Raw genomic sequence first — 70,250 nt, forward strand, 5'->3', positions numbered from 1 at the left:
TTATCTTGATACCTTGAAGCTGTACGTCATTTGACACCAAGATTTGCTCTAATGTATAACTGCATGCAAGTTCACAAAGCTTCTTAATACCTATGGAGATGAAAGCTCAGTTCACCAATTAACAACAAATCTGTCACAGGGTGGAAAATAGGTAGTTCATACTGCACTGCATACATGTTCTCTCAAAAGAATTGGCTTGGGAGAGCACTGAGGAAATGCTGGTGAGAAAATCAGGTGAATGAGTATCTGGAGCAAATGGTAAGCATCATCAAGAATGAACTGTCTGAACCTGCTAGTGATCAGTAAGAACAGTAAGATTAAGCCTGTTATCTCAGTTCCTCTCCCATTGTCCTAAATTGTATGAATTCAGGTCAAGGTGCTTAGAAGTGCGTTTCATTAAACTAAATATGCAAGCAACTCTTGTGCTTTTAACTGATCAAAGATGTTGGCAGGCCAGAGTAGAGTACCTTTATAGTGCATCCAATAAAGGTGCTTGTCCTTGGGCTGTGGAAGCTGAAGTCTTCCTGTACATACTATACTTATATCATAGGGTTAGCTGGACAAAGACAAAGTCACAAAATAATGTAATCATCGCATTGTTTTCCTTGCATCCTGGACATTCCTCAGTGCAAGGAGAATCTTCTGTATGCTACGTTGCCTTGGAAGTAAAGCTTGTTACTGTAGTTACAGTACTCAGTTTTCCCATCCAAGTAAAGGATGCAGCACCTTTCTGTCTCAAAGGTGTAGCTGTTTACTTGTTCATATTTTGAACTTTAAACTTAATAATGAGGAGTATGGACTAACTCAGTGCGCCCATCAAAATGCTTCCTCTTCACTTCAAAGATACTCAGCCTTGTCTTAAACCGGATAATGGAGTTAAGGTCTGTCACCAAGTGAAATGTAGTGCTCAAACTGCCCTAAAGGAAACAAGTAGTTTAGATGAGATTGAGGTGCAATATAAATTACTGAGTTATGAACGTTTTCTCTAACAGGGTGTCTCCAATGGTGTGGGTGGTGATGGGGAAGTACAGTAACCGTACATAACAGGACAAATATGTGAACAATACTGACAGAATAGTACTGTTTTTTTGTTTGTTTTTTTTTTTAAGGATGTAGCTGATAAAATACCTCTTGTTTGAGTGATGAAAGATTTTTTTTTTTTTTTTTTTTTTTCCAAACACTTCTTTAATGTATTTGCTTCAAGAATGCAGCTGAATACTCTTATATCAATGACACAGTTCTGAAAATAAAAAAATGAACTTCAGTAACAGTGGTACTCTGGCTTAATCAGTAGCAAATTGTCATTGTCTTGATGCTGATTCTCTTTTATTGCAGTACCATTAGGAGAAAAATTTCCCCGTTTGTGATGTCATTTGGATTCAGGTAAAGAATTATGCTTGTAATGATGTGGGAAGGATAGAAGTAGTTCTTTTTATTGTAGGAACTCTGAGACTTGAGCCTCTGTCTGGGAAGTACTGAATCTATCCCCTCCAGCAAAGGGGAGGTTTCTTTGAGAAGGATGTCTTACACAGATGTCTGTGTTCTCCAAAGAGAATGGGAAGCTGGAGTTGTAAGTGTTACTGTCATTTGTTGACATAAGGGTTCTTAATGTTGTATGAAAGCCTGTGACATCTGGTCTGCTGTATACAATCTAGGTGCTACAAGAGGGTGAACCATTAAATATGCTTATTTCTGAGGGACTGCTCTTCCTTACAAGTGGGAGGGAAAGTGAGTAAGCTGGAAAGCAGCACTGGTGCTTCTGTGCCTTTAAAGCACTCAGGTTTGCATCATACATGGATAGATATGGGATTATTGATTAATAACTACTGTTTAGTCTAAAAATGTACAGTTCCACGTGGGTGGTATGTTCTGTGCAGATCACTTAAAAAATGCAATTTGAATCTTTCAGCTGTAACACAAGCAGGACTCAATCTCTGCATAAGCTTAAAATAAAAACCTAGATTTGTAATCTCCAGTTTGTGTATTCCACTAATTATTTGCTGTTTCTAAAATTAACTTATATATATTTTTTTTCCCTCACAGAATATTTGGGGTTCTGCTTATCATTGTGGACATCGTAGTTGTGATTGTGGATCTGGCCATCAGTGAGAAGAAAAGAGGCATTAGAGAGATTCTTGAAGGTGTTTCCCTGGCTATAGCACTCTTCTTCCTTGTTGATGTTCTCATGAGAGTGTTTGTTGAAGGGTAAGACACAAGCAAATTGTGTGGCAAGACCTCAAGCAGTAAGAGCAATGCTTCAAGCTTGGAACGATAGGCAGGTTGACTTCTTATGGAGAAGAGCCTCATCTTCTCTTGGCTGTGCTCACTGGCTGTTATTATTTCATAGGCTGATCTGTAGAATGCTTTGAAGTGCTTGGAAATGGCATTGGTTTTGCTGTGACTGCTCTCATAGTGGGTCTTTTGTGCTTAGCTTTCTAAGAAGAAAAGCTTTTCTTTTTTTTTCAGCTTCAAGAACTATTTCCGCTCCAAACTGAATACTTTAGATGCACTCATAGTAGTGGGCACTCTGCTAATTAATATGACCTACTCCTTCTCTGACCTTGCTGCCACAGATCAGATGCCAAGGTAAGAATGGTATGACAGCTGTTAAGTGTGAGCTTTCCATGATGGGCAATAAAGAATGTTCTTGGCGTATCTAGGCTAGGTGAGTGTCTGCTAGATGACAGATATAGCTGTGATAGTATTTCACAGTACAGAATTCAAAGGAAAGTCATCTTATTCTTCAGGCTTACAGTTGTGTTGTAGCTTGACCCTGTCTCAAAGGCAGATATGATCTAAACACCTACTGTTGTAACTAAAAGCGAATGGTGGGGGGCAGAGGGGTGTTTCTGTGCTGTTGTGGGTTGGTGTGCAAGTACCTTGCATTCTGACTTGATGGAGCTTGTAGGACAAGCTCAGTTTTTGCACTGCCTAGTGCAACACAAAAAAATCATGCTGGGATATTCAGCTGGGACCTACTATCTCACCCATGCAACTCCTGAGGCCCTCCGTTAGACTTCTTCTGTTAAAAGCTGTGTCCTTGTCTGGCTTCTAGTTCAAGGGAATTCCTCTGAAACAATAGCAGAGTTATCTTGGAGTAGGAAGGAGCTGGGGAGAAATTGAAACTTGCCAAGCTTCTGGGACAACTCTGTGTGTGGTTGACTTCCACAAGCTCTATGTTGGTGGAGAACTGTGGGTATCTACTGAAGTTCTTACCTTAGGTATAACAGGACCTGAAACATGTATGTACTTCTTAAAAATGTATGCTAGTGTACCTCCTTAAGAAATGAGTGCTTGTTTGCCCCTGTCCCTAAGGGTATGCTGAAGCAACTCCCCCTGTTTCTGTAGTTACTCGCATAAGCATCTTGCCTGATCCAAAGTTCAGTGGGAGTTCAAAGTTTCTCAAATAAATTTGTCAAATTGTTGACTGATTAAAGAAAATGTTTCTTGTTGAAGCATGTCTAGCTTATTTAACTTCTTTTCAGCTTGTTTGTCAGGTGGCTGGTTCCACTTCAAGTGTACACATCAGTATCAAGGGATAATTGGCAGTGTTAAGGGAATTTGTTGCTTGCTGGGTGGAGATAGCTGAGAAAGTTCCTAGAATAGACTCTGGGACTTTCTAGTTCTGTTACTACTTCAGAATATGCATCACTAGCACCATCAACAATAAAACTGTGGTACTCCAGGCATTGGGTTTTTTACATGAAACAAAGCTTTTTTTTTTTTTTTTTTTAATATTCTCTGAAACAGCTTTTAAATAATTTTGAGCTTTACAGTTAGGCTCAACACTTCTTTTTACAATTCATCTCTTTCATCTAGAATGGTCACTCTCCTTCGAGTTCTGAGAATTGTCATCTTAATAAGAATATTTCGCCTGGCTTCACAGAAGAAACAACTTGAAGTGGTAACCAGAAGAATGGTAAGCTGGCCTACTAGTATATCTAGGCAGCTGTTACTATTCCTTTCTCTAGGCAACTGTCAAAAAAACAGCAAGCAACGAATCTGTCTGCAGCATATTGATCTGAAACTGATAATACAGCAGAAGCAACTGCCTGTTCTGTATCCTTGGTGGGGTATTGCAGTTCTGCCTTTGACTGCAGTAGAACTAGCAATTCTTGCCTCTAGTTGAGCAAGAAGCTCCTTGACCTACAGAGCCAGAATATCAGTGATTGTGACACTGTGGTGTGTCTTGGTAATTGCTGGCTTGTGTGGTGCATGGACTGCAGGTTCCTCCTTGGCTGAGGAGAGGTTGGTGGAAAACAAAGCAGCTCATCTGTTAGCTGCATTAAAGCCCTGTCTGTTTTAGATGCCTCTTACTTTCATCAGGGTACTAAAGTGAAATCCGAAGCTTTGAGTTCAACCCTTTACACAGCAGTAAATACCTAAATATTCTGCCCTAATCATTCTCCTCCTTTCATTCAGTTCCCAAACACTGAAGTAGCAAAGACCCATTCATGTGCAGCTTGTGGAGAATCTGCAGTGTTTTTCACTTCTGTACATCAAGGCAAAAATTATTTTAGGTAATAGGAGATCATTCAAATAACACAATCAAACTCGTTCTCAGATAATGCTGTGAACTCTGCAAAAATAAAATGAGGTTCTGAAACATGACTTGGTCAGGGTTTATTTTTTTTTCCTAGTAATAGACAACACTTGTTGATCTGTGTCATTCTCTTGAGAGACTGCTCCATTTTCACAGGTCTCTGAAAACAAAAGGCGTTACATGAAAGATGGCTTTGATCTGGATCTCACTTATGTTACTGGTTGGTAGAAATCCTGTAACAGATAAAACTTCACAGCATGAAATTGGCTACTAACACTGAAGTAACTACTGCTTTCAAGGGTTAGCCTTCGGGGAGAGAGCTTGTATGTGCTATAGGTAGTGATAGCAGTTCTGAGGCCTAGGGAAGCTGTGTAACTACTGACTAACTCACTGGAGGGGTTTTGTCCATGGTGGCTGGCATTTACTGGTAACTAATTCTTCAGAAAGGTCTACTAGCCTGCTCTAGCTGTGCTAACTGGGAGTGGGGGGAAAAAACTCTAGGAAATGATTAGGTGCTTTTCCTAAATAGTGTGCTCATAGGGTAGGAATCAATTATTTCGTAATGATCTCAGTCAAATTGTTCTTGGACTTGGGGAGGGAGGGGGGCTGCCTCCATGTTGTTACTTCTGATTGCTGTTTTCTCCACAGATCGTGTTATTGCAATGTCTTTTCCATCTTCTGGGAAGCAGTCTTTCTATAGGAATCCTATAGAGGTAAGAATCTCTCATTACCAGGTTTAGTATTTCTAAATGCTGTTTCACTTCTAGGTGATCTAGAACTTGCATGTGAACTAACTTGTGTGTGGATTACACTATCGAATCCTAGTCCTGAGCTTGGCTGGTCAGAATGATTTAATAGTGATCTCCCCTGTGCTGCATTGCTGTGTTTTAGTCTCAGCCTAAGAAGATGCATCTTGTAATGTGGACAGACTGATGTTCTGATGTCTCACCTCTTGAGGAATCTTTCAGTGAACCAAATCAATTCTCTCACAGGCTAGTGGTAGTGTGAATAATATGAGCTATGTAATCATTACAATGTTTAAAAGCTTATTGTTCATGCAGAGCTGTGCTGTCTGATACCTTTACGTAAATATGTAGAGTAAGGAATTGAATCACAGTCATGCTGTCTCAGAATTGAGACAGGAATTTGAACTCCTGGGTTGATGAAAAGGCTTCTTGGTCAAGGACAAGAGCACTAATTATTTTGAACGTGTTTCTTGTTACTTCAGGAAGTTGCAAGGTTTTTGGACACCAAGCATGCAGACCACTATAAAGTCTACAATCTCTGCAGTAAGTATGTTTTGTTGCTGATGATTGAAAGACTGCTAAAAAGAAAAGTATCACTTCAAAGTGTGGTGTTGATGCTATCAGATCTTCAGGAACTTAAAATGCATCAAGAGGACTTAAACACTATTTTATGCTCAGACCAGCAGTCTTTATCACAAGCTACTTTCATTGTTGCAAGCTTTTGTTGCTCTTCCTGGTGTAACACCAGCTCTTACTTTGTAGGTGAAAAAGGCTATGACCCTAAGTACTTCCACTACAGGGTAGAAAGGATCTTTATTGATGACCACAATGTTCCAGCATTACAGTGAGTCTTGTTAATGAGTACTTGCACCAGTATAACTTTTCATGCTTTTGCTTTGTCTGCACTAATTTTCTTCTCATCTAGGGACATGCTGAAATTCACTGCCAGTGTCAGTGAATGGATGAGTCAAGATGAGAAGAATATCATAGCAATTCACTGTAAAGGAGGCAAGGGTAAGGCTTCTTGTATACAGCCTGTGTATGCCCCAAATTGCACATTCTTTGTTAAAACATGACTTAAGGATAGTCTGGTACTCGGTACCCATCTATTCTATGGTTTAATTTGTCAGATTCTACAGGCACTGTGACTGGCAACAGTGTAATGCTGTTCAGCGTTGCACACGTGTTCTAAAGTAGTCTTAAGAAATCAGCTGCTATTTTATGGAAAGAGCTAACCTGAATTCCTCTGTAAGTTCCTGCTGTCCTGACCCTACTGGTAGGAGGGACTGAGGACAGGGAGCTATTAATGTTGCTGCTACAACTGTGAAGCTGCTGCTTTAGCTTTGTGCCAGCCAGTGATCCATACTGAGTATTTTGCACTGCAACATACTTTGAGCTGCTGAATTTCTGTGGGGGGTTGTCCAAAGTCTTGCTGGATCCTTAAGGCACACAAGGCATTGAGAAAGAGTATGTGGTAGATCTGTGGGGACAAGTTTTTGTGTGAGCTCCTGCATAAGGTGACCTGTGGGTGCTTTGTGTAATCTGAAGTAGTGCAGGAGCTGTTGAAGTGCATTAGTGGCTGTGTGAACAAGCCCTGAAAACTTCTGTCACATTTTTTAGATGTAGCATCAGGTGACTACAAATTCTGGTTCAGTTGAGCCAGATGTCTACAAAAGCTTTTTCTCCATAGCTGAAAACTTAGCTTAGAAGGCTTAATGAAACTGAAAGCTGAACCTACCTGCAGGCCAAAACCAGCTTGAAGAACAAGGGTAGGGAGGGATGATGTGGCTTCAGGCATGAATTTGAGACCGAGATTGTACTGGAGACTGTGTGCTAGTAGTCCTGGTGCTGCTTTAGTAGGGCTGAGGGGGGAAAGGTGGAGTGGAGAAGTTACCTTGTGAGACTTCAGCTGGCACTGGCTGGTGCTGTAGTGTGTAAGGACTTGGTAAGATGTGCTTGACTCTCTCCACTGCTAAATAGAGGATGCAGTTACTGACCAATTAAATATCTTAAGTAATACCAAAAAGAATTACAGGGACTGCTTTCAGTAAGCAAGGTAACAAACCACAGTGTTTTATTCTTCTCAGAAATACAGATTCTTGATTACTTGTGTGCCACTTATTTCCTGTTACCCCTATTTTAAGTTAGGAATTAATTTCCACAAAACTAATTCTCAAATCTTTGAGCTCATATAACTCAGTTTCTCTTACTTCTAATACAGGTAGAACTGGAACAATGGTCTGTACCTGGCTTATACACAGTGACCAATTTGAGAGTGCAAAGGTAAAAACTAGCTTTTATTTCTGCTTCTTTCAGTAGTCAGAATACCCTTGTTAGAATCTGCTTTCTTAGTGAAATGCACTGATATTATAAACTAAGAATATTGTGAGTCTGTATTTAAAAAAAAAGAAAGTCTTACAGCTGTGTGAACTTTTTGTTTGAGATTATTCCTGATCAGGGAGAGTGGCCTCTAAAGCATTTCTTTAGAAACTAGGATCTTAAGCAACTTCTTCAAAACTGTAGGTGGCTTCCTTGCATCCACTACTAAAGCCAGTCTCTGTTTAAGTAGTGTTGTGTAGTTGTCTTCCCTGCCCTCCTTCCAAGGTGTGCAAGGCATCAAGAACTGCTTGTGGTTTTATTTTGATTGCCAGTGTTACAGCAAGAAGCCTTCCTGAACATCCTGGGGAAAAGGAGATCAGCAAGTCTGCAGTCAGAGCAGCCATGTTCTTCTGCTTTGCTGTACCAAATCTTTGCTGCAGGCTCAGAAACCTGGGTTGCAGAAGGCTCAGGTCTGCTGTAGGTGATCGGTGTGGAGCATGTATCAGCTTGGCCTCTTGCTTTTCTGAATTTAGTGTAGATCTCCACAAACCAGTGTTCAGCTTTTGTCTGCCACGGGTAACTTGAGAAATGTGTATGGTTCTACAACAACTGCTTAAGCATGTTGCTTTCCTCTTTCAAAGAGTTTTACCAGCTTGCTTTCTGAATGGTGGACTTAAAGCTACTCGTTAGGAAGTCAGCTACAATACCTTCTAGCTAGAAGGTAACAGAGAAACTTGTGTAGCTTCTTCTGTATTCCTTTGGAATTGATTAGTTTAACTCTGCTTTGTGTTAGCCTCAGGGAGGGGAATGGTGGTGAGGTATTTTTCACTCTTGAAATCTTCCTATATAGGAGAGTTTGGACTACTTTGGGGAGAGAAGAACTGACAGAACTACAAGTACCAAATTTCAAGGAGTTGAAACTCCATCCCAGGTAAGTTTGAGCAGGTTTTGTAATGAGCCAAGTTAACCCTAGCCTTATGAGCACTTAAACAAGGTGGCAGAGATGGAGCAGCTTCAGAGATGTAGGTTCCTACTACTGTACTCCTTTCTTTAGGGATTGGACTATCAACTAGTAGGGTTGCATTGCATCTTTCTTATATGCCCTTATTACAGCCCATTTCTTATGCTGCTTCTGAGTGCAGTATTAAATGTGATTATGGTATCTGGGCTCCCAGCCTTCTAAGATGAGGAGACCATCTAATCCAGCCCCACTGTTTAAGTAAGGTGAGCCAGAGCAGGCTGCCCAGGACGGTTCCTGATTAGATTTAGAACATCTCCACAGATCCTGATTCACTGTGTACTGTGAGATGAAGCTGTTGGCAGAGGTACTCTAGTTGCTGGTATAAAATAGAATGGAAGGGTAACTACTCCTCCAGTTGGTGCTTTTTCAAAGTAAAAGCTTTCTAGAGCTTTTTAAGGGGTAAAATGTCTAAGCACAAAGTTCCATGCTTTTTGCTGATCTCTAGAGATTTCTTCTTAAAACACTAAGTATAAATACTGTTTAGAGATAGCTCTAAACAAGCTTTATATCTTTAATAAAAACATGCTTCAATTGTGGAAGGAAAAAGCAAATGGCTTAGTTTCTTTTAAGTCTTGGACTTGAGAGAAGAACTCAGTGCAGACCAACTTAATCCTTCTACCTGGAATTAGTCTGTGTGGGATACAGAAACTGCATAATGTGTCTGGGTTTTTTGCATTACAGAGTAGGTATGTTGGGTATTATGAGATCCTGAAAAACAAGTATAACTTCAAACTCCCACCAGAGAGACAACTCAAAATAAAAAACCTCAAAATCCACTCTATACATGGTAAGAACTTTTGAATTTGGGCCTTTCTATCTGGTGATGGTTTCTTAGCACAGGCAGCTGATCTCTGTTCTGACTCTTATTAAGCCTGTGGTAGGAATGCAGACATACTGTGACTTGAGAATTTCAGTGGCACAGGTTTGAAAACAAAGTCTGAAGTGCAGTTACCTTGTTTTGTCACTTCCTGGGTATGTGGTCAAACGGTGCTTTACGTGCAAGCTGCTGTTTTGGATAAGTAATCAATTATCAAGTAGGATTAGTGGATCCAACTCAACATCTGGAGCTGCAGTTTCTCAGCTTGATATACAGAAGTTTCTGTATGAACTGGTAACTAGTACTAGAAGTTTGGTGTTATTTTTTTTCTAGGGGGCCTGAACTGCTGTTCTTGTTCAGTGATAGAACTGCACGTTCCTGCTCCACTAGTAGGATTCACTGGTGCTTCAAAATCAAGCTCAGACTCTGCAGCTCAAGCTACTTTCAGGGTTTGAGTTCTCTGAAGTCTGTAGCAAGGCAGTTTTGAATAAGATTGATGTACTTGGTTTTGATTTCTGCGTAGTTTTCAGCAGATGTTTTGCTCCAGTGTAATGCAACTTCTTTCTTCCTAGGAGTTGGGAAAGGCAATGGAACTGATATGAAGGTGCAGATAATAATGAAAAAGCAAGTTGTGTTGGAATGTGTGTGTGCCACTCAAGGAAACTGCAAGGTGAGAGTATGAAACTGTCAGCTGAGTCACAGAAGCTGGATACTGGACACAAAACTATCTAAATAAATAGACAGTGTGAACTTCAAAAAGATGCAACTTTGCTAAGCCTTAGGAAAAATAGTGTAAGGTACAAAAAGCTTTCCTAGAAGACACTTGAATGCACGTAATGGCTCGCTCTGACCTGGGAAGCTTAAATGGTTGGCTAATATTCTAGCACTGCTATTGTATTTATACGTGATGATTTGTAGCTTTTGTTGTCATCAGTTGACCTTCTGTCTGTGTGGTAGGTTTTCATAAACATCATATTTTGCTCTGTTACCTAGCTCTTCTTTGATTCTGAAACTGACTCTGTAGTCATTGGCTTGGAAGACAGCCCTGTCATAAGTGGAGATGTGAAAGTCAGATTTGAATCTAACTCTGTAAGTACAGCAGCACTAAGATCCTCATTTCAATTTGAGGCAGGACAGCAATGCAAATGCCAGCTGGGTCTTGGCTGGCTTAGCTCTGTGGGGCAAAGCCTGATTTTGTTTTGTTTTTATTTTTCTCCCCCCCTGCTTACTTTTGTGTAGGAATGGACCCTAATGAGCCAAACAAGAGCTGCTACAGTGCAGTGACAACATAGCAAGTGTTACTGCAGTAGCTTGTACAGATGGGGTGGCTGTTCATACAGAGCAACTGAAGCATCTTAGTTGAGCACCTGCTGCTTCTGATATGGATCTTATGTTAAGCTTGGGTGGCTGGGAACAAATTGAATGAAAAATGTGATCTGGGTGTGATATGTCTTGTTAAATGTACTGATTCTAGCACTCCAGTTTTGTAAGTCAAACTGAGGACAAATGGGTACTTGTGTCTGCAAAAACTGTTCCTTAAATGAAGCATTTACTTTCAGGATCTTCCAAAAGGCTATGATAACTGCCCATTTTTCTTCTGGTTCAACACTTCCTTTATTGAAAATAACAGGTAAGCGATCACAGTGGCTGCCTTCAGAATCTGACTTCTGGTGTATGAACAGAGCTGGCAGTTACTGAACACAGTGCTGAGAGCTGAAATAGAGCGCTAACCAGGCCAGTCTTTAGCTTCTGTATGGCTTTCTGATTTCCAGTTCTAACTTGTGAGCAGGTACTTGGCACACACTTGTACTGTGCTAAGTGGATTAAACATAGAATCATAGAACTAGATGGGCTTTAAGGTCCCTTCCAAGCCATTCTAACCTCCTGCTGTGGACAGGGTTGCCACCCAGCAGCTCAGGCTGCCCAGAACCCCATCAAACCCAGTCTTGAGACCCTCCAGGGATGGGGCACTCTCAGCTTCTCTGGGTAGCCTGTGCTAGTGCTTTACCACCCTCTGAGTAAAGAATTTCTTCGTAATATCTAATCTGAATCTCTCCTCTCTTTAGTTTAAAACCATTCCCCTTGTCCTGTCAATTATCTTAATCCATTGGTTTGTTTCCCAGCATTCTATTGTTAATAATACCTTTTTGTTCAAGGTGGTTAACTATTCAAATGTCAATAGCACAACTGACTGAGGCTGGAACTTGAATTTAGCAGCTAAGCGAGGCAAATGTTAAAAGTTAGATATCAATGTTTTGGATCCTAAAAAAGCTCTTAACTTGTTAGTTCTCATGCTTTTGTTAAAAGTTTAAAAACTCTTGTCGGCTTGTTGTTGAGACCAGAATTCCTGGGGGAGCTCCTGCCAGCAAAGGCTGGGCTTGTCTGTCTTGCTAGGGGAGTGATAGAGAAGTAAAGAGACTTCAGCTCCTTCTGGCCTGTCTACTAAAATAGGTAGGTTTAGATAGCAGAACAATGAACTTAAAAGTGTCAGGTATAATTCTTTCCACAACTGTGAAAGAACAAACCTTACTGAATTTATCCTGTCAGTCTGAGGAGCCATGAGTTATAACTCTAATCCTAATTTGCTAGGCAGCAATGCACCTTGCACCTGAACTGAATCGCAGAATCACAGAATTGTAGGGGTTGGAAGGGACCTCCAGAGATCATCGAGTCCAACCCCCTGCCAAAGCAGGTTCCCTACAGCAGGTCGCACAGGTCGGCATCCAGGCAGGTCTTGAACATCTCCAGAGAAGGAGACTCCACAATCCCCCTGGGCAGCCTGTTCCAGTGCTCCGTCACCTCACTGTAAAGAAGTTCTTGTGCACATTTGTGTGGAACTTCCTATGCTGCAGTTTCTGGCTGTTCCCCCTCGTCCTGTCTCCACACACTGCTGAAAAGAGTCCAGCCTCGCCATTCTGCCCCCCACACCTCAGATATTTATAGACCTGGATCAGGTCCCCTCTCAGTCTTCTTTTCTCAAGGCTGAACAGACCCAGTTCACTCAGCCTTTCTTCATAGGAGAGATGCTCCAGGCCCTTCACCATCTCTGTGGCCCTCTGCTGGACTCTTTCCAAGAGATCCCTGTCTGTTTTGTACTGGGGAGCCCAGAACTGGACACAGTACTCCAGATGAGGCCTTACCAGGGCAGAGTAGAGGGGGAGGATCACCTCCCTCGACCTGCTGGCCACGCTCTTTTTAATGCACCCCAGGATGCCATTGGCCCTCTTGGCCACAAGGGCACACTGCTGGAACTGAGATAGTCATTTACACGAATCTAGCAGCAGGAGGAATGTGTGCCTGTGGTCATGTAGCTCTGCAGCAGTGTTATAACGAAAGGTTAAGTGCAGGTGCTATCTGGTGATTGCTAGAAATGAATTTGGTAAGCATTAAAGGAGAAGGGGTGGGGAGAACAAGGTGGCTGAGCTTGACTGAATACTGAATCAAGTGCGTGCCATGAGGTCAGTCATTAAACAGGTGTCTATTCCCTTGAAAGGCCTTGAGCTGGACATAACACTAATTTTACTGTAACGGTTGTGTCCTGGGTGGAATAGACCACAAATCATCAGGTTGGCTGTGTATTTGTGAGCTATTTCATGTCCAAATCCCCATGCCTATTTCATCCCCATTACCTAATGTCTGTCTGAATTTAAGATCTAGGCCTGTAGTTAATACTCTTGAGCCAAGCTTCAAGCCTTCTCCACAATCTTAATGGAAAAGCATTCCTCAGGCCCTAAGAAATACTATTGGGTTTTATCTTTCAGACTGTACCTTCCCAGGAATGAGCTGGATAACCCTCACAAGTCAAAAACATGGAAAGTCTACAGTGAGACGTTTGCTGTAGAGATGAACTTTACTGAGCTATAAGGGAAAGCTGAAAGAAGGAAAATACTTTAACTCATCTCCTGTCCTGATGATGCCTTGCTGCTTCAGTGTAGTGAAGCGGTCTCACTTTGATGTACTTAATGTATTTCTATGTAGATACAGCTTCTCAAATAAACTGACCTGACGTTCTGTTGTGCAGAGCAATACATCTCTGAAGTATTTAATGTCAGGTACCTGTGATTTATGTGAATGTGCTGATAGATCTGCTGGAGCCTAGATATGTTTACATGCAGGTAATCCCTACTCTAAGCTGAGAGCACTAACCAACAGCGTTCACTTGTTGCTGGGTGGAGAACAGCAGTCTGCAGGGCACTGTTGGAGTAGACTGAGACACTTCCCCCACCACCAGGTCACCAGAACTAAGGTAATATTGAGGGGAGGGGGAATAATAACCTGCCACTGGCAGGTGGGTGCTTACCTTAGCTAATACCCATAATGAAGTAAGCAGAGATCCCAGACCTTCCAAATGCTCAGCTGAGGGTTGTGGCATGCTCTGAGGTACGTATACAGACCTGAGTCTGGCTGTTGCTGAATGATAGCCTGGTATTTAGTAAGTGTGGTGTTGAAGCTCCCATCTGGTTGGCAGCAGCAGCTTCTCTGAGCACTGTGGTTCAAGTACAGAGGTCTGAACTTATTTTGAAGGTGCATTCTACAAATGCTTAGCACTTCCATAAACAGGATGCTGTGGGCCTGGGTCTCTTAGTTACTACACGTGGAAGTGTGTAGTGAGATGTTATTGGAGCCTGTGAAGGGATGACGGTGGAGTTAATGCTCTGCTACTGGTCTGATGGCAACGAAATTTCCCCCTTATAAAGGCGTGAGGCCAAAGTTCCCTCGCTAGAGGGCGACCGAGTAAGGCAGCAGGCAGGGCCCTCCAGTGCAGACCGAGCTTACTAGGAGCTGGAATCCAATGCTGTTTTATTGCAGCTGGAAGTGTCTGATGACTGAGTTCCTTTTAGCTCAGCTCTGGCAGTGAGATAGCATTCACCTAAACTGTCCTTTCTAATCAGCTGTAGGGCACTTAAGGTTCTCTGTCCTTCTTGTGAAGGCTCTCACAGCAAGAAGTCAGGGGTTTTTGTCCAGCTGAAGTATGCACTTCCATATTATAAGCAGGAACAAGTAACTAAGTACAAGTGCTGTGCTGCATCTCATTTCAGGGATCCAAAGACTGCTACGAGTAGTTTCTGAACTTCCTAGAGCAGTAACCTCTGGCTTCAGCGTAGTGGACACTCATCCTTTGCTTCTGGGGGTCTTATGTGACCCAAGTTTCCCTGTACTGAGCTACTGGTAGGAAAATAACACAAGCTGACAAGCTGAGTGTTACTGAAGGGCAAAGCCTGCTACTCAGTTGAATCAAATTTTATTGCTATGAATTCCTGTAACAACATTATGAAGTTCTCAGCTGAACAACCCATACACGTGTGCAGCTTAATTGCAGCCGTAGAAGTTACTGCTTGGTTCAACCCTGAAAGGTAAACTCTCTGTTCATGTCACCAACTTCCTGCTGTCAGTAGTTCTGAAACTCCTGCTTCTCTTGAAGCCTTTTTTTTTTTTTTTTTTTTTTTTTTTTTATTAGTAATTAGATATTGCAACTGAGCTTTATACAATGAAAGCAAAGACAAATCTAAGACATAGATTTCAGTATTCCCCTGGTATGGATTCTGTTATCTTTGTATGCAGTTGTAATAATAATGATATTTGATATTATTTCTCTTGAATAAACAACTTCAGAAAGCAGGAAGCTTAAGACTCCTGAAATCCAACCCTTGTACCTGAATTATTCAAGCCTTTGCCACAAGCTCCTTTTTAAAGAACTGACTTTGTGCAGTGTTACTGCCACAGGTACCAGTGAGTCGAGGTAAAGTTGTGCAATAGACACTACAGCCTCTTCAGCCATGCACTGTTTGTAACTGCTCCTCAGCTGAGAGTGGTTTGTGCTGCTCCTGAAGGCTGAAGAAACAAAAAGGGTCTGTAGACCTGCAGTAACCACCTTCCACCAGAGACTAGTAGCCCCTTCCACTGTACTTGGACTCCATCACAAGAGGCAGTGAGATGTTTTTCTCTGTGTCTACAGCTTTTTCCTCTTTCTGGGGATATGAAACAGGCTGTAGCATGGAACTGCCACTTACTGGCATGTTCTAGGTGCTGTAACAAGTTGCTAATTTCTATGTGATGTGTCGAAGTGCTGCTAGCCAAAAAGGTGGCTGTGTCCAAAGGGTGAGTATGTCACACCATCACATAGGTAACATCTCTCTCAACACCTCCAGGTTTGATTTGTGAACTGCACTGTACTGGGATTTGCTTTGTCTTCGTCCAGGCTTGGCAGTAGGCTGCTTTCTTAAAGAAAAGGAAGGAAGCAACTAGAAAAGTAGGTGCTACAATCTCATTTTGGGTAACACTAAACTGGCCTGAAGTTGCATATTTAAGCAAACGCCAGGAGAAAGCATGTGTGTCCTTCAGTCCTGAGGGTGATGTGAATGGCCCGAGACAAGTGCTTTCCACTTAACTGAAGAGCTGCAGCAAGTGGCACATGTGGCAGGACTCCAGTTGACGTAAACTGAAGCCCATGGTATCAGCTGTCTTCAAGAACTTGGCTCTGGCTTTTTCTTCCTCTTCAGCTTCCTCTCCTTCCAGCACAGGCTCATCTACATCAAGGTGACCTAATCCTGAGTTCGCACATTACAACTCCATGCTTTGAACAAGCAGCTGTTTCCAGTAGCCCTCCTATGTTAGTTTAGTTCAGTGACATTTATAATACTTTAGCACTGCCTGCAGCAAACAATTGTCACAAATGCTGCCTTGTCTCCTTACACCCAGAAACTTCATATTTTATCTCAAATGCAACCCTACCTCAGCTCTAGATCATAGGACTGTAAAAGCAGGGGGTGAAAGCTTCTAGCTTCTGTAAGGCCATCAGTGTGTCAGAGTACGAAGTCAGGAACCAGCTGCAATGATCATAGACAGTCATAGGGTGGAAGGGAGCTAGAAAATGACAGCCACACTCAGTAAGATTAGACAAGATTGGAATTACTTGGAATCAGATACTGCTAGCAAGAAATGGGAAATGTAGCAGTCACAGCCCAGGCTCTAAAGCAATGCTCCCCTTAAACAAATCACAGCCTGTTCTGTCTGTAACATTAAAAACCAATGTGTTTTTTTAGCACCATTACAGGCAGGCGTTTATGATGTGCAGCATACCCAGTGCAGAATCTGCAAGATGGAGACAGTCCTGCCAGCTCAATTCAAGAAGCATTTACACCTACTCCATAAAAATCACTTGAATTTAAAAGATTACAAATCCTAAACTGGAATTGAGTTCCTAAAATCAGGTCAGTGATCTGGTAATGCTCTCAGATCATGATGAGTCCTTTTTGATTGTTTATTTAAAGGGTTGATCTGTTTGCTAGAAGGTATCAGTAAGAATCTATCTGTTTCATCATAAGTTTCCGACTGTACTCATAGGCAAGGAACAGTGCCCCATTGGCCAGGAATGCACGGATCATAGTTGGCTTTAGTCCAGAATACAAGGCAAGTACACCTGGAAATGAAATTACAGCTGGTTAGCAATTCATTATAATGCCTTTTATCATCAACTCCTATGCTTTCACCTTTCAAGGGCACTTAAGTTACGGTTCTGCACATGAACACGCAGCTGAAGTCCTTGCTGTAGCAGTTGACTAGAGGGCTACTGGATACTGATACAGGAGCATCTTACAGTACTAACAGGAGCTTAGCTTTTTAACTTTTGTTGCTTACATGAGACACATCTCAGGCATGATGGAGTCTTCAGAAGGCTACCTTTGTCACTAGAGGATGCAGGCTACCCCTGAGCCACAGAATACCCCTGCTCTGCTGACTATCTTCCTCAGTATCAGGGTCAGGAATCGCATCCACTGCCATTTATGTTCTTACACCACTTCTGGAGTGCCTGCTCCAGGCTTTTTCCACAGAGGACATGCTTAGGTAGAAGCTCCAAGTTGCCAGTCCAGATCAGACCAATTTATCAAACAGCCTGCAGTCAGTCATAAATCAACTTCTAGAGATAATTTCAGCACGCTTCTTTAACTGCTTCCTTCAGGTTTTACGCATACGTAATGAAATTTACTTGTCTGATTTTAATGCTTAATCAGCTTTTGTTAGCTTTAAGGGAATTGCTTCCTGACTCAACAAGCAGAGCAGAATGAAGTAGGTCTCAACTTCTAGAATGCAAGATTCTCAAACTAGGAGAAGCAACAATAGTTCTGCTAGAAGCTGTTAATGAAAGTCTCTAACACATTATCAATGGACAAGGTTTATTAAGCTGCTTTTGGTGCTGAATAGGTTTGAAAACGTAGCCCTAGAGCTTCTCTCCATCTCCTGCACACTTACCTTCAGTTCTCACAACAGTTACAAATGTTCCCATGAAGCCTGCTTGCTTTCCAGTCATTGACAGAACCTGAATTCTAGATTTGACACAGTCCACAGGATACACAGCAATCCACAGACAGCTGCCTCCAAAACCTCCGCTGAGCAGCAAAGGAATGGGACCTAGGGTTAAGAAGCGAGCTTTTAGGCACACCACAAAACATTTGCAACATACACATTGCATTATTTCAACTACAGAAGTCAAAGAGAACACAGAGGATCTCACAAAAGAAGAGCAGTTTGTGCTTCCTCAGAAAGCTCTAAGTTAATTTTAAGCCACTGCTATATTGCAGGTCTAGCCAGAAGCTCAAAGGTTACAAAGGAATGCTTTATAGTTCATTGGCCATGCTAAGAAAGCACAGCTCAGAGCTCTGTTTTGACTATTAACCAAATTAACTCCACTCCCTTCACACCTTTAATCACTTTCTAGTGTTAATTATGAAACAGTTAAGAGAAACACCACATAGTGACGCTGATCACCTTACAGAGTTTTACTTGGCACAGTGAAATTATTATGCGATCAATCATTGTTCATGATGCAAAGTCACTTTGTGTTTCAGATCACATTTTAATGAATACTTTGCAACAACAGGGTTTAGAATACACACAGCTGAAGTAGAGCCTCCCAGCAAGACAAAGTATTATTGTTCAGTCTTTGAGAAGGAGACAAACAATGTCTATTCTCTGTTGGCATCTCATTTCTTAATGTCTGATTTTTAATATGTTCTCTTACTGTCACTTTAATGACCTCTACAGGTCAGCATACATTTATTTGTACAATGCAGTGCTGCAGAAGACTTCAAATCTCATTCCAAACAGCCGCTGAGAAGAAACAGTTCAGAGATGTTACACAGTGGTGTAAATATTACTGTTACATTACTGCATATGTTTTCCATTTACAGTACATCCTGCATCATTAGAAGAGGATGATTTCAGTAATTGATTACTGTTTATGCACAAAGTGCAGATCTCTGTATTCCGTATATCTGGTTCCCTTTGTTTTATATCTGCTGTGCACCATCCCTCGCAGATTCACCCTCTCCCTTACGAACCCCGTGACAGCATGCTGGAATCCACCTGAAAAGGGCACCGTACCCAATTCATCTTTCGATCTCCCAGAGGCAAAGAACGTCCGGCTCAGTTCATACCCCCCAAAGAAGAAGAAATAGCCGGGGACTTCCCGCAGCAAGGTGCTCGACAGGCCGCGGTAGAACCCGAGGGGGCCGTCCCTTTGGATAACGCTCTTCACTACTGCCCAAACTGTACTGAGGGAGAGATTGATCCAGTTAGTGATGCTCAGTGACTCAATAACAAGATTACGGACAAGAAACGATTAAGTGTTAGACGAGTGTGCAGAGAACAGGGCCCACATAGAACTCAGAACTGGGTTCTGCCTACAGTCTCTCCTTGGCACCATCTTTACCAGTGCCTGTGGGGTCTCCAAGCATGGGCCATGACCCTCCCATCACAGCTCTTCTCTGGCTAACAGCGTGTTACCAGTGTGGCACTGCCAAGATGGCAATTAAAAACAATAAACACACACACAGAGGACTCAGAGGCACTGAACGTGAGCAACACTTACTTCTGTCCCTGCGTTATCTTCCCCGACAACTGCATTTCGTGCATGGCCTGCAGCCGGCACTTCACCAGCTCTGTGGGGCACAGGGCAAGTGCAGCAAAGGCAGAGGCAAAGGAGCCCGCGGCAGCGTTCTGTAGGTCACTGCAAGAGAGGAAGGCACAAAGCTCTGAGTGCACAGCCGTTACTGACAGGCAGCATCCAAATGTGCATCCTAAATGTTACCGACAGACTGAAGGACAACCCTGGGGAAGGAGCTCCAATAGAGGAAAATGGTAGTGTGAAATATGGAGATAGATAACAAAACTCATCCCATTTTCATATCCACCTTGAATACAACCTTTTGACACCTCAAAAGATATAGTGCAACCTTTACCCTTTTTTGATGTAGCAACAGCAGAGGAATTAACACAATCAAACCTTCCCCTTGGCTTTTACAAGAAATCCTACGAGCTGCGTAGATCTGGGGACTTGTTACTGCTGCAAAGAGAGTATGAGCAATAACTGCCTTAGGTAGGTATCCCTGTGTCATGGTTCTATGTTTTTTGTTTTTGGGTTTCAGTATTCCACATCAAAACATCATGCAGTGTACGGGGCATTCAAGTGTCACTGCCCCAATCCCAGCTACCTATCCCTGTACATTACAGCAGTCACGGGATCTGGCCCTTCCAGGTGGGGGGGGCATTCTCTTGCTGCCTTGCAGTGGGTGCTGGAGGTGCTTTCCTAGCTGTTCCAAGCTTTTCAGGTTTGACTCGGTCCCGGGAACTCTCTCTCTCTCATCTTGTCTGATTTATTAATCTCAATTTCAATTAAATTGTATATATTGTGTTATCTTGTATTCCGGTATCATAGTAAAATAAGTTTTCCTCCTTAGATTGCTGCCGCTGCTCTTTTCCTCCCTTCTTTCCTTCCCATTTTGTGGGACTGGGGTGGAGGGGAAGGGCAGAGGCCTACAGCCCCCTGTCATGGATGTAGATTGATCTAGTCAACTCCGTGACACCCCAAAAACTAGGCATTCTGCCAGTGTTCTGGGATATTTGTAATCTTTGAGCACTGCTTATTCTGGGTAGTGCCTTTTTCTTTTCTTTTTTTTTTTCCCTCCTCCTGTTAGCTTCAATTCATTAACCCCTTTTTAGCAGGCACCAGCGATGAACCCATTCTTTATCGTGGGGGCGCTGTGCAAAGGATTAAAAGCAATGGTGTTACTCACAACCTACTGGCCAATAATCAATCACATTGATTATCCACTTGTTGTGGAATTGTGTTCGTATGTAACTGCCTAAGGGCACTGATGGAGACACCTGTATTATACCTACATGCAATGTGGCATGATTTGTAATTTGACATTTACATCACAGACAGAATGGCTAATTTTACAAACAACTACGTCCCAAATGGAATAGCTGATCTTACAAACAACACGATGTTCAGACCAGACTCCAGGCTTTCTTCTCAGTTTGTCACAAGTTTTTTGAATCTTGAATTAATAGTCATGTTGGTGTGCATGTTATTAATTTCCCTGATTATATTCCAACGCACTCATAATAAGGGGAAGGAGTCTCCTCCAAAACCAGAGAATGATGACTGGCAGGGAATATGGAGAGGCTTAGGAAAGGTCTAAGAAGCATGGGGACCCGCAGTGTCATGGGATTTTACTCTTGAACACCTGTGGGATCCTGAGAAACTAAGCCAGTATTTGAGTCAGGGACTATGCGGCTTACATAAACCTAAGGAGGTACAACTTATTTGGGGTTTGGCTTGTGCTTACCGTGCCCTATATAATACCATTCTGGAGAGAGAGAGTTTCCAAGCTGAGGTTCAAGCCAAAAGGGAAAATCTCCAAGTCAAATCTAATCAATCACAGGAGACACCAATAACAATGCCAGTTGCTCCTATGGAGGGCAAGAAATGGAAACGAGGATCCATGACAGGGGCGACAGACCTCTGCCCTTCCCCCCCACCCCAGTCCCACAAAATGGGAAGGAAGGAAGGGAGGAAAAGAACAGCAGCAACAATCTATGGAGGAAAACTTATTTTACTACGATACCGGAATACAAGATAACACAATATATACAATTTAATTGAAATTGAGACTAATAAATCAGACAAGATGAGAGAGAGAGAGTTCCTGGGACTGAGTCAAACCTGAAAAGCTTGGAACAGCTAGGAAAGCACCTCCAGCACCCACTGCAAGGCAGCAAGAGAGCGACCCCCACCCGGAAGGGCCAGATCCCGTGACTGCTGTAATGTACAGGGATAGGTACCTGAGATTGGGGCAGTGACACTTGAATGCCCCGTACATGACATGATGTTTTGATGTGGAATACTGAAACCCAAAAAAACCAAAAAACATAAAACCATGACACCCTGTACTCAAATTCACCTTGCCAGTAACAATAAAGGATTTTGGTGGGAGATGCTACAAGTCTGAAACTAAGGCAGAGTGGACCACAATAGACATGCTGCCACAAATGCAACCGCGTGAACTGGACACAGTGCAGACAAACATAAACCATGCTGTTGAATAAGACAGCACTGCAAGCTGTGAACTCACGGCATTACACGTTTGGGACTTGGTGATTTTAACCATACTGCAAAGAACACTGGTGAGCTGCCAGGAATCAGAGGCTGGCACTTCAGGATTACACTGCTTTACAATACATCTGAACAGGCTCCTGCAAAGGTATGCTAGATAGAACCAGAGAATCCTTAGAGTTAAAAGGGATCTTTAAAGGTCACCTAGTCCAACTCCCCTGCAGGGAACAGGGATACCACAGCTCCATCAGGTTGATCCAGCCTACACCTGAAAGTCTCCAGGGACGAGGCAGCCACCACATCTCTGGGTAACCTGTTCCACTGCCTCACCACCCTCACTGCAAAAGACTTTTTCCTTATATCCAACCAATATCTACCCTCTCTGAGCTTGAAGCCCTTGTTCTGTCACCACAGATCCTGATAAAGAGTCTGTCCCCTTCTTTTCCGTAGCTCCCCTTTAGTGACCAAAAGGCTGCTCTCAGGTCTCCCCAGAGCCTTCTCTTCTCCAGTCTGAACAGACCCAGCTCCCTCAGCCTGCCCTTGTAGGAGAGGTGTTCCATCTCCTGGATAATTTTTTGGCCCTCCCCAGGACACATTCTAACAGGTTCATGTCTCTGCTGCACTGAGGACTCCACATCTGGATGCAGTACTCCAAGTGAGGTCTCACAGAGCAGAGCAGAAGGGTAGGACTGCTCCCTCATCCTGCTGGCCACACTGCTTTTGATGCAGCTCAGGACACAGTTGGCTTTCTGGGCTGTGAGGGCACACTGCTGGCTCATGTCCTGCTTCCCATCCACCAGTACCCTCAGGTCCTTCTCAGCAGGGCTGTGCTCAATCCTCTCATCCCCAAGCTTGTACTGTTAATGGATGTTGCCTTGACCCAGTTGCAAGATGCTGCACTTGAATTCATTGAACCTCATGAGGTTGTTCTCCTGGGCCCATTGCTGGAGCCTGTCTAGGTCCCTCTGGATGGCATCTTGTCTCTCTGCTGCTGTCTACCACACCCCACAGCTTGGTGCCATCCACAGACTTGCTGAGGGTGCACTCAACCCCACTGTCAATACCACTGATAAGGATACTAAAGAATTTTTTGGACAACAGTGCAGAAAAAAAAAGCAGGGCTTCTCCCTTCTTTCAGAACCTGGGGAGCAGTACAGCAAGGACTGGCATTGCTGCTGCACAGAACCTCTTTCCATGCAAAGGAGACATCTGCCCTGTGCGTGGTTTTAAACACCCACAGTATCAGAAATTATAGCTGCAACTTCTCAGCCCACAGAAGCATTGTGAAACCTAAATCACAACGTAAGATAAAGCTTCTGACGTATTCAGCTATGGCAGTGACAAGGACAATCAGACTGGAAGAAGTCAATTTTGCAGAGCAGCAATTAAGTAATATGCAGTAAATACGGAATGACAACTCTGGTCACATAATCCTCCTGCAGCACACACAGTTTGATATAACAGGGACCTGAGAAGAAATCCACTACAGGAAAAGACAGAGCAAGGCAGAGTAAAAACAAACTGTGGCTGAGCCCTGTATTCATCGAGGAGCTAAAACAAGACAATAGAGTTATACAATGAAGAATCAGGATATGGAAACATGGAAGAGGTGCCTCCTAACTGTATGCTAAAGTAGTTTCCCCTCTTTCAAGGGGAAAAAAACCCTAGACTTTGTCAGACTTAAAGAGAGTTCTGATACATGTGAAGAGCTAGAACAAGACTTCACCATAATTCAGATCTCTTCCACTTCTACCTATCCTGACATTTAATTCTACATACAACAGGTCAGTGAGGCCTGCTGTCTCGGCTTTGGTCTTGAACATAGAGAGTCTCAAGGCACAAGTGATAAACCTTCAATCCTGTTCAAGTTCACTTTCAACTCGAGTAATTATTTTTTCTGGAAAGTTTTGAATACACAGCATGGGAACAAGAACTGTCCACTCTTTAACACTGCTGCTTCTTCTACTAATGTTTTTTTTCCTTGTTTTGCAAAGAAAGTAATCTATTTAAGATGACTTGTCACGTACTGAGAAAGTCAAACTGAGGTGAACAAGAATAATAGGTGCCTCAGTTTAGACTTTAGCATGGGATGAGATCAGTTTGGTTGGACTTAATGGATACCAAAAGAGAACTGGAATTCAGCATTTTATTTGTTTTCTTTTTGATTTGTGTATTAGTGGCATGTATTTCTTCAACTGGAGAAAGTGTCATTTTGCAATTGTGCTTGAGAGTGTTTTGACCAGGGTATTCCAGAACAGAGGGAGGAAAGCTTACTTGCAAGCCATTTGGACATACTACCAAAAATCTAAACAAAAACAAAACCAAACTAAGGTAGCCACTGCTTTGGTAACTGTAAGGTCAGGTTCACCTCAGTTTGTGCCTTTATAAGTTTTCTGTTTCAAGGTAAGACAGCACAGCATTTTTTAAACAGCAAAGGCAGTGGAGGAGTTGTAGTTGTTTATTTGTCTCATTTGAAAGACATCCACCTCAGCTTCTACCCCCCCATCCCCATCCCAATGGCATACTACAAATTCTTCTTGGCTCCTCCAAAATGAGGATTGGTGGCAACACAGTTTCAGCATCTCATATTTGCTCCTATCAGGCCTCAGTATTAAGACATAGCACAACTTAACACAAGCAGCAGAGAACACCAGATGTAACACCACTTTTAGACAGCTGGGGGAGGCTTCACTCAGGTAGCTGTCCATGTCATGTCAGATCTAAAACAAAATCATGACCTCCCCCAGCTACTTCTGGAGATGCCAATTGACACGAGTCAGAATAAAGCTATTAAAAAAAGCTGAATGAGGCTCAGCCTTGCATCTTGAAATAAACTGAGCTAGGAAAACTGTAAGTAGTCTCTTATACACAGTGGGGCAGCACACAGATGGAGAAGGTGCACTTATTCTCATTGCTGAACTGAAAACATAGCTTGAGGGATGCTGAAGAGTGAGGCACACAGACTGCTGGAATTGAGACAACTGGAGAAAAGCCATCCTAGCTAGAAGGAGATTATCATCATTAGGCCAGTGCATAAATCTATGGCTTGTTCACACTGTGAATTTTCTGCACAGCTCTGGTCTCATGAGCTTAAAACCCAGATGCTTTGGCACTACAGTAGTTTCAGAGAAGGGCAGCTAGGACAGCTAAAGGAACAGCTTTGATTGTTCACTCACCAGGAAGGCTTCTACCTACAAAGAGACTTGGGTGAGAGGAGAGGCACAGAGAAATAGAAATCTAGAAAATGCAGACAGGTATCTATGAGATCCAAATGATCTGGAGAAGGTGGCTGAGCACCAGCTGTTCCCCATCTCTTCCAGTTACAGAATTAATAATTACCACCTGGGGCAGGACCTTATAAGAACTCAAGGGGAGACTGAACAAGTGCTTTGAAAGAGATCCAAAGTCACTGATGAAAAATCACATTGGGATCAAGAAATCTTCTGAACTAAGAACACAAACTGACAGGACTCAGAGGAAGCATTAAATATTTTCTCTCTTCTTTCTCATCCATTAGGCAACCACTTATTGCCAGTACTGTAGACAACACATTGTGCTTAAAGGATCCTCTGGTCTAATCAATATTATGTTGAAGCCTTTGAAACTTGAGAAACAAAAAATAGCATTCAATAAAACCATTCAATAACAGAGCATTCTTTCCCCTCAGAATGTTTCCCTATAAGAGGAACCATTATCTCCCCTGTACAATCAGAACAGCTTGGGAATTGTAAGTTGCAATGCTCAGTTCTTTGGTAAAGTGCTCCAGGTCTTGAGCATTTCAGCTGAGTTGTGAACATCTAAACCAGTCAGCTTCAGCCATGAGATGGCTCTGACATAGTAAGACACCATATCCTAGCATGAAGACCTACTTTTCAAAACACACTACGCTGCATTATTGGCAGAAAGATACCTGGGATACCAGTTGCACCTAGAAAATGCCTGCAAGTAGCAGTTCTGTAATTTTTCCCCACCCAAGTTCATTTTAAATACAAAACAGACTGCTGTTACTAACCTGAGCTTTGTTTTCCTGTCTACTCCAACAATTTTCCGCACAATTTGTTGGCAGAACCCATAGCACATGAAAAGAACAGAGTTCTCCGCAACGTTGGCTACCAGAGCAGGTGTGGTCCCCTTGTAGAAGCCTCGAAATCCCACTTGTTTGTAGGTTTTCACAAAACAGTCAACAATTCCTTTGTACATGTCAGGGAACGTCTGCATCTTCACCTTTGCTGTGTCGAAGGGCTGGCCAGTCACCACGCAGGCTGTCCCACCTAAGCAAGCAGTGGAAGTTAAGAGGGTGACTGAAGGATCTGCACACAAACATGGCTAGAAAAGTCATGCAGAAAGCAAAGACGAATCAGTTCTCGGCAGGAAAAGACAACTGCACTAAATTCAGCACAATAGCATCTATTGTCAGTGGTGAACTTAGTCACCTCAGGACAAAAAATCATGCATAAAAACACTAATAGCTTGATTCTCAGTAACAATGTCTCTACTGTAATAAAAGCAAGCATCTACATTGATCAGTTCTGTAAAGGAGTACTGAATTAGAGCTATTCTTTGGCAATCAAGGCATTTGTGATAAGTTAAAAAGCAATGTCTTCACTTATTAATACAGTGGATCAGAATCTGATACTGTGTTCCAGCAATAACAAAACTGAACGATTTGTAATCAGGAGAGGCAGATTCCTCCAGGACAAGAGGAGCACTGCTGAGACTGCTAAAAACTGATGACACATTATAAATTGAGAACCAAAGTTTTAGGTCCTCCCCTTCAAAACTTGAGATGAAGTTTCTTTACTTGTATTCATATATACCGGAACAGTGCATCCAGGAGAAGTTAAAAAGGGCAAGAGGGCAAAGTTTCCTAAGCTGTTATCTTTTCCAAACTGAATTGCAAGGTCAATACCCTTGTACAAACTTGTGAGATACTTCCATCAGTGTTGTCAATAACCACTTTGCCCTCACTATAATATTCTTCTGTGAAATTCAACTCAATTCAGTAGTCTACAGAAAAAGTTACACATAACTTATTGATAAGAATTACAGGAGTACATTGGTAGCAACCTGTTGGGAGCTGACAGCTAACAGGAAGCACATGAAAGGTGTCTGTTAAAGGGCTTTGCTTTTAAAAAGAAGGGACATCCTACAACAGAACCTGATCTTTCTATATAGTACCATTGACACGAATGTGCCCTAAAGAGGGCAGATGGTGTTTTTTTTCTTTATTGCTGAACTGAAATATTTATCTGCAAATCCAGCTCAAGACACTGAAGTAAAAACAAGTGTGTGCATGTAAGCAGTTATTTTTCTTCTGAGAGACAAAGTGTAAGCAAATGGTTGTTTAACCAGGGTTATTTTCAACCCATTTTACTCTTTGTAAACACACTTATTGCTGTTCCTCTGCAAAAAGGCGTTTTGGGCCTCTATGAATTCAGGAACCCAGCTCTCACAAAACCTGATTCTCAACCACATGGATCACTGCAAGTTTCAGAGTAAGTTATACAGGGAAGTATGAAGAGCTGCCTGCTCTGGGAGGGATAACCAAGTAACAGCCATGTAAGCCTCAGATGATGAGAACTCTGGACAGGCTCAGCAAATGCCACTTGCAGGAAAGCCAAGAAAGGTATCTCCAGGACAAGTGTTAGGTTCCTGTGTAAGGGTAGACCTAAAATACACAGGTCATAAAATAATGGCTGTTGGAAGAAGACCAAGATAATCAGCATTGGCTTTGAGAATCCAAAGCTGGAAAATTGGGAGCTGGCTGAATGGTTGTTCTAAAAAGAGGAAGTGCTCTTCTTACAGCATCTTCAGAAAAGGCATGAGAAGCCCAATCAAGTACAGCAATGAACTTTGGAACCTCAAGGCAAAAAGTCCTGGTTAATATCTCAAATATTAAGGAAAAAAAATTCTTCCAGTCAGCAGCAGAATGTCTGTAAAAACAAACTTGCAAATATCCTGCTTGAAAGCTTAGGCAAGTGTGGTCCTAAGAGTAACAGCAGCATGGTGAGAAGAGTCCTGCTTTAAAGAAGTGATTAGAGGCAGCTCAGATCCTAGCCAAAGGACTATGACTCACAGGCACATAAATGACTGATTTATTACTGCTCACAATTTACTTGCCTCAGAACAGCTCTACTTATCAGCTAGTTGAAATTATTTGTAGAGGAAGGTAAAATCAGGTAATGCATTTGCTCAGGAACAAGCTGTTTGCCTTGTTAAATACACTTGCTAAAGGGAGCAAAGACACGTATAACAGTAACAGGCACAGCCAGTGAACACAGGCAATACTGAGCAAGTATGTGCAAAGAATGTGGCAAATGAACACTCAGGCAGAACCATCTATTACAACAAAAGTAGCAAAGAAAACCAAAGAACAAGAACAATTATTTAAGAACTCTGAACTCATATTGAAAAAAAAAAAAAAAAACCTGAAAGACGGAGAACAATACCATAAGAATGAATGACATTGAAAGTTTTAAGACTCTCTTATCTCTGTTGGGGAAAAAACCCCAAAACAAATATATCAAAGCAACAACAACAAAAAACAACAAAATGGGCAAACCCCACGCACATGCATTTTGCCTGTAGGAGAGTACCACCAGGCAAATAGATTGCTCAGCTAACGCTAGCTTTCAGCTCTTGTAGTAGACAAGAAGAGACAAACAAGGCTTCAACTCAAGAAGTCAGCATTCTCCACTGCCCTGGATGTTAATTAAGCACAGTATTCTCTAGCTGAAGTCCTGGGAAGAAAAGCAATCGCATCACCTGGTTAAGAACCAAGGAACATCAGTAAAACTGTCAAGAACTGCACAGATAACAAGTTGCTACCGTGGAAAATAAAGCAGCTGTCAGCTACTCTTTAAAAAGACACCTCCACCCTCATTCCCTACAAAAGCAAAAATAAGCAAACCCCGAAACAACAAAAATATAGAACACAGAGTGAACAGATTAAGAGAAATAGATTTTTGAGGCAATAAAGGAATAATAGTAAAAACAGTCTTCCCTCACAGTGAAACAGAGCGTTACCTTGCCTTAGCATTGTGCAAAGACTAACAAAGCACTGGCAAAATGTATTGGAAGGTCAAATGCTTTATGAAGGTGGTACACTGAACTCTTATTGTAAATCACTCTTTGCCTTCTCAGTGGACTGAGGTTTACTCCACTCTGGCAGATGACCTCTAACAACTACACTTAACACCATTAACACTGTCATAAAAGGAATGACTGCAATAGATAAAGTATGGCCAAAAAAAGATGAATTTGTTGAAACCATTTATAACAGCACTTTACATAAACTCCTGCAGCCTTTTCCCTATGAACATTATCAAATTAACTATTCTATCCCAATATTTAATCAGTCCTGGGTATCACATAAGCTTCTACAAGAAACTAGTGTCTCTGTAACTCAGCCTGCTCCAAAAACAAAAGCTTTGTCACGTAGCTCTTTCTATGTCACCCAGAGATGAAACTCAGAATCTCAAAGACTGCTTTCCCTGGTGATTTAAAAAATGTTCATCCCTCAGCCATGGATGCAGCTGTAGATGTCCCTGTTCATTGCTAGGGATTTGGACAAGATGACCTTTAGAGGCCCCTTCCACCACAAATGAGTCCATGGACAACACCAGCACAGTAACATCAGAGACACTGCAACTTCTGCCAGCCAAGGTCAGCTGTTTTACTTCCATATCCTTAAAATACAGAAGGTGAGTTTTTCCACCCACCCCCCCTTCACTTCTCTAAGCAGTGGGAAACTGCTTAAGAACTTATCAAAGGTATTAAAACTGTCCTTCAGCATTACCTGCAGCTCCTGCTGTGAGATCAATAGCAGCCTGAAGAGCAGAGTTGATCCTCATGCTTCACACTTGTTTATTGATTATTGCAGAGTGAAAAGGCTCCAGATTCCTGGAAGGCGTCAAGATATTTTTCCCCTGAGGTAAAAGTGAGACGAAGCACACTCAGTTCACAACAATAATTGACAAGCAAGAATATGACATGAATGCTTTCGTTTCCACTCAGCTTGTTTCATGGTAGTTGGGAACAGAGAATGCCTGTCCCCAGAGCTAATCCAAAACGTAGCAAACCTGTATTCTGATTACTTCTGCCATATTAGGCAAACCCTCCGGAGTATCGTCACTCAGCTTCAGCTTATTTCTGCTTTCCAGTTTCTAGAACTCTTGGATCTCTCACATAAAGAGTAGCTCCAGGGAACACTGTTGACTATTACCTTTCTACTGATTACAGAAGCAGCGTCTCCATCAGCTGTCCAATGCCAACCAGCAGGAATAACTACTTGTCTTGGCTCCCTGGCTATAAAGCAAAATAGACTGCAAAACTGTTCTACTTACAGTGAACAGCAGCTCAAAAACTATATGCATGATCACACAGATACACGCACATCAAGTATTTCTGTGTGGCTTTCAGAAGATACAAGTGGAAAACTGAATACGAATATCTAGAATTGCATCCAGCTGGTCCAGCTGACATGTTCCCAGTGCAAGTTCTTACACAACTACATATTATAAAGTAAAATAAGAACTATAGCTCATCTCTCAGGAAGGCAGCTGGAAAGTAGAAATACAAAGGCAACAGTTTCAAAGAAAACATTCAAAAGAATTCAGTTTTCAAGCTTGCAGCAAGGTAATTTCGCTGGGTGAGCTGTTAAGACAAGCCTGCTCATTTGAAGTAATTTGGAGTAAGAACAGTGAGCCAAAGAGCTCCCACTGTTTCCGAATCAGCACACACATGAATCAGTGCCTCACTGACTGGTGAGCTTGTCTTCACACAGAGCAAACAGTATTTTCTATTCTTCTACCCACTGTGGTGCTTCTTTTGAAGCCTGTTGTTACCCAAACCATATTCCAGAGAAATATAAAGTGAAAATACAACTTCCTGTAAGTCACCTTCCAAGACTTAGAAAAGACACTCTACAAAACATCTTTTTACATCCTCCTTGTTACAAGCATGGGCATTCAAGTACAAACAAGGCTTTAAGAAAATCTGTCTCTGAACATACTTGTTATTCATGGAGCTTAAGAAAGAAGTAGGGCAAATACTGTCACTCACTGAATTCGCATATTTCACCTGTTTAGATGCACTGTGTGAATCCACAAAAAAAGGGTTAAAAAAAAAACAAAAACAACCAAAACAACAAAAACAAACCCTGATTTTGTAATAAATGACACCAATATTTCAGTATTTCTATGGTTACAGTTTAGTGCTGACACAGGCTGCCCAAAGAGGTCGTGGATGCCCCGTCCCTGGAAGTGCTCAAGGCCAGGTTGGATGGGGCCCTGGGCAGCCTGGTCTGGTATTAAATGTGCAGGTTGACGGCCCTGCATTCAGCAGGGGGTTGGAGCTTCGTGATCCTTGAGGTCCCTTCCAACCTGGGCCATTCTGTGCGAACTGTTTCATTTCTCATCACACAATAAACTTTATGTTCATTACAAAGCAGAGGCTCTAGGATCTAGCTGCACTCATTATTCCTCACACCTCATTAGCGTTCATACAGCACTCCACAGCATTGCTTCTCACTTGGAGAAAGTGCAGAAAGGCAGATTAGTGAGGCAGCCTCTGAATGAAGGGAATTACCAAACAGCAACCACCACGTGCCTTCAGCAGAAGGCACCATGCTGAGCGCTATCAGCTTGTGCCACTCACCAGAGCAGCACATGCCACCGAATGCGTGGCAGAAAAAGGAAGAACAAAGAGAGAGGTGAGAGTATGAAAGTTCTACGAGCCCTAAGAGCACACTGCCACTTTCGAAAGACTTAAGAGTAGTCAAAACTGCAGTTATCACACATGCACGTACCTACTCCTGTGTCTTCTTTGTGATTACACGACCCTATTACAAACTGCTCGTGGACATGCCGAATTAACGACCGTTCTGCCACTTCTACAGCAAACCCTGAGCTCGGACCTGCAAACACAGAAGCATCAGCGAGCTCAATAGGTCCGCAGGGCCTTCACCCCAACCTCACACGCGTCACCTCCCCACGCCCAGCCCGGAGGAGCTCCGAGGGCAGAAGGTGACATCGGGACGCCGCTGCCAAGGTCAGAGCGGCCCCACGTGCAGCGGGACACGCCGGACTCAGTCCCGGCAGGCTGCGGCGGCTGCTCATCGCCAGCCAACCGGCGTAGAAGGGTGCGCGTGAACGGCCACCTCCGGCGCGCTCGGGACGAGGGGAGGAACCGAAGGAGGAACGGAAGAAGCCCGCACCCGCCGCTCCAAGCCGAGCCCCGGGTCCGCCCGGCGCCGCAGGCCGCGGGGAGCCGGCTGCCGCCCAGGACTCGCTCCGCTCCGCGCCTTCGCCTCCCGCCTCAAGCTCTGGGAAGCGGACAAGGCCGGCCCGCCCCCCCAGCCGCCGCCACTCACCGCAGCGCCCAACCGCCCCGCCGCCGCCCTTATTTAGGCGACGGGGTAAGGCGGCGCGGCCCCCCCGCGGCCCCGGGAAGGCACGGGCCGGGCGGGCGGTGGGCGGGACGCGGTGTCCCCGGCGGCCTTCTCCGCGCCCTCTGTCGTGCGGCGGTGGCTGCGTTTGCTCGCGGCTCTGATTCACGCACCGGTGGAGACTAGGGACGGGGCCTTGGGGTCGCCGGGGAGAGCGCGCACGGCGGGGGGCGGCTCCCACAGGGGAGGTTGCGGGTCCCGGAGCATCGTCCCTCGTGCCGTCTCCCGGTTCCGGGAGCTGCGGGACGCCGCGTGGCTCCACGTGGTGGGGAAGGATGGAGGGAAGCGGCCTTGTGGAGCTGTGCTCCTGGTGTGTGCGCACCGCCACGCAGCATCCTGCAATTTGGGTCACGCGGAGCGTCATCCTCCACTCATCTTCTGTCAGCTTTATTCCATCTGCCTTAAAAAAAAAAAAAAAAAAATGGCACTGAGGTAGGAATTAATTACCCAGAGATAAGACAGAGTTATTTCCCTGGGAACCACAACAGGCACGTGCTTGAACAGGACGTGTTTACTTTCCTGCTTGATTGCAGTTTTTGGCATGCTTATTATTGAAACAGCACGGGAGAAGGGAAATTATCATGTGGCCATTTGTTTGTATAACAGTTAATGGAAAAAAAAAACAAAACCAAAAACGGCTGTTACCTCTTTGCTAAAATACAAAATTCCCCATACGCTTCACATGTGTTAATGCACAAATTATTGTGGAAATACAAGCTGAAAGGTGCTCCTGTTCTGAAGTTTGCTGACAGCTCTGTCTATACTTGCACATGCAAGCCAGTGGCATATTGAATATGGACAGACATCCATCAGCAGTTTGCTGAAGGTCAAATGACTCCTCCTAAGATGTCCCTTTATTGCTTCTAAATTTTTGGCAATTTGAGGTAGAATATAATGGTTCAAGCAACATGGGGAGGACTAACATCACTTCCTTCTACTGAAACCATGCAAAGCTCCTTTTCTTCCTTTTGGTTGAGAATTAATTGAAATGCCTACGATCAGGCTCTTCCAAAGCTGTGCCAAGCTGAAAACAACAGGACACAGTATAGCCCACGTGTATTTTCATGCCTTGAGACATACAGACCTTCCATCTTAGATACAGTGTTTTCTCCTCGATAAAACTGCTCCCGTTTTGAGAGCCCAAAGCAAAGAAAATGACTTGGGGCTAATCTTCAAAATGTGGCAATTATTAAAGAAGAGCAGACTTACCAAATTGTGAATTTTTTACTTGAGAGTAGAAATAATAGCTGGGTCTTTGGTAACCATTTAGTGACAGCAGGTTAATTGTGCATCTCAAATGATCTGCAACAGATTACTGTTTAATTGCAAGGAATTTTCAGCTGTGTTGACTTTTTAGTAGAACTGAAGTGCTGTTGGGAGATCCAATTGGTGAGAAATATCTAATGCCTACCGCAGTGGGGACAGTGACTAATTTGCCATTAGAAATACATGTTGCCTGCAGTTGCAGTTTGTCAGCTCCATCATCAGATCTTGGGTGTTTCAGGATGATTATTCTGGGAAAGACCCCATTGTAGCCTTCCAAATACTTAAAGGGAGCTTGCAAGCAGGAGGACTGACTTTTTGTGTGGTCTGGTAATGATAGGACAAGGGAGAATGGCTTTAGACTAAAGAAGGGAGACTTAGATTAGATGTTAGGAATACATTTTTTACTCAGAGGTGGTGAGGCCCTGGCACAGCTACACAGAGAAGCTGTGGGTGCCCCACATCTGGCACTCAAGGCCAGATAGGATGGGGCCCTGGACAGCCTGAGCTGCTGGGTGGCACTGCCCACGGCATGGGTTGGGACTGAGTGTGCTTTAGGTCCCTTCCATCCTGAGCCATTCTGTGATTTTATGGTTGTTCAGACCCCTAGTCCTGGTGGGATGTGTTTGAGATACAGCATGAAAGGTATAAAGTACTGGAGATGTTGCGTGGGAAAGTTTAGAGCTGTGAAATGCAGTGCTGCAAGGAGCACATTGCCACCATGTGGTTTTCTGTGTTACTTGCACTCCTTTTTATAAAGCCCAACGATAACTTCTGCGAGGGTTTCCTTGCAAAATGCACTCATTTCCATTCTGCAGGATCCCAGTGTCCCAGCTCGTGGGTCCATCTCCAGTCAACCACAGGCAGATCATTTATTCCCTAGAAACCAGTTTGCCTTTCCTTAGTTCATCCAAGAAGATGAACATCAGCTTTTCTAAAGTGTCCTCCTGGAACAGCAGCAGAAGCTGCATAAGTGAGACCACCAAAACTCACCCAGTTACATGTAGAGGTAAATCAAGCCATACAGTGCCACATGGGGGTTGCACAAGGAGCAAAAGTAAGATTGTTTCTGCATCTCAGGCCTTATAGAGGTGATGGCAATCTTAATACTGAAGGAATGCTGCAAGTAAAAGAACAGAGTTGGCCTTTCCAGTTGAGGTTGCAGTCGTTGAAGTGAAAGTCTGGGAACAACTTTGTACCATGTATTTAGGAAGGATGTTTGGTCTGCTGGACTAGACCGAACCTAAAGCAAAATAGACTTCCTGGGACAGAGGTGAGGATCCTCAGTATCAGACATTTCAGTCTGTAAGTCCATTTCTGCTGCACCAAATTATTAGCATAGGCAGTCCTGTCACCTTGGGAACTGCAGAGCTGCCTGGACTGAGGCATATTTCTAGTAAGCATGGAGACTGACTCACTACAAGTTTATCTGGAAGCACTGTGCTGGGGGAATAACACAAGCATGGGGGAAAATGTACATATTGTTGTTATAGAGGATCACTGTGAGTAGAGGACCTCGCTGCAGCCAGCATTTTATCATTCAGGATCTGCTTGCGGTGACTCTGAAGCAACAGTGAACATGTGGGTAAATGGTGGGTAAACAGGACATAATGCAGAACTGTGTAAATGGGCAGCTGAAAACCACCAAAATAGTTTGGATCAGATTTGATGATACAGACACTGCTATCATGTTACTTAATTTAGGGTGAAATTACTGCTGATTCCAATCATAGGATCATAGAATCATGGACTCATTAAGCCTGGAAGATCATCTAGTCCACCATCCCACCATGCCCACTAAATCCTGCCTCTCAATACCACATCTACACATTTCTTGAACACCTCCAGAGATGGTGACTCCACCACCTCCCTGGGCAGCCTGTTCCAATAATAATGTGCAAGTAGGTCTTCAGAGGAACATTTATCTTCAGTGAGAGAACTGTCTTTCCATATTTTATTTTCTATACATTGACCACACAATAAATCAGGTTTCTTAGTTTGCTTAATATTGATATTAACCATAAAAAGCATAACGTTTCTCATGCCTCTACTAGTACTCATCACCTGCCTTTAGTAGCCATCCACAGTTTTCCAGTTATTCTGCTTCTCTTCTACATCTCTAAATTTTGAAGGAAGAAAGGAAAGAGTTTTAGACAATTTTTTTTCCCCAGACAACTTGCACATGGAATGGTTCTTGCCTAAAACATGCAGCAAGAAAGATACCATCAAGCCACAGTAAATCAGTTAAGAGAGGTGTAGTGGAAATACAGGGCTTCTGTATGCCAAGGTGAAAAAGTCACCTGGAATTTGCTATTCCATACAATAGGGAAAAAAAACAACAAACACAGCAACACTTAAGAGGACAAAAAGCATACGTACAAGTGAGAACTGCCAACAGTCAGACAGTTTGAGGAAACTGGCCAACAACAGCAGCTCCCAGTTCATTGGGTTTTTGTTTTCAGTTTGGTTTCTTTGAGATGTAGGCCAGACCCAATATTTTCTTTTAGTTTCTGGTACCTCTGAAGCTCCTCTGATCCTTTTCAGTCAGATCAGGATTCTTGTTAGCATTTGTGCTCAGAGCTGGATCTTTTCTCAGCAACAGCAGAAGGCCTCAAGTCAGATCTACTGCATGTGTCCATCCCTGAGCTGGGCACCCCAAAGCCGTTATTAAAGAACCATAGAATGGCTTAGGTTGGAAGGGACCTTAAAATCATTGAGTTCCAACCCGCTGACATGAGCAGTGCCACCCAGCAGCTCAGGCTGCCCAGGGCCCCATCCGAGCTGGCCTCGAGCACCTCCAGAGATGGTGCAGCCACAACCTGCTTTTTGGAATTTAAATCAGCTGCTGGCAAAACAATCAAGAAATACGTACTTAACAGTCAGGTAAGCAGCACTGGTGGCCACTCTTCTGTTGTGGCACGGTTGGTGGATCCAGAGCCAACTTAATGACTGCCCAGGGGTGGAAGTAATGCGAGCTATCTGACAGAGACACAAACTTGACATAAAGGAGCCACTTTTTCTCCACGAAACCCAATTAGAGGTAGGTGCTGCAAGGAAGGGCGGGCTCATCCCGAGGTAAATCCTAAGCTTTATGTGCCCGTAGCCCACCAGGAGTCCAACCCTACGGGAAAAACTACGTAACGTGGAGGTTTACACCGTTCGAAGCTCTGCTGGGGCCCCAAGACCACAACCCCGACGTCACCCCGCCCATGCACGGCAGCGGGGCCGGGCGGAACGCCGTGGCGCGGAACGCTCGGCGCAGCCCCCGTTCCCGGCCGGCGGCGCTGAACGGACGTCGCGGCTGCGAGCGCCGCGCCGAGGGCGGCATGTGGGGTCGCTTCCGCGGCTCCGGCCGCCTCCTCCTCCTCGCCGGGGCAGCGCGGCGCTGCGGGCGGCCTCACAGGTACCGGGGAGTGGGAGTCGCCTCAGCGTTATCGCGGGCAGGCGGCCTGCCCGTGCTGCTGCCATGAGCTGGGCCTTGCGGTGAAGGCAGTCGGCTTGCGGCCATGGGCCTGTGCCCGGTTACGGGCTGCTACCCGCGGCGCTCGGGCGGGCGGGAGGGACGGAGAGAAGCGGGGTGCCGCTGGCTCCGTGTATTGAGGGCTTCGCAGTCTTGGTGCCTGAGCTTGTTCCAGTGCTGTAGGCAGAGATCTCCGAATGGATAAATAGTTGTGAAGAGCATGCAGCCTGGGTTAATGGAAAACACGTTTGGAGAAAGATCTGTAGGAGCAGCCCCGTGTAAAACAGCAGGGCGCCTGTTGTCCTGTAATGCGGCTCTGAAGCTTTGTGAGAATCTTCCTGTTCCTATCAGCGTTTAAGGTTTAACGTTAATCCTTTGTTGTGGGTAATTTACTAAGTGCAGAGTGACTGAAGTAATGATGGAATGGAGACCTCGGTACAGGAGAGACGTGGACCTGTTGGAGTGTGTCCCAGGGGAGGGCCACAAAAATGATCCCAGGGATGAAACACCTCTCCTACCAGGACAGGCTGAGAGAGCTGGGGCTGTTCAGCATGGAGAAGAGAAGGCTGCGAGGTGACCTGAGAGCAGCCTTTCAGTAACTAAAGGGGGCTGTAAAAAGGAAGGAGGCAGACTCTTTAGCAGGGCTTGCTGTGACAGGATAAGGGGGAATGGTTTCAAACTAAAAGAGGGGAGATTTAGATCAGATGGAAGGAAGAGGTTTTTTACAATAAGGGTGGTGAGGCAGTGGCACAGGTTGCCCAGAAAGGTGGTGGATGCACCATCCCTGGAGGCATCCAAGGTCAGGCTGGATGGGGCTCTAAGGACCTGATGGAGCTGTAGGTGTTCCTGTTCATTGCAGGGCAGTTGGACCAGGTGGCCTTTAAAGGTCATTTCCAACTCAAATGATTCTGTGACGCATTTCCTAATACAGCTGCATAAATGCTTGGCTGTTGTGTTGCAGATCCTAGGTTTAACGTGAACCTTAGCAGTCCTGCAGACGCAAAACAAAGTGAAAATACAGTGTATATACAGACTGATGTTGTCAAGTCTCTTTTTCTGAGGGGTGGGAGTTAGGAGTAATAAATTCAGAAATAAATAAAAACTTTAGTAGTAATAAATTCAGGTATTAGGTATGAGTTGCTTTTTGTAATTGGCATGCTTTTTTAAAAAATTTTGTTTTGTTCTGGCTTTTTTTAAACATGCCTGTGATTTTATTATTATTTTAATTTAGGCCTACAAAACTGCAAGTAATTCATTCAAATTCATGTTTATAAGGTCACAATCTGTAGCACTGAATAAAGCCAACACCAGTAGTAGAAGGTAGAAACCACAAACTCTGTCTGCAGCCTAATGTAGAGATACTCAACACTTTGTTCAGAGGTTAAGCACAGTTTACTTGTGAAGGGAATAAAATCATTTACATGCTTTTTGTGCTGAAGGAACTATAAATTGCTAAGAGCTGAAAATAGTGCCTTGGTCTTTCTCAAAGAACAAAAAAATATGTTTCATATGTACTTAACATAGACACGATTTGTTTGCACACGATTAAGCCTAGACAGTGGTAAGTAATGGTTTTGTTTTGTTTTTTCAGCCTTGGAGTGTATTAATAACTTCTATTTTTTTTTTCCCTCAATTTTCTGTGTTATTTAGCAGACTCTTCAGCACTAGTAGTGTGCTCTCTGCTACAAAAGATGAATCTACTGCTTCCACGGACACCACCATCAAAGCGGCATCAAAGGAGGGTGCAGCAGAAACACCAAAGCAAAAATTGCTAAAAATTATTGGTGATATGAAAGTAGAAGTGACCACCAAGAGGAAATTTCAAGAATTAAAAGAACAGGAGATCATAAAGCAAGCCACTAACAAGCAGGAAGGCCTGGACAGTGAAAGTGGCACATTTCACAATACTGCAGAAGACGTTCAGCGGTAAAGTATAACGTGTGCACTTTGAACAGTTTTTTTTCCCCCACCATTTTTTTAAAGATCATTTTCTAGGACAAAATAAAGTGTCAAATGCTGTTACCAAATATGGAAAAGAATCTTGTAAGAGAATGTGGTATACAAATGTGGGTTTCAGTAAATCACATGAGAGAATCTGGACAAAAGATGTGTGCTTCTTACAGTATCCTGCCTTCTTCTGTGCTGAGGCTCTTGAAAGCACTAGAATTTGTCTGTGGAAAGTTTCTTTAATGGGAGGAAGGAAATATTGTTTAGATAAAATGTGATGAGGAAAAAGGAAGAACGAAATAAGGAGAGCATCATGATTTTGTGCATGGAACCCCTCCACAATAACCCCCCCACTGCAGGTCAGTGCTGCTTGTGGTCATCAGCGTTTCACTTCTGACAGTTGGCATAGCTGCCGTTTTCCCCAGGCTGAGAAGAGCAGCCTGTCAGTCTCATTTGGCAGTAGATTAATGAAATGTAAGACAAATCAGACCTTCCTTTCCTCTGTTTACCTACGGCCCCTTTGGGATTATTTGCAGCTGTGATCGCTGAGATGGGAAGATATAAAATGACAATACAGAAATGACAGTTTTAATATATTATGGCTTTTTTTTTTTTTTTTTTTTTTTAATGTATATTTCCCTATTTGTTGTATCTCTTACAGAAGCAAACCTTTAAATCCAGAACTGGTGCAGGCTGCATCTGCCGTTGCATCTTCTTTCCCACGCAGCAAGGAACAGGCAGAATCAGAATTACTTGCACAACTTAGAAGACACGAAGAGACCACAGATAAACAGAGAAGGGGAGGAACTATCAACATACGGTCCGTATACTGAATGTTATTTTCAATAATACTTGAAATTCTAATTTTGCAGTGTCATCGTGAAGGTTACTAGATTCTCTTTTGGAGAGATGGCCCTAGGAGATAAATTTGGACCTATTATCCATGGAATTAATGAGTAATGGAGATATCATTGGTCTGGTTATACCAAACCTCTTAAATTTTGGCATCCTCATTCTAAAATGTTTTTGCAGAAACGGAATTGTTTTCCTGCCCAGGATCATTATTTTCTTGGATAGGTTAGCAAAGCCAGTGGGGTTTTTTTTTTTTTTCAGCTTCTGAAATTTTCACACAATGGAGGGACTTGTGGACGTTTCAGACATTCTGTCTGGACCAGTGAGTTTTCATGACAGGTTTGAAGAACTGGACTGTACTAGTGCAGCTCTATTTATAGCCCCACCCTTCCTTTCCAAACTTTCCAGTCAACCCAAGAAACTCATCACTTGGCTCTGGTCCGTTTCCAGTGTGGCTTTCAAACAGATGAGAAACATTTGTTTGGAAACTTGAATGGTTGTGTGTGTATTACACTTCTTTGGGATGACAGCTAAATAGGCTTTCTGTTGTCTTTTTTTTATCTGTTTGGCTTGTATTCATACAACTGCTCAGAAAATGAGGCATTAAATCCGGGTGAAATGTTGAACTAAACAGAAAACTGGATCTTCAGCAAAAGAGGAATATGAAATCTTTATGGCTTTTTGCAGGGTGGGATACGAGCTGATCGTCTTAGTTTGAATTTATTCTGGGGAAATGAATTTATCCCAAACCAGGATTCAAGTTTGGCCCTTGTACTATTATTTGTAGGTTGCTATAGGGATCTGTAAAAGATTTGTTTGTACTTCATGTGTTTCTCACTGGACTGCAAACAGCACCCAAGAAACTAACACTGTTTGCCACAGATGGCTGCCTTTTTAGTGAGGGAGAACTAGGGGAGAATGCGACAACTGTTTGCAAATAGGTTGTGTATTTGGAAAGCACAGTGCTCAGTGAACAACTTTGATAAACAAAATGTGTACTCTGGAGGTTACGGAAGGAAAGGGCAGAAACTTGGCAAGATTTCCTTTCAGCCTGAATTCAGGATTTTCTACCTAGATTGCTAGTTGTGGAGAGCAGAATGGAATTCTCTTCAAGTGTTTGAAGTCCATGTTGTATAGGTGGACGTATTGGTTTTGGGTAATGTATACAAGCACCTCCAAAAGTTGTGTGTATGATGTTTTCATGACCTCTCCTGAGGCTGAGTGAAAGCAATCTTGAGAATTTAATAGAAGTTATCTCCATGGGCTTTTGGAGCCAAAATGAGATCAGAAATCTGAGTGTTTTAAGTAAAATCAGTGTGTTTCTGCTCTTTTTTTGGCTTGTTTTCTGGGCAGTGTTACAAAAAGCTGAGACATTTCCTAATTATGAAGAAGAAATGAGGAATGTTTTGTGTAAAGAATGTATTTGTTAAACTGATAATAACCAGTGGGGTCATTCCATTTCTATTGCAAAGGATTTTAGACAAGCAGGATAGAGAAATGTATTAATAGTGGCTTAGGCTGTGAGTTTACGAGTTTAAATGTAATTAGAATATTAATTTCTGATAAAATTTAAATGTAATTAGAATATTAATTCCTGATAAGATGTTGGAGGGTCGTGCTATTACGGACCAAGCTAATAAATGCAGTGGTTAACCTCAGGTGCACCTGTGCCTATTTATTGAGGCATGCACTCTAAATTTGGTTGTTTTGCCTACTGGCAACAATGGCTCTCTGTCCTCACCAGTCGCTATGCTTGTCCTGAAGCGCATACCAGCTGTGACTGCTGTGGAAAAAAGAAGGTGTCTAAGGAAGCTGTAGTCTAAGCAGAGAGGCTTTTCTTTTTTTTTCTTCTGCTGAAAGAGAGTTCAAATTCTACGAGCTTTTAACAGCCAAAGTTCCTGCATTGTTCTGTGTAGTTGATGGATACGTTAAGATGTGATTGTACATTTACCCTTCAGTGTGCCTGTGGATAAATTGTTATGGTTAGAAAAATGTGGATAGAGCGTTTTTAGTTGGTTAGCAAGCTCATCATGACCTTCCTATGCTTTGGGTTGGCAGTTTCTTCTACTCATGATGGCAGCTTGGTGAATTACTTTTTTTCCACATGGAAACACAAAAGGTTCTGTTTATAGTTAGGTAACAGTCTGAAACCAGCAGTAGATGAGTTGTGTAGAAAGATCAGTAACTTGCTGATTATCATGACTGATTCTAACCTATTGTGGTTAGAATCTGAGACTCATTTGTTACTTTTAGCTATCTGGTCAGTTTTAAAAACATTGATTTGAAAGGTCCAGTTGATTTCATTCATGCCTCTTGGGCAGGAGTTCATTCCGCAAAAGTGTCTCAATCCACATACAACACTGGAGTCCTTTTAGTGTATCAGAAAGTGTTTCTTTGTTTTTCCCAAATAAAAATCAATATCAAATAATCATGTCTGAATCAAAGGAAAATGTGGGCCATTGAACTTTTTTTTAAAGTATAAGGTTTCGCATTCAGCATACTGACAAATTAAAAAATAATAATAATTAAAAAATTCCTCTTTTATTTAAAACAATTTTTAAGATGAGATACCTTCACAAGTGATGTCATAGAGCCATTGAATAGCTTGGGTTGGAAGGGACCTCAAGGATCATCAATTTCCAGCCCTCCTGCCCCAGGCAGGGCCACCAACCTCCCCATTTATTACTAGACCAGGCTGCCCAGGGCCCCATCCAACCTGGCCTCGAACACCTCCGGGGACGGGGCATCCACAACCTCTCTGGGCAGCCTGTGCCAGCACCTCACCACTCTCTGTATAAAAAAACTTCCCCCTGGCATTCAACCTAAATCTTCCCTCCCTCAACTTAAAACCATTCCCCCTCGTCCTGTTGTTATCTACCTTTGTTAAGAGTTGACTCCCCTCCTGTTTGTAGGATGTTTAGGTACTGGAAGGAACCACATAATGCCCAGTTGTGGAAAAACTGGGAGACTATTGAGATTTTTGAGGGTATGAGATGTGTATTTTCTGGATCTTTTGGTTTGTGTGTGTCCTAACCTCTAGAGGTCAGTGTTACACAGCTGTCTCGTTGTCTTGTTGTGTAAACGTGTGAGGACAGCGTGTTCACAAGAAGGGGAAAATATTAATGATACAGGAATTTATTTTTCTTAGTGCGGAATGAAGTTTCACTCAATGGAAATTACAACAGCACTGTACCAAAATAAAACCAGTGGCAATACAAGTTGAAATTTCAGCTCCTGTTCTGGTTAAAGAAAATAAGTAATTGGAACTTAAGGCTAAAACAGATGTTAAGCTTCCTGAGTCTTTGTTTTTGGTGTTATAATTAATGGTAGTCAGGAAAGATGGAGAATCTGTGTTGATTATAAAAGCTCAATTTCTTCTCATCTCTGGAAGGCAGAGGTAACTGGGAATTTAGATTCTTAACCTCATGCTGGGATGTGAGGTTTTATCATGTAATATCTAACCACTGTACATACTCGGGTTGGAGTATGAATTTGTTATCTGATGTTTTTCATTATAGGCAGTGATTAAAAACATCTTTGTAGATTTATTTTTAGGGAATAAAGGGGCATCATTAGTTATGGAGTGATGAGCACTGCAGCCAGTAATGTTCATGTACCAGCAAAAGGGTGACATTAGGACTTTCTGATCAGAAACATGAGATCGTTGACTGCATGTGCTAAATAGTTTGGTGGCATAGTCTGTGCAGAAGGAAGTATGAGCCGCTGTGCAAAAATGCCACTAAATCAACCTCTGTCACAAGGAGAGCTTCTTGGAGGATGCCTCATCTCCCCCTGTAGCATGGGGAATGCCACAGCCAAACTGAGCAGTTGGCCTCAGCCGTGTGTGACCTTGGGAACTATATTTGCTTGACCCTCAGAAGTGTGTTGGGTCTCTAGCCCACTGATACCTCTAGGCATTTCATAGAACAATTTGTAGTGTGAGATACACAGGTAACCTGAGATAGTTCACTTTAACCTTAAAGAAAAAGAAGATTTCAACCCTTTTTTGCCTGATGCCTTAGAGTAGGTACTTGAAGAGCTATGCTACTCTTGGTCTAATATTTAAAACCGCACCTAAGACTGAAGATAAAATCCCACTGCATTGCTGTGGCAGTTAGATTTTATGATTTCCAAGAAGTATTTCTTGTTAATAAAATCTCTTTTAAGGTAACAAAACCAGCAAGGGGCAGTGAATGGGCAGTATTTTTTTACTTAGGCTTTATGTATTAAAACTTGAGCACTGCAATTTTGGCTGTCTGCACGTTATTGGAAGCAGTTGGGAGAAAGGAATAGCTGTGAGGAATAATCTCCTTGGTCTTTCCCAACCAACAGCCATAGCAGTTAAGGGACTTATTTGACAGGGGCAGGTATGTTGCATGTTTTAGCCTTTATGTTCACTATAAACTACAAACTGCACTGGCAAAGATAAGAGTGTTTGTTCTTCGTATATGATCTTGGCTGCAGGATTACAAAGGAAGATGAGGTTTGCAAGTGCTGTAATGTGATTATGCAATGCAGCAGATTGCAGTGGATCAGGAAAGGTGACCTACTTATTAGGGTGGCATGATTGACCCATGTCAGCTGATGTGTGAAAGCAAGCTTCCTTTCAGTGTGTAACAGCGCAGCTCTGTCCCTGGGCAGAGTTGATTCCTCTCCAGTTTTTTTTTTTACCTCCCTGCTTCAGCAGATTCCTTGTATCTTGAGAACGTTCTCATGTACTTGAGCAAAATGTACCTAGTACACTCTGTGAAAACAGATATGCAGATTATGAAATGGTAGTTTTCTTGTAGTTGGAAATGAGATAATTTCAAAGAAAGTATTAATTGTAGGCTAAAATACCGCTTTCAGTTCTTACATTCTATATGTAGATGGTTTAAAAAGTAATATCGATATTAGGATGACTTAAAAATAGGTGCATTTTGTGAGGAATGTATTAGTTCTGTCTTACAGAGGCTTTTAAACCAATGGAGAGTAGACTTTCTGCTTAATAAATGTGATAAGCTTCTTTTCCCTGTCAGTTTGTTGAGGTTTTTATGTTTACATTTTTAATTTCAGCAATGTTATTTCGGAAATGGCAGTTAAGAGGCAATCCCCAGCTCAGAGGGGTGTGAGGATATCCAGTCGCATCTCCTTGGAGATGGATGAAGATGGTCAAAGAATCAAGCCTGGAAGATCTCTCTCCTTTGACTCCGGAAGGTACTTTTGTAGTGTTACTTTCCATCTCTCAGAGGAGGAACGTGTGAAAAATTACTAATGGGTAACATAGGGGAATCAACTTTTTACTCAGGTAGACAATGATAGGACAATGGGGAGTGGTTTTAAGCTCAAGGAAGGAAGGTTCAGATTGGATATGAGCTGTTTGTGTTTTAAAGATTTTTTTTTTAGAGCTGTGGGGTTTTTTTTGTTGCTGTTGTTTTGTTTGTTTTCAGTGTTTACTACCATGTTGCAACTGGCAAGTCATTCTGTGGATAATTTCTTCATTGCCTATGACATGGTAATTGTCTGTAGAGTGAACTTCTCAATTTACATGATGATTTCAGGTTACTCTGTAAGCTCTTGCTGCTCTTTTACCTGGCCAGTCTATCTCTCAGTCCGTGCCTGCATTCTTTTTATTTTCCCATCGTAACTCATGATTGCATTTCTTTTCAGCATATTCTTTCTGTGGCAGTTCTGTTTTTAGTAAGATTAACTTCTTTAGTCATGGCCTTGCAAATTAACCTCACTTTCTTGGAGATCTGGAAGTTGAGGAATTCATTTGTGTTTAGAATCATAGAATCATGGAATCACTCAGGTTGGGAAAGACCTTAAAGATCATTGAGTCCAACCACAACCTGGCCATACTACTCTAACTCTAACAACCCTCTGCTAAATCATGTCCCTGAGCACCACATCCAAATGGTTTTTAAACACATCCAGAGACAGTGACTCAACCACTTCCCTGGGCAGCCTATGCCAGTGCTTAACAACCATTTCTGTGAAGAAGTGTTTCCTGATATCCAACCTAAGCTTACCCTGGCACAACTTGAGGCCATTTCTCCTTGAAAACAGACCAGCCCCGCTCTCTCTGTAAGCACCTTTCAGGTATTGGAAGGGAGCAAAGGTGGATAATGCTGGAGAAAAAACGTGGAGAACTAAGAACATGAGCATAGAGTTGTAGCTGAGTAGGTGTACATTGTTCTGCCCTCTTTGGCTGAGACATCTATTTGAGTATTTTGTAAACACAGTTCTGACTTCCACAAGGAACGAAGTGGAACGTAAGCACTGAGCCATGTAGATAATGCAAAAACCTCGGAGAAGGTTCTATAGCCAGTCATTAGAGTAACTTGGCCTGCTAGTTGAAATGTTCCTATGTAACTTCTTTTTTCTTGAGGTGCCAAGCCATTAAGGTTAGGGAATTATCTCTTGGGACTTGTTTTAAGACCGGCAAGCAGTGTTTGCCTTTCTTGATAAAAAGCATGTAAAAGTGCAAGAGTTCTTGTGTTGGGAGCTGAAGAGAAGTGGAATGAGGTTCTAGACCAAGCCCTTCACAGCTCTGCTGTTTTTCTCTTGGAATTTTCATTCAGCTACGAGCTGTCAGCCTACAGAGTGAGGAAACAGCCTTCGTTATCACTTGCTGAATAATAGCTTAAAAGATATCTTTAATCTGGGGGTAATTATCGGATGAGTTGGTAGTCAGATGATAGTGATTTTGTTATTAGGCTATGATTCTTAGGTAATTGGATGGAATACTTGTCTTAAGGTGTTGGATTAGAAGTTTTTCAAAGTTTAAGAATGGAAATAATGTGAGCTATAAGAATATACCAAAAACCTGAGCTATTACGTGCTCACATGGTGTGTGTTTTTTTTATTTATTAATATACAGTAAGTAAAGCAAATTTGAAGAACGTTTACTAAACTTATGGTATCACAGAAGCACACAGAACAGCCCAGGTTGGGAGGGACCTCAAGGATCATCCAATCCCCGTGCCACATGCAGGGCCACCAACCTCCAGGCTGCCCAGGGCCTCATCCAATCTGGCCTTGAACACCTCCAGGGACGGGGCATCCACAACCTCTCTGGGCAGCCTGTTCCAGCATCTCACTACTCTCTGTAAAAAAGAATTTCCCTCTGACTCCAACCTAAATCTTCCCTCCCTCAACTTAAAACCATTTCCCCTTGTCCTGCTGTTATCTACCCTTTCAAAGAGTTGACTCCCCTCTTGTTTGTAGGATCCTTTTTAAGTACTGGCAGGCTGCAATGAGGTCACCCTGCAGCCTTCTCTTCTGCAGGCTGAACAAAGCTCAGCTCCCTCAGCCTGTCTTTGCAGGGGAGGTGCTCCAACCCTCTGATCATCTTGGGCCCTCCTCTGGACCCTCTCCAACAGCTCCCTGTCTTTCTTGTATTGGGTGCCCAGACCTGGACACAGTATTCCAGATGGGACCTCATGAGGGCAGAGTAGAGTGGGACAATCACCTCCCTGTCCCTGCTGGCCACCCCTCTTCTGATAGAGCCCAGGATACCATTTGCTTTCCAAGCTGCAAGAGCTCACTGCTGGCTCATGTTTGTTTTTTCATCCATCAGGAACCCCAGGTCCTTCTCGGCAGGGTATGTGAGAAGCCCTTCTCGCCTTCTTTGTGTGATGAAATTTTACGTGCTTTAAAACTTGAGGAACAATACCTTGAAATAATTTTTAACATATCTGTAACTGTCTCCAGTTTCAGTCGTAGGTTTCCTTCTGCATCCCTGAATGTCTAACAGGTGTACTTATTGTTTGATAATATGCAAAGAATGGATTAGGAAGAATAGACTTACTGGGTTAGGAGATGTCAGTGATATGGCTGATTTGCTTTGTGGTAATTTGAACTAGTAATTTGAACTAGTCATCTTGTTCTTCCAAGTCATTCTTCTATCTTCAGCCAATGTTTTGGGGAGTTAACACACAGGTAGGAAAATATAATCCTAAATCAACATTCTTTTAAGGCTTTGTAATTAGATTGCTCCGTGCTGAAGTGGATCCAGGGTGGTTACATCAGTAAAATGTGATATGACAAGAGCAGGTTTGCAGAAGTAGTTGTTGGCATTAGAAATCTGCAGTAAAACCAAAGAGGTGAAATTCTAAGGTCAAGAAAAGCAGATGTTGCCAGGGCAGCTGTGGATATGTATTAACGTTATGTGGCAACTGTTAGATTTCAGTGGGAGCCTACAAAACCGAGGACAACTGCATGATTAACAGAATCATTTGTCCTAAGGTCCAGTGTGCTCTCCAGTAAAGGCATTGGTTTTCCTTAGTTTCTGTTTATATGAAAATTTGTTTGGATTAGTCATTGAGCTCTTGGAATTTATATATTTCTTTCTAGCATAGGCTCTTGCCTGTTTAAAAATAGATAGAATAAAATATTTTCATACTCAGAAGGGAGAGCACCAGGGTGATGCTGTTTAAAATATATCATACAGATATGCTTTATATGTTTGCCATATGGCACAGGAGGTGGCTGTGTGATCTTCCAAAAAGGCTATTTATGTCAGAAAGCAGGAATTGTTTGATTAAATTGTTGCCTTTTCTCTTCCCAAATTGTGTAATAATATTTACATTAAAAAAAAAACAATCACCAAATTCTCTTTTTAGTTACAACTTTGTGAAGTTACTGAGTACTGTAGTTTGATACTGTGGAACTGCATTCAATTCCTAAATATTTCAGTAAAAAATGATTGCAAATATAATATTTGATTTATGCTCATTCTTTTACGCCAAAGTGTTTTGGGAAGCTCTGTTACAGAGTAATAATTCAGTCATAAACACTCTGTTAAAAGCCTGAGGATTTTGTGAGAGTCACTATCTCATTTTTTTTCTCCAGAGATCTGTTAGTTCATGAGAATATTTTGTGCTTTTACATTTTTTTAATCTGGCAATATTGTGAAGTGTTGTGAAATACTAAATATCACTTTTCTTTTTTGTTTATAGAAGTCTTAAAGCAGGAAAAAGGCTTAATATATTCACCAAGGCTTCTGCAGAAACGGAAAATGCGCTGAAAACAGGTTAGTGGAAATCCAGTGATTTAAAAAAAAAAGCACCCAGTGGAGCCAAGTTGTGAATTTTTAGAATATCAAGGATTCGGTGTTGTGAAGGAGACTCTGACCTGTTCACTTCCTGCTTTTGGATCTGTAAAAAGAAAAATAATAATTTTAACATTACTCTACTTTTTAGCACGCTGTATCATGGGTTAGTATTTTCTGTACTAGTTGGAATGGCCTGTTACTGAGCTTGGGCAGCCTGGTTTAGTACCAGACCTCCAGAGTTCAGTACCAGATCTGGAGGTTGGTGGCCTTTGGTAGGGGAGTTGGAATGTGATGATCCTCAGGGTCCCTTCTAACCCAAGCCATTCTGTGGTTCTATGATTTGATGGCTAAAATGGACTTTTTGTCACTAGATTGGGCTCCTTTTGACAGTATTAAACCACTTTGGAGAATGGTTTTGTGGGTTCTGCTGGTGGATTTGTTTATTTCAAAGACGTCTTGTATTCATTTAATGACACAGAAACTCAAAGCTGTGATCTCAGAGCACAAAGTTTGCTCTACAGATAGCTAGGCCAGAGCACAGTGGAAACAAACTATAGTCTTATAGTTTATATAGAATGTTTTGTTCCTCTGGGGGCTTCTTTCATCTGCTGCTTTGTGTTGAAAGATCCTGTAGTGCCTGACAGATGCTTTGCTTTACCTGCTGTAGCTCATTCTTCATGTGTGTACACTTAAAATACACACCAAGTTAAACTCAAAAAGTGGAGGAATGGATATGATCAGATATGATCCACCTCTGTATTCACTGAAGGGCACAGTTCTGCAGGAAGAGCCTCAGTTTCAATGTAAACAGGATGAATTTCACACAAGAAGACTAGTATTGAATTATGACTTAGCTTTACTGCAGACTGAGGGTGTGTGAATATGGGCAAGCCGTTTAAAGTGGTCTCACTTGCTTTTGCTTTCTGAACAGTGAAACTCCATTCCTAGCACTAATCCTTAGTGTACTGATATCACTAAGCTCTCCTGAGCTGCTTTGGAAAAGTGGGTTATTGTAGTGTAATGACTTAAAACTGTACATGAAGGTAGCATCCGTAGAAGAAAGATGATTCCTCTCTGGCATCTTAGAAAATGGTACTGATTTCTTTTTGTTTCAAGACCAGTAGTAGTTTTCTACTTTTTTTTTTTTTTTTTTTTTTTTTTTTTTTAAACACTTGAAGCTCCAGGGATAAAATAGTGAGTTTATTTTCTCCAGTCAAATGTCAGGCAATGCTCTTTGCATGTACTCAAGCAAGAGATAGAGATAGCTGCATTCAGAAAGCTATGTTGAATTATGAAAGGTGCTTTTTAAAATAGAATTGAATTTGCTATTTTTAAGGCAATTGGCTTCAAAGTCCATCAGTTTTTTGTGTGTAGCCACAGTGCATGCTGCAAGATGGGTTTTTTTTGTTTGGTTAAGCTATCTTAACCAAAAGGATGTTCAAGTTTTGTTTGAGTTGCAACACTTACTTCAGGTGAAACAATCAGCTTTTAGTTACGTATTTCTTGGATGGCACAGTAGAGACGTGGTGGCAAAAATGATAGTCACACCAAATATGAAATTAGGATGCATAAGTTTTGCCAAAAGTGGTGTAAGACAGCAAGTGGACGTTACCACATTTGTATCAGATATAAAGAAATAAGGTTCTTTCAGCTTAGATGGTATTTTCTTCTTTGATTCCAGGTTGCCTTGAGAAAATCTATAGTATCTTCTAAGAGAGAAGGCTTGTGAAATGGTTTACTGACTAAGCTTAATGATCATAAATCAAAAATTAAAAGTCTAAGCCTTAGGAAATACCAAGGTGCTACTTGATACCTTGTTCCATTGGCTTGCATTTTCACTTTCTTGGCTCATGCTGGTGGAGATCATGAGTTAAATTATTATTTATAGGTGACAGAGAAGCAAGTTCTGTGTTAAGTATTGAGTATTTATTTTGAAACACAACCAACAACTTTAAAGCAAATTGGGAAAAAAAAATCAGAGCATAGAATATCAGCATTATTTACAGTTGCACAGAGGTGAAAATATGTAATCTATTGTAAGCTTGAAAATACGACTTCTATTAGAAGATGTGTTAGCACATAATTAGAAGGCATTCTTTAAGATGTGGATAATACTTACAGCACTATTTTTATATGTTGTCTTTTATCTGCTTCTTACTACCTCTAGCCCTCAAATCAAGGTGGGCAGCTGGGGAATATAGTTCTTAGCAGGAAAATTTGCAGACATATAATTACATAATTTGAAAAAGTATCTTCTGATTTAATGCAAAATTAAAAACACTTTTCAGCATGTAAATCACAGAATAAAATGCTGTTTGCACTTTTATTTCCTAAAAAGGAGGGGGAGACTCTTTTAAATTCGAATTGTAAGTCATTGAGCCAAAGATTAAATTGTATCTTAGTTTCAAAATTATGAGTAGTAATATAGTAGCTGGTTGACCATGATCTACGTCAAGTGTAACATTTGAATTCACACCAAAATTTCTGTCCCAGGAAGTTCAGGGTGAATTGATAACCGCAGGAGGAAGAACCAGGTCATGAAGGTTAACAGCTTGCTTCCTTCATTTTCCCTTCATTTCAGTGATGTGGTTCAGTCTGGGCTCATGACTGATTCTCCTGGGGTAGAGGGGCAGGAACTCGTTGAGAGTAGCTCCTGCTGTGTGAGTGCACTTGGATTTAAAACATAAATAAATTCAAATTTGTAAACATCAGGATAGATGCATCCCTAGAGGAACTGCTGGAGTTTGGGAGAAGAACAGAGGACCAGGATTTCTCAAGCCCAAGAGGCAAAAAATCAGGTCTCTTAAGAGGATCAGGAGAGGGATTGCTATAGTTTGTAAATAAGAGTTGCCCCTTGAAGGAGAGTACAGTTGTAAAGTGCGTGACAACTCCTTTAGTTGCTTTAGTTAGCAACTCCTAAATTGCTTTAGTATAGTGTACCAGCCAAGTTCAGAGTTTGTCATGTGTACAATTTATGAAAGACAAAAAGGGAGGAAAAAAACTATGAAAAAATCATGCTCTGAGTGACAGACTTAAAAATAAACTGACCTCTGAAAGTTCAGATTTGTTTTCAGTGGATATTTGATCGTAGAGTGAATTTTCACTTCAACAGAGAATTCTCACTGAAGAAAGATGATGATGGCATCTAAGATAGAAAAGCTTGCACAACTCAAGTACTAGTCTCTGTAAAGGTCAGTGTTAAAGGATATGTATGTATATAGTTTTAGCCAAGGAGAAATCTGCCATACTGATAGATCTTATATAAAAAAAAAAATTCTTATTTAGTATCTATTTCTTATTTAGTATCTTCACCAACAATTTGGGATGTGGAATTTGCGAAGGAGATTGCAGCAGTAACTGAGCAGCCTCCCCGGAATGGTTTTGAAGAGATGATCCAGTGGACAAAAGAAGGAATACTGTGGGAGTTTCCAATTGACAATGAAGCAGGTACGTGCATTTTAACTTGGATTATTTATGTGTGTTCATCATTTTTGAGAATTGTGGTGTGCTGTAGCACTTGGACTGTTTTAAAACATAGCGTTTCGGATTAGGATAGCAAACAAATGTCACTTTCCAACTGTACCAAGTGAGAGATTCTTCAGATGAACTCATTCCGGTTCTCTTTGGGTGAAGTCCTGCAAGTGATTTGGCTGATCTGATCTGGCAGTTGGCTTCTGCCAGAAAGGGATGCTCTCCCTCCCTGCCTCCCAGTCCTGATGCTTTCGACACCGTAAGGCTGTTTGAGTCTTATTACATAATATCTTTTACCAGGAAATGTCTTTTAAGTAAAGCTTCTAGCAGAAGAAGGAGACTCTTGAAACTGCTGAGTGTTTTATAATGCCTATACTGTTCTTTGGTGTGGTTCATAGGCACACTTGCTAGCTATTTGCCAGTCCCTGTCTGCGCTGGCTGGGCGTTGAACAGTCACTTGCTTCCTTTGCTCTATCAGTTTCCTAGCACAAACAGTCACAGTATTCACTCATTCTGGGCATCTATCTTGACATCTTTGTGCTTCTATTTGCTCCTATTTCCATTTATTAAAACAACAGCAGCAAACAACAACAAAACTCTGTGTGAAGGTAGGCCAACAGGGAGAGAATGTTAAGGGAAGAGGAAATACAGGAAGCAAGCATACGCTTTAGGAATAGAGATTCATAACTTCAGGGAGAGCTTGAATGTGGATTTTTTTTATTTGAAGACATCAAACAGAATTACTTTTAAATCATTCTGAAAGCAAAACAGGTTAGTATCTGAAGCTGGGAGTCTTTGAAAAGCTGTCCTTTACAGAATTGCAAATTGCATGATCTGGTTCATTGTTTCTTGATATTTATTCTCATCCTATTTTGACAGTTTCTTCACAGAATTTAATCCCTGGTCCTAGAATTTATCTGTTCAGGTAGAAATCCAAGTGTACTCTACTCATGTTTTTGCAAACTTAGCAACACCACAGCCAGTGGTTTTTCTGTTGTTGTAATGTGGCTGGAACCCTGCTGTCTGGGGCTGTTAGTGGACCAGGTGTCTTTGGCAGCCAATGGTTTTTCTGTTGTGGCAGCGCGGCTGGAACCGTGCTGTCTGGGATGCGACGACAGATGGACAAAGAGTCTTTACATGTAGTTAAACAAGAATCTTTATTGATTTGTCTACAATGACTGGTGGTGTGGAAAATTCCAGTGGAGCTTTCCAAAATCTATCAGCTCTCAGGTTAAAATATCAGGTCGGGAAATTCAGCCCTCTCAAACTGCCAGTTCTATCACAGGCTGTTAATCAGACCAGGTGTGTCAAAGTACAGTTAAAAACTTCAGAACCTCACTCCAATTATTTCAGCATACTCCAATTTCAAAAGAAAGATGCCTGTTCCCACTGTTAATTCTGCTGTTTGGCAACAGTCATTCCTCGCCTTGTTTTGTATCAAGAAATGAGAGATCTTTTATGCACAAGCACGTGGTTTTACAAACATCTATGTAATTAAATTTTCTACAGAGGAAGCATGTGTGCTCAACTTTTAGCATTATGGAAGCCTTTAAAGTTGTAAATAAAATATGGAAAATAAAGAAGACAGTTTGTCACTGTTTTTCTTGGCTTCAGAGCATCTTCAGTGTTCTTGTTTGAGTGCTTTACTGAGGCACTGTGCTTGCTTTGAGGCATCAAGGCAGGGACGTGACTTTTAAACTTGTCTGGCCCTAATGGGGACATCTGAAGATGTGGCCAGACTTAATGGCTTGCTGCAGTGCTGGTAGCAGTCTACCCCCTTTTCCTGTTGTTGGTTCTTGCATGCATGTTCTTGATGTTTTTTCCCTTCTCAAATGCAGCTGAAGTCACTGCTAGGCAAAAAAGAAAACCTTTTTTTTCCTTCTCTTCTGCCTCTAATTTTTACCAGATTAGCAAGCCATTAGTATAGCTCAGGTGACATCATTCTCACTCTTCCATCTGCTTGTCTTTTCTTCTTGTAGTGTTACTTCTACTCCATGATTTGCCATAGCAGAAAGTTGAGGAAGACGTCCATATCTGACTTCCTAAAATTATTTTTGTGCGTTTGTACCTTGATGACTCCGATCCAGAGGAGCAAATGCTTCAAGTATGTCAGAGGTTGTTACAGCATAAGCAATAGGCTTAGTGGAAGACTCAGCAAATTAAGGTCCCAGTTCCTTCCAAAGGCTTCTGTAGGCAGAAGAACACAAAGTCCTGTTCTGGTTGTTCTGTTGTAGTGCTGTTCCTAGTGTTGGGTAGGTTTACCAAGAGAGCTGACAGATCTAATGCAGCCATTTGAAGGGAAGGCTTCTGTTAATTTTTGATCTCTTTTAGGGACCTACTGTAAGGGCTCAAATTCTCTCTTTCAAAACTATAAGGATAGACATCTACATGAGATGTTGTCTTTAAGGGTAGACTGGTCGTCTTTAAGAGTCATTGTGTTAGCTAGAGAAATTCTTCCAGGCTTTTGTAGTACGCAGCAGATTGGAGATAAGACATTGAGAGTAGATGACCTTGCTTTGAGGTTGATAAAGAAAATCCTCTGCTTCAGGCTCCTGCTGTGCCAGTTCTTTCAGAAGAGGTTTCTAATGACATTTGGAGAGAGAGTGAGGGACAAGCTTGATCATTCTCTGCAGCAGAAGGTGTGACTTGCTGGGAGAGGAGGAATCATGCATGGTTTCTGCCAGAAGCCACAGCCCCTGATGCTTTGGTCTCTTCTTGTGATGCATGCTTTACTTTTTTGAGGACTGAAATATGTGATCTAACTGAGATATTTCGACTTAGCACTTCATCCTGAAACCACTCATCCTGTCTTTTACAAATGGGAGATCAAAACAGATGACTTAATCGTTCCTCCTGGCCTCAATTTTTGCATAAGGCTAAAAATGATTTAATTTCTTTTAGGATAGAAATGAAAATTGGAGAAATTATTAATAGACATACTCTCTTCCTTTATCACCAAAAGAGGAGCATCAAAAAGATGAGACTTACTGGCAGCACTATCCAGATTCTATCAGTAGTGGGTTCATTGGTTTATTTCTTTTGGATTTTTGTGACCAACAGAAGTATGAAATCTAGAAATGATGTTAACTTCTGAAGTCAACTGTCAGCATCTAGGTACAATGAGATTCCACTTGCTCATGGTGGAGAGAAAGCCAGTGTAGATGGCATGGTAAGATACCAACCTTGTGTTTCTCTAAGTGGATGTAGTTTTTCAAGCATTCTCATTCTAGAGTGAGTGAGGTCTTTTTTTTTTTTTTCTTCCTTTTTTAACTTAACAGAAAAGGAGAGCTTATGGAAGAAGAAAATAGGCTTTCTATTTCAGAGACAAGGGAGATAAGTAGCTGGCACTGATAGACCCTGCACACATTTCTTGGAAAAATGCGTAGGGAAAAATAGATGCATCTCCCATCTCCTTCAGGCTTTGCATTACCTAACATTGGAAGGAAAGAATACAAACTCAACAAATATGATATACTGGCTGAGAGTGTTCACTGTCCCAGTATTATGCGTATGAAATTGAAGAAGCTGTAACATGGGACGAAGACTAGGACTGAGATGGCTTGTTTTTAAATATTGCAGATTTCATGTTGGCAAACAATTTATCTCAGACTTAGGAACTGCAAATCAGCTTTTTTTTCTTCTCCTTTAGATAGGAATTCATGTTCTGAATCTAACTTGTGTACAGTGGTGTTAAAATATGAACCAACTGTAAATGAAATCCATGGGATGGAGGACAAAAACTACTATAGGATCTGAGCTGTATTTGGTTAGAGATCTAAACAATCCCTTATGCCATTTTCCTGTGCAGCTGAATGCTTTTGAATGCAAAGTCTTGTGCATTGGTCACTACTTACAAGTAGCAGCTGTTGTGACAGACAACGTTTTTACATCAGAATACATCCACAGATTTGAAAAACATTAGAAAAACAAATTCCCATGCCCATTTGATAGCAGAGGGGTGCTAAAACTGTGACTTGTAATGAACATGCAAGTATTTCTTAACTATTCTGTATTAGATACTTCAAGATTTTGCTTCATTCAAGACTACCTTGTGTTCCTTAATCCTCTGTAGAATTAGGCAGTCAGTGTTTTCCTCAAGTGTTAAAAATGTTGAGAATCTAAGATGTAATGCACACGGTCAATAAAGGTTTCATGTATTGAGCATTTTTTTTTTTAGGAGATTTTTGGCATGAGCCTTCAGCAGGTTTACTATCAGATGTTCTTGTAGGGCATAAAATGAAGGTAACATGGCAGATGAGTAGGATATATGCTGACTTTTCTGTATGGAGGGAGAAATTAATATCTTAGAGTTCTGCAGTTTCTTCCACTTCTTCGTTGTTTGTTTATGGGCTTTTTAATTCTTTAGCAATAACCATTAATTTTTCTGATTAAAGGTCTGTTTACAAGCTTTACCCTTTTTTATTTTGTTGAATTCTCTGTTAGGTGATGATAATGACCTGCCTTTTTGTGTCCCTTTCGGTAGGGATGGATGATGATGCTGAATTTCATGAACATATCTTTCTGGAGAAGCACCTCAAAGACTTTCCCAAGCAAGGACCTATTCGCCACTTCATGGAACTGGTCATCTGTGGGCTTTCAAAAAACCCATACCTCAGTGTTAAGCAGAAGATTGAACATATTGAGTGGTTTCGGAATTATTTTGAGGAAAAGAAGGAATTTCTTCAAGAGATTTGAGACTTGGGAAAGTGCTTAACCTTGAAGTGAAGAAAATGTGCAGTAGTCATGTGATCTGAAGGTTGCATTTTTAATAATAAAGGCCGTACTTCTGTGTGTGTTGTCCATGTATGTGTAGATCTCTTTTAGCAACAAAAGAAGGAACTGAAAAGTCTAGGTTTTGTAGAATGTGCATTTAAGATTTAATTTATCAAAATCGTTGTCTTTTAAACTTGAAACTTAATCTTTTGTCCATAGGAAATATTAAGTCTGATTCCAGTTCCTACTGCCTTCACGTTTGGTGTATCTTGACAGGTTTGTTCATCTTTCCCATTCTTGAAAACTTACAGTGCTTTCATTTTTAAAAATTCCTAATGCAGCCTTATTTGTTAAAACCTGTTACTGAGACAGTAACAAACGCTTCATTTTGCTAGTTCATTAAATACAGAGGTATTTGGATGATACTTGGAATACCATCTCCTTTCATTAATCATCTCTCTTGGTTCACTTTAAAATGTAGGTACTGACTAGGTCATATGAAATGAATCCTTAGTTCACCTTCTCAGTGAAATGCTATCGTATTCTTGAGATATATGTGCAGCATCATAGTGGTGAGTTGCATACAATAACACAAGTCTCTTCTACTATTCCTTCAGCAATTCTGAAGCCTTTGACCAACTTCTCATCAGAGAATGCTTAAGAATAGCTTGCTTGTTGAGAAGTCCACAAAATTATGTATGATTAGAGCAAGCTTCCTTATGATTGCTATGAAGTCTGGAGCTGAGGCTTTATCTCCTGTATCTGCTGGACAAGAAAGAGGACTTGGTTCTCTCACAAGGAGAGCTGTTGCCCGCTGATTGTGGCTGCATTGTGCTACTATTTTCTGTCTAGTCCTGTGATGCTGAAGTAACTATATGAGCCTTACTCTAATTAAATGCATGTGGTTCTTTGTATCTCTTAAGCAATGCAGTATATTTACTTGTCCTCAGTTGTCTTCTGTTGAATTTTCTCAGATGTTGAGAATTCTGGATTACATCTCACTGCTTAGATCTCTAGGGCATTTCCAGCCTCATGCATTGAATTCTTGCTTGCTTTCTGCAATTTACAACAACCACTTCAGCAGTTAATAACCCTATGAGGGTTATTCCTATTCCCTTGTAGTCAGCACAGGAGGTTTTGTAATGAAGATAAAGCACTGGCTTCACATGCAAACTGATTTTTAATCAGAACCACACAAAACAAATGAAAAATAAGAGGTGGCCTTTTTCTATGACTTAAACATTTTGTGGAAGCGATAAGCTGCTTTTCAACTTTCTAGCTGTAAGAGCAGCAAGGTTCAGATTTCTGCAGAGTTGTTCAGAGAATTCCTGGCTTTGGAAAGTAGAAAGCAAGAACAATATCAAAGTCTATCCATTCGATAGCAGAATGGTTTTAACTTTCAGTTTAATGCCTGGATGCATTTTGCTTAATAAATGCCATTCTTCCTTAATGTTAATGGTGCTGGGAATTGCTTGAAGAGGCCCTCCTGAAAGCCTGCATGTTGCTGTATTTCAAGTTTGCCCATGAATGTATGTTCTTTGCAGTGAACCTGTGCTTTGGTATGAAAGATAGAGTGCCCTCACATGTTGTGCCCTCAACAAAAGAGGTTCAGGAGCCTCAGTTGTGAATCTGAGCAGTGAACTTCACAGCGTTTGAACCAGAGGTGCATGTTGTCGTTTAAACTTACTTGTTAGGAGGTCACTACTTTGACAAGCTCTTAAGAGCTCTTGGTGCTTAGCATCTTTGGAAAGCTGCAGTAATTCCTTCTTAGGTGCTTAAATATAGATTTGGGAGTTAATACAAGACAACAGGATTTGAATAATCAGATCTAGCTACACGTATGTGTATACACTTACTGGGGCTGTTCAGTGTACATTAACAACCTAAGCAGCAGAGATTTAATGGTGGTTTTTTTTTTTTTCCATTTTTTTTTTTTTTTTTCCTCTTCTTGTTTTTGGGATGAGGGCATGTATTGGAGAGGGGTGCACACACTTCTTGTTCATCCCAGAGGAGTGGTCTCGGAGGAATTTAAAGTGTTGCTAAGATTAGTCATTTAGAAGCAAGCATAAGCATTCTTTTGTGGCCCAAAGGGCAAACACTGGCTGCTGGTGGATGCAGCAGAATGCAGCCGGTGCTGGAGCTATGGGTTCCCTCACTGTGGTCATTTGGGGATTTCTTATGATGGTGGTTTTTCCCTCTTGTAACTGGCTAGGTAGTATTATGTGTAGCATAATATATTCAGCATTGGGAGCTGTTGAAGGCGAAATAGCATCTGTTATATACTGCAGGCTTAGATTTCCTTCTTTATGCCTGAAGCTGAGGACTTAATGTAGTGCTAATGCCATACTCCTGTGATACATCGTACACAGCTATAGCTGCAATGGTTGTGCAATGGAACAAAGCCATCTTATTGAGAGGAGATGGCTGAGCTACAGGAACTTGTATCCAGATGTAAAATAGCATGGTTGGACTTTCTAGCAGGATTTCAGAAGGGTTCTGGCCACCTCCGAGGAAATGGAGACTGCTGTTATGGTTTGGTGTCACAAGAACTGAGACAGAGGCAGGCTGAGGTGCTCTGAGATGTGCCTGGCTGAGCAGAGCAGATCAGTGAGTGCTCAGAACAGGACAGCTTGTTCCCCTCTGTGCCTGTTCCCAGCCCTGAACCAAACCCATGCTGGGGCTGGTGAACTGGCCTTTGGCCAGAAAATGAGGTGTGATGTCGCTGGTGCAAGCATTTTGGGTTGTGTGGCAGTTCCCTTCTGTATTTTGATGTGGATACCACAAAGACAAAACAAACAAAAAAACCCCAAACAAAACAAACACAAACACCCCTGACCCCCTCCAGAAACCACGGATTGAAGGTGGAAAAAGGTTGAACACGTACAATTTCTTAACACTCTCTTTCTGCCCTTGTAATTTCTTTATCTCTGCTTTCCAAATGCTGAGCTTGCCCTGCCCCCCTCAGTGGTCTTATTGATAATCATAATGAGCTTAAATGCAAAGCAATATGTTTGCAACTCAGGGTTAGCTGTTTTTTTAAGTTGTCCTTAGCTGAATTTGCTGCTCTGGTTTGGGGGTAGCGTACCAAATGGATACTCTGTGGTGGTTTGTTTGCCTCATTTTTCCAGAAATATCAGACATTCCTTCTCCTGACAAGCCTTGCTTTGTTCAGAACCTCAGACTGCCCGGGTTGCAGCGGCGCGGTGCTGACTTCATTGTACAGACTTGTATTCCCTCTCATCAGGCATCCCTTCATCTGAGCACTTGTGGGTCTGTTGGGTGGCTGTGCTCTTGGTGACATCCATCTGCTTACAGTACTTGGGAGCCTGGTGCTGGGTCTCTCCAACTTCAGCTGATGTGTCAGACGTTGGGCTGGGAAAAAACAAACTTCTCAGGGATGGTTCCATGCCTGAAGGGAGGGGATGAAAGACCCATGACAGGCCAGATGACTGTGTTAATGCAGAAGATGGCAGTGGGGTGTTGATGCCACCCCAATCTTGTCTTTGACATTGGATGGCATGCCATGCCTTTTTAAACTCACTTTATATGAATGATTTGCTAGAAATTGGATTTTTATTATTTATTTTTTTATTTTTACCACCTATGAAACGCTTTCTCCCCAGTGTGGTATTAAGAGGAAGCTGGAGGAATGATGCTTTGGTTGCAGGACTTTGTGGTGGAGCTTCAGCTCTTAACTATACCGGCCAGTCATACCGTGGCATTGGTGTGCTGTGTGCCTAATGGGAGTCTGTACTCCTTGACTACAGAGACAAACACTTCCCTGAGTACTTAAACCATATATTTTTAAGACAAAGAGGAGCATTAAAGGAGTCCTGGAGCGCTACTCAGGTCCATTTTCTTCTAGTGCTTACAGAGATAATAAAATTCCAGCATGAAAATAGCTCCTCCTCAGGAGCTTGTGCTTTGATGAGAAGCCTGAAGCATTGCGGCTTTTATGAAAGAGGAGCCACACCATTGCTTTCAGTAATGATTTGAAAGTAAATAGTCTCATCTTAGGTGGGATTGTAAGGATCTCTTGGCTAAAGTTGTTTTCCTGATTTAGACAGAGGATGGTGATTGAGGTTGAGGGGACTGGTTTTCCCTGCAGACAGACTGGAGGCCCTCCGGGCAGCCTGGCTGCCCATAAGGTGAAGTCTGGGTGCCCAACATGTCAGCCTGACAGACACGGGTTCCTCTTGGTCTCAGCTGCCGTGTCAGTCAGTCTCTCGATGGCTACAGCCATTCTGGTCTCGTGATCTCCACAAGATGTCAGTGTAGATTTATGGGATTAGATAGCAAATCCTTGTGCTGTTCCCTCTTAGGGAGACACAATCGGTTTGATTGTGCTCGGGAATGCACTGCCTGGGGAGGAGTGAGGCAGCACTGTCCTACGGGGAGAAGTGTGAATGGCACCCCAAATTGGGAGAAGGACTCCACAAAATTTGTGGGGCCAGAGCCGTACTGGGCTAATGCTGAATGGGGATGAGTCTGTTTTTGAAGAAAAGCTGGAAGAGGGAGCAAAAAAGCAGGGCAGCTTGGGTGAAAGGAAGGATCCAAGGTCAATTGGATTAAGGTGCTTGTTGGAGGAGCACAGCTGTGCATGGTCACCAGAGCTCATTGGGTTTGTTGGGATTCATTGGGAATCCCAGGCATCCATACAGACTGGAAGGAGCGGTCCTTGAAAGCAGCTCTCTGGAGAGGGACCTGGGAGTCTTGATGGATGAAAAACTTAACATGAGCCAGCAGTGTGACCTTGCGGCTTGGAAGGCGAATGGTGTCCTTGGCTCCATCAGAAGAGGGGTGGCCAGCAGGCACAGGGAGGTGATTGTCCCCCTCTACTCTGCTCTTGTGAGGCCCCATCTGCAGTACTGTGTCCAGGTGTGGAGCCCCCAGTACAAGAAAGACAGGGAGCTGTTGGAGAGGGTCCAGAGGAGGGCCACAAAGATGATCAGGGGACTGGAGCACCTCCCCTATGAAGACAGGCTGAGGGACCTGGGCTTGTTCAGCCTGGAGTAAAAAAGGCTGTGGGGTGACCTCATTGCAGCCTTTCAGTACCTAAAGGGAGCCTACAAACAGGAGGGGAATCAACTCTTTGAAAAGGTTGATAACAGCAGGATGAGGGGAAATGGTTTTAAGTTGAGGGAGAGGAGATTTAGATTGAATGCCAGGGGGAAATTCTTTACAGAGAGAGTGGTGAGGTGCTGGCACAGGCTGCCCAGAGAGGCTGTGGATGCCCCGTCCCTGGAGGTGTTCAAGGCCAGGTTGGATGGGGCTCTGAGCAGCCTGGTCTGGTATTAAATGTGGAGGTTGGTGGCCCTGCATGTGGCAGGGGGTTGGAGCTTGATGATCCTTGAGGTCCCTTCCAACCCTGGCCATTCTGTGATTCTGTTCCGCACAAGTGGCCTCGCAGTGTGAATGATGAGCTGGGACTCTGCCAGGAAACCTACCCTCACTTGCATCCCTTGCAATTTTAGAGCTGCCTTCCCAACCAGCTCCTGCCCTGTGTTGCTGCCTGGCTGTGGGTGGTGATGATTCATTTATGGCCCCAGTGCTGCACCCTATCACCCACCAGGGAGGGAAGCAGCAAAAGAGGACAGTATTTGTCAGCAGGGTCAGAAATAGCTGCCTTTTGGATTCCAGTGGGCAAGCAGAGAGACAGTGGGAGGGAGAGCAGTGCTGTTCCCCAACCTCGCAGCGAGGGTGGAAAACCTACTGTAAAAGCAGTGCCTCACTGTCCTTCTAGGGCCCATCTCTGATGGCCAGCTAAGTGTCCATCACAATCTACCTGTTGCTGTTGGTTTGGTGCCACTCAGCTAGAGACAGAGTGGAAGCTCCCTCTCCCCTCTATGTATGATGTGTAAGTTCTCCTTGTGGGCTGCTAGGACTTTTTGGGGATCCAGTGAGATGTGCTCCTGGGATGGAGAACGCTCTGCAAAGTCTGGAGATTTTCACTGATAAGCATAATCTTATCTTTGGAGCTGATCTTTAAATAGAACAATAGAACAACTCCTGATATGCAGCTCACTGTATGAGAGAAAAGGTTCAAACAGTACAGATGTCCTGATTTTAGAGCAAAGCCAGGAGCTTGCTGAAATTAGCGATTGCTCAAGCAGATTGCCATTTTGGATATATGAAGATATTACTGTGATCTCAGTCTAAGCCTCCCTGGAGAGGGGAAGTTTGTTGGCTGCTTTCCAAGGAGGAAAGCAGAGCTCACAGCCCGTACCAAAAGCTGGTTGTAAAATTCTCCCAGTCTCTTTGATCAGGGCTATTCCACTCTGTGAATGTTAGATATGAAATCCACAAGATATCAGCAGATACACAAATGTAGAAATCTGATCATGCTCACTTCCTACAAATGATCAGGCAAGAAGGAAACTAAAAGGAACAAATGCTTTAAGTTTAGCTCAGTTTTAAGGTGTAAATGAACATCACAGCAACATCGCTTCCAACACAATTTCTGGATGTTTCACCTGAAATACAGCTGCGATGAAATTATTGGAAGTTGCTTTTTTTTTTTTCCCCTCCTGAAAGGAATTTGATATTGCAACTTCTTTTATGGGGTTGTTTTAGGACAGTCACAAGATACACAGGCCAGAGTGTGGCAGTGCTAACTCAGATTGGCAGTGATGCCGAGCAGCACTATCCAGACCCGGATTGTGCCAGTATCTGCCTTGTTAGGGCGTAAATTAGGGTTTCAGATTGCTTTGAGAGCCAAAGGGGTTGCCAGGCTAGATGGTATGCCAGGCATGTGAAAGGTCAATTGTCTGAATTAACTGTGGCTGCAGTGGAGTTGTCTCTGCTGTTGTTACAAGCTTTATGACTTACTAACCAGAGGGATGAGGACTGCCCAAAGCCAGCCAAGGGGCACAATCTGGTGTGCTGGTACAGAGGCATGTGGTCCTTCTGCCCTGCACCTCATCAAGATGCAGCAGGGATGTGAGGAGGCTTCTGGTGTGCTGCAGGAGGCAGTGGACCCACCTGTGGTCTACTTCCCCAGTCCCAAAATGTCTCCTCCTTAATGAGTGATTCCTGTAGATGTCCTAGGACTGTTTTGCAAGCTTTAGATGCTGCTTTGGAGGCTGAACAGCTTGTATCCTCACACTATGGTGATTGTAAGTATGAAAATTTTTAACAAATGAAGCCAGATTCCTTTTTTTATCTAGTGATCTTTAAAGACCTGGTATTACAAGAGTACTCTGGTGGTCTTTCCAGGTGCTTGGTGTGCCTTCTCTGTTCCTCTGTAGTCCAACCCTATAGGTTGTTACTTACTTGGTGAAGTATTGGAGGTGGCATCTGAGGCCTGACTCTGTGGGTTACTTCTAACAGGATCTTTGCCACCGATGTTGTTGGTCCCAGCAACGGTCCCAAGACTAGAAATAACCAACACCAGCACTGGGGATTTCAGGCTTGGGTATCCCAGCTATTGTGCTCCTGCTGGAAGAGGCTTCAGTTGAGTTCACATAATAGGAAGCTCACCAGGGCTGTAGGAAGTGTCTGAGAGACTTGCAGCATTTGTGGTGGCCAGCTTGTCTGGGACAGCTCGTGGTTGTACATCCAACAAAAAGAAGTTGGAGGGGGTGAGCTTCCTCCATACAGGCATTGATTCTCTACTACATGTATACCATATAATGCAGAGGTTTGGTTTTAGGGTAACTGCCACTTGAGGCAGTTTTTCTGCAGTGAGATGATAATAGGACTGACTAAAACTGTAGCTAAAATACCCAGCCCTTACGTTTTGCCGTTACCAAATGAAGGGCTGCAGATGGCGGGCTTGCTAAAGCCTCTGCCTGGGCTGGGTTGCCCAGTTGTTCACTTTCTGCATGGAAAACTGAGGAGAGGGGGATATCATGAAGTCCAGAGCGCGCACCAAGCCCTGAGCACTGAACCAGGCTTCGATAAAAAGTCTCTGACCTGTTGAAGGGAACATGTTTGAGTCTGGCACCGAGTGCAAGTGAGGTGGGTTTGCAGATGCAGCTCCTTGAGTCACAGCCCTGGCTTTTCACAAGATTTTGAAAGGAAATTGGGTTTCTCTTTGGCAGTAGCGTCACTTGGAGTTTGAAGCAGGCTGTGTGAGGCTTGCTTTGATTCCCCCCAGCTGTTGGCAATAACTTGTTCTTTTTCTCCTTCTGCAAGGCTTTCCTCAAATGGGCATTTAATTAGATGCACATGTAGCAAGCAGACAGCTTTCACCAGTGCTATTCTCTGCCCTGAAATATTTAAACCACGTTGTGGTTTAAAAAGGGGTTCTGCATCCCTCCCTGGACCACCTTTGGGGCTCATTCAGGTGCTTCTTTGGTGATGGAAGCAGGTTTGGGAATGGCCAGATCTTTCTGTCTCTGGGATACTTTGGCTTACAACTTCTCTCCATGTTGAATATTTCCATTCCCAAAGCATGACCCCACAGCACTCCTTTCAACAGGCCATGGTGGCAAATGTCATGATAGTGGAGGAGTCTGACATGAGAGAAATAATAGATGAGGAAAAGATGGCCAATTTGGAGAAGGGCTGGTGGCCACCCGGAGTCTCTTACCACCTTAAAATGCAGTTGATGTGGCTGTAATTTGGAATTTTTTTTTTTTTTAAATAAGGTTACATCATTTTGGAGGTGAGCATGGTGGGACGTGCTCTGTAGGTACCAAAGTTGGAGTAATGTTTGGTCAGAGGCTGATGAGGGTGTCTGTGGTCCTCGCCAGGGTCCAGTGGCATACCTTGAGACCCAGCAGCAGGGTATGTGCCTCTGCTTTCCCTCTCACTGTGCCCTGGGAAAGTTCTATTCATCAGGTCTCACTACCACATGGAAACGGAGAAGGGAAAGCCTGCTTTACTCCTCATGTGTCTATGATGGGAAAGAGAAGCAGTATTTACTTTCCATTGCCATGTAACCAGGAGGAGGAGGAGAAAGGAGGATGTGGAAAGGGAGAAAGGAGAAGTTCAGGGCATAGGCTGTTCCCACTGATGAGCACACTGGGCTCCACCGAAACGTGAAATTGGCACGCAAGGTTCAGCAGTCTGCAGCGTGGCACCCAAAACTTGGATATTCAGTTACAGACTGAACTGTGCAGGGCAAATCTGAAAGGTGACACAGAGAAAAATCTGTCCCACCTGGTGGTCGTCAGAGGTGTTGAGAGCATGTAGAAGATTTAGTTGAGAGCTGAACATGGCTGTTAAAAAGAAGGGGAAAGGCAGAGTGGAGGACAAGTGGAGATGAGAATGGATGAATCCTTGCCAAATCTAAAAAAGCTCCAAACCTCCAAATATTAATTTTGTGGTGTCAGAAGCGCCTGGAGCAAGGCAAGTGACTCTTGGAGCTTAGTGGTAGAGGAGGTGGCTTATGGCGGCAGTGCTGGATGCCACACTGGGGCTGGTGGTGGAGGAGGTGACCTATGGCCTGGGTTTTACTTGGATCAGTTTTCTTCCCTTTTTGTGCCAACATCACATACACTCAGGAGGAATTGTTGCTGCTGGAAGAGGAGGCAAAACCATCAAATGTGAAACATGGGAAGAAATTAAAATCCCAAAGCAAATTTTCCCTCTTGCTTTTGCCCTCCTTATACTAAGAGAAGCTCAGAGGCCTGGGGGCTTTCAGCAAGCCTTTAGCTTAGTCTTTTGGCTCCAGACCTATCCTGTTATCAGCAAAACCTCCCTAATTTGCTGGATCTGGTGTAACACTGTGGTGTGGGATTGGTTGCATGCAGCCTGCTCCAGCATGGTGACACTGCCCAGGATGAAATGGCTCTGATAAAAAATTAAATCTGGCTCTTAACATGTCTCTCCTCACTCAGATTCTCGTAATTAGCCCATACAGAGCAGCTGCTAATTTGAATAGTTTCTGTGGCTCCTTTTAGACCATCTTTGCAGCAGTTACATATTTTAATTGGGCTATGGAAAGACATTACACCCTTCTGAACCATTTGAGAGACCTACTCACCCCCACAAATGGTGACATATGATTTTTTACTGCACAGAAGCCAAACATAACAAATCAACAAATAACCCGTGGTATCTGATAATTCAGGTGACGCATGTGTATAATTGCTTAGAAACTTGTAGGAAGACACTCAAATGTTGTTTTCTTTTTTTTTTTGGTTGCTTGGTTGTTTTTTTTTTTTGCTGGTGACAAATGAACTGTGAGTATCGGGCTGCATGCTTTGGCTTTCAGCAGAAGCAGAGATGAAGTGCTGAGTTCAGGCCATCTCAGACTGATTCAGGTTGGTTCAAAGGTCCCTGCCAAGGGCTTGTCTACAAGAGGGATCTCCTTCACTGTCTGTTAATATTGCCCTGAAAAGACTTGGTGATGCTGTGAGAAGGTGCCTGTGCTGGGAGAAAGGCTTTTCACACCATACTGTGCTACCATGGAGCTCCTGTTCTGAGACCTTTCGTTTGTGGCTTGTGAAGTCAAAGTGTAGCAATACAGCCCACTCATCTGATATCACGTACAGCACAAGCCAGTTGGCTTATTAGTTCCAACTAGAACATCACTTTTTAGTTTTTATTCTATTTTTTTTCCTCCGGAAAAACAAACAAGCAAGCCAGACATTTGGGACTTAATAATTTCCAGTGATGGAGAGTCCGTGGCATCGCTGGATAAGTTGTTCCAGTGGCTAATTATGCTGATGAAGTCAATGGAGTTACTGTAAACTCAGTTTATACCACCAGTGTGACTGAATACAGAATTTGGCCTACTTACCAGAAGGGAGTAGCACTTTGAAGTCTCTGCATGTCTTCAAATAAAATTACTCTCCTGCAGAAGGCATGGAAATGCAAGACACTTCTTCTAAAGCAGCTGTCAATTGGCCTCCAGTATATTACTGAAACATTACTACCAAGTACAAATTGGGCACGTATTTAAGGCAGTTAATTGGGATTTGTTCATACACAAGTCTGTGCCGTCGTTAGGGCTATATTACTGCTGGCTGTGATAACATTTTTATCTGTTAACTTCCAAGCTGCTACGACTGACACCAGCTACTTATGGAATGAGTCAGCTAACTTTCCTTTTAACCGTTTGCTCTGCTCCCTGGAGGTGTTATGAATGTTGTGTTACAACAAGCTGGTCACCACTCATTCCTTTAGAGCCTGTGTAGCAATTCTGTTGGCCCAGCAGCCTGTTTAGAAATGAGGCCGGAGTTTCTTGGCAGCTGGGCAAGAAGTTACCTTTTCAATGCAAGAACCTGTGCGCGAACAGTTGGTTTTGATTTATTTAAAATCTTCTTACAATGGAAATTAGTTTTACAGTATCCAGACTGTTGCTCTCACAGGAACAGTTCTTACAGGATATCTGCTTTATTCAGAAACTGTCAAGGCAGATTTGTACTTGAACTGAATTGTAAGGAAACGCACCACAAACCACTGCAACAGATCGTTACTACTCGTGATCGACCTGCATGATTAAAGGCCTGAAATCTCTCTTGAAGTTCCATTAATGAATTATAAATTGTCTTAAAATTATGTTGTGGTTCTCAGTTCCAGCCGCTCACCCAGTGTGTTTGGAGGCTTTCCTTCAAGCTGGTGTCCCAAGAAATGACTTTTCCTTCCCAGGGGAAGTTTCCTCAGAAGGACTGGAGACACTTATCTGGGAAAGAATGGACAGTCAAGTCTGTTGTTAAGCACTGGAATAGGCTCCCCAGGGAAGTGATTGAGTCACCATCCCTGGATGTGTTTAAAAACCATTTGGATGTGGTGCTCAGGGACATGATTTAGCAGAGGGTTGTTAGTCAGGGTAGTATGGTCAGCTTGTGGTTGGACTCGATGATCTTTAAGGTCTTTTCCTACCTGAGCAATTCTATGATTCTAGAAGCTGTCCCTTGTATAGCAGTCACACCCCGACTCAGGTAAAGTCTGTCAGACTCAGGTAAAACTGCTGTCAGAGCAGCTAACTTATCTCTTCACATGTAATATGTCTGTGGTATTCTTCTCAACTTCCTGCGCCTAACTGCTGTTCTTATTGCTGTGCACAGCCAAGGAGCTACTCCTTCCTACCCGAGTTGTGAATAAAGTGATCCAGTGTATATTTAACTTTTCTTGAATACTTCACTAAAGCATTTTGAGGCTCTCAAAGTTCCTCTGATGGCATCTGTTTGGTATTTCAATAACCTCCTATAATCCTTTGCGAGCAAAGGATTGTTCTTTCCTGTCCATGATGATTTACTTGTTCCTCCACCTCAGTGTTTATTTCACATGCAGTACAGGAGCCATAAAACCATGGGTCTCCCATACATCATTTCCTGAGGCTGCTTTCTCTTTGCTGGGAGAAGGTGAGAACCAAACCCCAGAGTAAGTTTCAGGAGGCAGGACAGAGCCTACTGGCGTGGAACTGCAAAGAGGAGCAATGAGGTGCCAAAGTTCCACCATCAGCCAGTGCTGAGTGGGAGCAGAGGGAAACGCATGCTGCTGGGGTGCATTTGTGGCTGATAGCATCTGAGGAAGCTCCCATAAAGCATAATCTGTAATATCCATCTTCTTAGGAGCCAGGAGAGGCTGACAGAGCTGGTGGGTTATGCACAGAAGATGGAACAGAGCATCTCCCCTAGGCATGGATGAGTGTGGAGGGAGGCATGAGCATAGATGTCTCTGCACAAGCCTGAGGGCCATTACGTTATTGTTCAGTGAATACAAGTTTTTTTAGGATCTATCCCCAACTCATATTAGAAGGCTCCAGGGAGACCTCATTGTGGCCTTTCAGTACTTGAAGGGAGCATATCACCAGGAGGGGGGACGGCTGTTTACAAAGGTGGATAGTGATTGGACAAAGGGGAATGGTTTTAAACTGATGCAGGGAGGTTTAGGTTAGATATTAGGAGGAAGTTTTTCACCCATAGGGTGGTGATGCACTGGAACAGGTTGCCCAAGGAGGTTGTGGATGCCCCATCCCTGGAGGCATTCAAGGCCAGGCTGGATGTGGCTCTGGGCAGCCTGGTCTGGTGGTTGGTGACCCTGCATGTAGCAGGGGGCTTAAAACTGAATGATCATTATGGTCCTTTTCAACCCAGGCCATTCTATGATTCTGTATTTTCTTTTCTTCTTAGAAAGGAGGTTAACTCAGCCCATCAGTATCCTTGTAGCAAGAGAGCACTGTGCAGCTCTCCTCTGCACAGAATGAGGGTGCTCAGTGCAAGAAAACCTGTGCTCCACAAAATTTGCCCACCCTCTGAGCTGCCTGTTGCCACCTCCTCCAGCTGCTGTGTCATGGTAAATTGCATCTGGAGCATGGCAAG

At 42.7% G+C, this 70,250-nt stretch overlaps 3 protein-coding genes across 10 annotated transcripts in view; 2 read left to right on the forward strand and 1 right to left on the reverse strand.

The window, feature by feature from the left end:
- Positions 1–13,468, forward strand: part of LOC122171489 (phosphatidylinositol 3,4,5-trisphosphate 3-phosphatase TPTE2-like) — a 16,673-nt gene extending 3,205 nt beyond the window's left edge. For all 7 annotated transcript variants that reach the window (XM_042839117.1, XM_042839116.1, XM_042839113.1 and 4 more), the window contains exons 4-19: positions 1,336–1,383; positions 2,044–2,205; positions 2,467–2,586; positions 3,820–3,919; positions 4,700–4,763; positions 5,192–5,256; positions 5,772–5,832; positions 6,052–6,133; positions 6,215–6,303; positions 7,511–7,572; positions 8,459–8,539; positions 9,311–9,416; positions 10,019–10,116; positions 10,440–10,535; positions 11,006–11,076; positions 13,208–13,468. In XM_042839117.1, coding sequence (XP_042695051.1) covers positions 1,336–1,383; positions 2,044–2,205; positions 2,467–2,586; positions 3,820–3,919; positions 4,700–4,763; positions 5,192–5,256; positions 5,772–5,832; positions 6,052–6,133; positions 6,215–6,303; positions 7,511–7,572; positions 8,459–8,539; positions 9,311–9,416; positions 10,019–10,116; positions 10,440–10,535; positions 11,006–11,076; positions 13,208–13,310 — 1,408 coding nt within the window. In that variant the 3' untranslated portion in view covers positions 13,311–13,468. The remainder of the gene's footprint in view (positions 1–1,335; positions 1,384–2,043; positions 2,206–2,466; positions 2,587–3,819; positions 3,920–4,699; positions 4,764–5,191; positions 5,257–5,771; positions 5,833–6,051; positions 6,134–6,214; positions 6,304–7,510; positions 7,573–8,458; positions 8,540–9,310; positions 9,417–10,018; positions 10,117–10,439; positions 10,536–11,005; positions 11,077–13,207) is intronic.
- Positions 13,469–16,686: 3,218 nt separating this feature from the next.
- On the reverse strand, positions 16,687–32,287 carry SLC25A15 (solute carrier family 25 member 15). 2 transcript variants are annotated; one of them, XM_042839120.1, is made up of 8 exons: positions 32,216–32,287; positions 31,652–31,759; positions 29,642–29,771; positions 25,856–26,114; positions 19,315–19,452; positions 18,828–18,997; positions 17,697–17,855; positions 16,687–16,866 (listed from the first exon to the last, which is right to left on the reverse strand). In XM_042839120.1, the coding sequence occupies exons 3-8, from the start codon at positions 29,694–29,696 to the stop codon at positions 16,742–16,744; spliced, it is 906 nt and encodes a 301-aa protein (XP_042695054.1). In that variant the 5' UTR covers positions 29,697–29,771; positions 31,652–31,759; positions 32,216–32,287; the 3' UTR covers positions 16,687–16,741. The 2 variants fall into 2 exon arrangements, with proteins under 2 accessions (XP_042695054.1, XP_042695055.1); XM_042839121.1 differs by lacking the exon at positions 32,216–32,287 and adding an exon at positions 32,060–32,082.
- A 4,069-nt stretch (positions 32,288–36,356) lies between these two features.
- MRPS31 (mitochondrial ribosomal protein S31) lies at positions 36,357–57,111 on the forward strand. Its single transcript, XM_042839142.1, has 8 exons — positions 36,357–36,436; positions 36,657–36,956; positions 38,664–38,939; positions 39,622–39,780; positions 44,868–45,008; positions 48,755–48,828; positions 52,153–52,296; positions 56,804–57,111. Exons 1-8 carry the CDS (start codon positions 36,357–36,359, stop codon positions 57,013–57,015), a joined length of 1,386 nt encoding a protein of 461 aa, XP_042695076.1. The 3' UTR covers positions 57,016–57,111.
- The last annotated feature ends 13,139 nt before the right edge of the window (positions 57,112–70,250 follow it).

Source organism: Centrocercus urophasianus, unplaced genomic scaffold (assembly GCF_019232065.1).
Source record: "Centrocercus urophasianus isolate 14NV4802_14NV808 unplaced genomic scaffold, USGS_Curo_1.0 seq_9, whole genome shotgun sequence".
NCBI classification, from domain to species: Eukaryota; Metazoa; Chordata; class Aves; order Galliformes; family Phasianidae; genus Centrocercus; species Centrocercus urophasianus.

Excerpts from the sequence above, each read along its gene's own strand:
- SLC25A15 (XM_042839120.1), bottom strand. The coding sequence starts at position 29,696 with ATGAGGATCAACTCTGCTCTTCAGGCTGCTATTGATCTCACAGCAGGA. Across the intron at positions 18,998-19,314 it reads AAGATAACGCAGGGACAGAA|TACAGTTTGGGCAGTAGTGA; the intron begins GTAAGTGTTGCT and ends TCTCTCCCTCAG. Across the intron at positions 16,867-17,696 it reads AACTGTTGTGAGAACTGAAG|GTGTACTTGCCTTGTATTCT; the intron begins GTAAGTGTGCAG and ends TTTCATTTCCAG.
- MRPS31 (XM_042839142.1), top strand. The coding sequence starts at position 36,357 with ATGGTGCAGCCACAACCTGCTTTTTGGAATTTAAATCAGCTGCTGGCA. Across the intron at positions 36,437-36,656 it reads AATACGTACTTAACAGTCAG|CCCACCAGGAGTCCAACCCT; the intron begins GTAAGCAGCACT and ends ATGTGCCCGTAG. Across the intron at positions 39,781-44,867 it reads GGAGGAACTATCAACATACG|CAATGTTATTTCGGAAATGG; the intron begins GTCCGTATACTG and ends TTTTAATTTCAG.